Raw genomic sequence first — 72,089 nt, 5'->3', positions numbered from 1 at the left:
AAATGATACCAATCCTTGTAGGTCATTATCACTTGATTTTCCTGAAACAGATGAAAATGAAGATGTAAAAGATGCGTAGAGAAATCAAATAGGACTATAACAATACAACAACGAAAAAATTCCAGCCAATTAAAAATGAGTAGAGAAATGAATACATTATTAGCACCAAAAGTTTAATAATAAACTGGAAAAACCAAAAGAAAACAATGACAAATAAGAAATAGAAATTACACACCTATCTTTCTTTAGATAAATTATATAGCAAACTATTACATAATGGACATATATATAGAGGATTCAAAGTAATTAATATTGTAACTGATACAATACATCTTTTCACATTTCACAAAAATTAATAATACACGTTATCATTTCATTAGTATTCACGCCTATCCATGCATGTATACTATTTCACAAAAAAAAAAAAAAAAAAAGCGCCACTTCACATTCACATATACAAAAGCAGTATAACCATAAAAATAATTACTGTGAATATGATTGTCAAAGGATACTACAAAACAATAAATGCATGTGAATTATCAGTATTTATCAGATTAAACAATAAACAAACAAATAACAATTTCAACCTTTAATATGAATGTTATTGTGAAAGATTTCTACAAAACATTGAATGTGAATGTGAGCAGTTTCTACAAAACAAATAACGATTTTAGCAGTTAATGTGAATGTAAATGTGAGAAATTAATACAGAATATTAATGTAAAACGTTTATATCTAAGAGCTTAATGTGTAGGGATTAAACATTTGGAATGCCCAATAAAATAAAATAATTAATTTATTAATATGTCATTAATTGAATAAAATTTGGGACACAAAGGTTAGTATTAATGAGAATGTGATATAGTTATATAGATATTTTAACTTATAATTTGAAATTAAATGGTTCATTTAACTTTTAATTACATTCACTTACCATCAACCAATCACATTCTAATATATTAATTATAAACACTTACAATAGCTCCTAAGATCCTATGTGGAATTCTAGGTAGAGTCTAAACGACGAGCAGGGTGAGCTTCAAGATTATATACATACATCAACAAACTTATTAACTATCAACCAATCATATTTTAACACATTAATTATAAACACTCACAATAATTATAGAGCTCTTAAGATCTTATATATGACATCTTCCGTGAAGTTCAAGTGACGATCAATTGAGAGCGTGGACTTTCGGATTATATAAATATAGATTAATGGAATTATTTTTTATAAAAGTAATTCTACTTTATAATATAAACGATTTATTAAGATAAAATATTTTATTTTTGTTCCTTTTATGTCCCGCCCCAACCCCGTAACTTTCGCAGCACGCCGAGCATCATTTTTTTCTTGTTTCCCCCTCGCTTTCTCAAGAATCACTTTCTTTACTAATTGACTCTCCACTTTCCTTCCCATCCAAACACTCCAATTACCCTTTGCACATCACTTTCCACTTCTTCAAATCAATGGCAACAGCCAAAGACGCGGACGACCTTCATTCTTTACTCGCCGAACAGCACGTGGAGCTCATGGCCGCTCAATCCCTAGAATCCGACCTCGATTATGCCTTCCGTCTCCAACTCGAAGAAGCAATCTCTGCTTCTCTCACTCTTGTCCCCTCCACCTCAGCCTCCACGTCGTCAGCACGGTCACCGCCACCGCCACCATCTCTACCACAACAACCTCTACACGATGTCGTTTCTCCTACCTTCGCCTCCCTCCAGTCCGAAGAACTTAAGAAGATGGAGCAAGAACTCGCCGATTACGAACAAGCGAAACTGGAGATACGTAAAACTAATGAAGCTATTCACCGTGCTGCTCACGATCAGAAATTCGCCATGGAACTCTCCAGGATGCCCGAGGAGGAGTGGCAACAGTGGGGCGATAATTTCGAGAAACCGTTCGGCGAAGGATGTTCAGGAAGTGGGGACGCACGTGATAATAACATATTTAGCCTTTATTTTAAGGGATTGGTGAGTGAAGAGAGGATTAACGAGAAGAAGGTTGTGTTGTGTGGGATTGGTATAGAGATATGCGATCCTTGTGGTCATTTGATATTCCCGTTTCAAAAACCGTTGATTGGTGGCGGTATGAACAAGAATGCTGCTGAGGCTAAGGCTTTGATTGAAGGACTTAATGTTGCTCTATCTTTAGAGCTTAAGCGTGTTCGGATTTACTGTGATTGTTATCCTTTGTATCAATATGTAAGTCATTCATTTCTTTCCTATTTAATTTCATTGCATTACAAAATTAATTAAATAATTGCTTCTGCAAAGAGAGAAAGAAAAGGAAAAAAGAAAGGAAGAAAACATGATAGTTGTGGCATGATTAAAGAATTTCTAATATACTTGTAGTTAGTCCTAATAATATAAAGAACCAACTTCTCTGGGTTTTGATGATAAGATTTAGAGTAGTCAAGAGTTTGGTGGTGTGGGTGAGACTACCGTTCATACTTCGTGGGGTTACTTGATAACTATTTGATTGTTTAAAGCTATAGTTTGGTGTGTTTTAAAGTGTGAGATAAAGCAATTCATTGAAAGATGAGTACATTTTAACAGCTATGAACAGCAGAAATTTTGTACCACTTTGTCTTAGACTGATGGGTAGCCGAGTTGGGACTAGAGTAGAGTTGAAAAGCAAGTATCAATCACACAACCTCCATCTAGTTGTTAGTGTTCTGCAATGTGATCAACAATTATTGTTACTTGCTAAAGAGATGATAACACTTGGCTAGGTATGGTAGCTGGATTTTCTTATTCTCATACTGCTTCCCCTTCCAGCGTGGTGTCGAAATTTCATCTTTGATTGTTTGGGATTATAATTCTCTTATCCAATTTGTTTTGAAGATTTTTTAAATTTAGCATTTTTTAATGTAAAAAAAATTATAAAAAAGAAGCATCTGATAACAATTTTTTTGAATTACTTTGTTAATGAAGAAGCTTCTCTGACGTGGATGGGTAACCTCTTTTTATCAATAAATTAAAATTGAAATAAGTACATATTTGTGCACCGTGATTGCCTTTTTGTAGGGCTTATTTTGAGCTTTGTAATTTTGATTTTATCAGTTTGTATATTCTATCTAGTCAACTGATTAGGGTATTATGATAAGTTAGCTGATGTTAATATTCTCATGATACTGTGGAATGTATTTTGTTAAACTCCTGGATGTTTCTGTTTTTGTCTTTGATTATATAATTCTTGAGTTTGTATGTTTAATCATTCTATTGATAATGAAGATTCCACAAAAAAGATTGCGATCTGTAATTAGACATATATCTAATAGTTTTTCAAAGTTCTTTGGGATTTTGTTTATTATTACCTCATAATATAGTTATTGTTATTAGTTTTAGAATTGTAGCGCTACATTTTGCTTTGAATTACCCTAAGATAGATGTTGTTAGCATTTCATTTTGCAGTGCAGGTTACAGGAAGATGGACATCAAAGCAACGGAAGGTTGCTGCGTTAGTCAATCAGGTGTCCCTTCTTCAAACAAAATTTAGTTACTGCAGCACCTTTTTTGTGGCACGTAATGCTATGACGGGTGTCTTCAAACTTGCAAGAGCTGCGATAGATTCTCAAATCACAAGGCCTGTGGATTCGAGCAGTGGCAAAACTGTAAATGAAACATGTGTTATCTGTTTGGAAGATACTGATGTTGGTCATATGTTTTCCATTGAAGGATGCTTGCATCGCTACTGTTTTTCTTGTATGAAACAGCATGTGGAAGCAAAGTTGCGTTATGGGATGTTGCCTAAATGTCCTCATGAAGGTTGTAAATCTGAACTTAAAGTCGATAGCTGTAGAGAATTCTTGACACCTAAGTTAGTTGAAATACTGAATCAACGTATAAAAGAAGCCTCAATTCCTGCTACAGAGAAAGTTTATTGCCCAAATCCCAGGTGCTCGACATTAATGACAAAAAGTGAGGTTCAAAAATATGCTAAAAATGCCTTTCGTGGTTTTGATCTGTCTGGAGCTGCGAAATGTGTGCAATGTCATGGCCTTTTCTGCATAAATTGCAAGGTTCCTTGGCATATTAACATGACTTGCAATGTTTACAAAATGTTGAATCCTAACCCCCCAGTGGAGGATGTGAAGCTAAAGTCTCTTGCATCAAGGAATCTGTGGCGCCAATGTGTGAAGTGCAACCATATGATAGAACTTTCTGAAGGTTGTTACCACATGACGTGCAGGTACGTTATTTATACTTATTTGTTATCGATTATCATGTTGTTTAAGTAGAATTTATATGTGACCAAAATTGAAAGAGAAGGAAGCATACAAGGTGTAAAAGTTTCAAACTTCATGCATTAAGGTTAAGTTTACACAATCATAAATGTTAATTATCTTAACTAAGAGAAGAAAGTATAGTCTTTTTGCTTGTTGCATGATATAACTTGCAAACTTGCATGTTGCATATCACCAATATACATAACCCATAACCCCCAGGAATTTTCTCTCCCTTATTTTTCTTTTCAAATTCCTGTCGTAACTTAACATAAGGGAGATGAAATGGAAGAAATTGTTGTTTGTATACTTAGAGTTGGGTGGATAAGAGGAAAAAAGCTTGACTTCTATCTGATCGCTGCATAATTATTATTCTAAAGGGGAGTGTGAATGGGAATGTTGATTTTTATGAATCCTGGTCATTGAGGAACATGTTCATTAATAATTTTAGCTTAAATGAAGATGTCCAGTTTTGATTGAGAGCGTGGCAAGATCTATGTTTTTAGGATTCTTGTTACTTTCAATGAAGGCCAAATTTAATGTATGGAACAACAAAATCGTTAAGCAAGAATGCGTGATTAAGTTGGAACGGGTATGATTACCATTTACTTGGATGGAAGAGATGGTTCAAAATGGAGTTTAATGGCAAGAGGAACACATTTAGCCAAATATTATTTGGACTATATCTTGTGCAGAGTATGGCCAGTAGTAAAATAAAGTTTTTATATATCTGAGTGTCCTCAGACTTTATCAAGTAGCACGTCTACAACTTGGTTCTTGTTGTTAACTCTCCCATTTGATTGAAAGTTGTGAAATCAAGTTCTTTTATATCTTTTTGAGGTTTAATGTTACATTAAAAAAAATGTTTTGTCCAATTTGCTTTGATTTTGCAGATGCGGATATGAGTTTTGCTATAACTGTGGAGCGGAGTGGAAGAACAAAAGGGCAACTTGTTCTTGTCCTCTTTGGGATGAGGATAATATCTTGTACGATGACAGTGATGACGACTCTTATGAAGAAGAGGAAGATGAAGATGATGAGTCAGAGTACTTTGAATCTGATACAGAGTTGTATTGAAACTATATACAGCAAATATGTCTCCTCTTCCTCTCCTGCGTCCTGATATCTCCATAAAATTTTTGGTACAAAATCTAAAGTGGTAGTAAATATGAAACTTTATGAACTATTTTTAACGTCTTAATATGAATAGTCTCTTTTCTTTTGTATTTTACATAGTCACTGAATTAGAAACAAGCCCTTTCTCTCAATTTGTGGATTGCTTCCGGTTTACGCGAAGTTAAAGAATCCATTTATTTTGGTTTTTGGGCCTTAGCAGAAAACCACAATTTCCGATGCTTACTTTTTGAGACACTGAGATGCTTCAGATTCATGGGTTTAAACCTTTCCTCTTCAAATTTACGATTGATAGTTAACAGTAACAATCATAATAATAGAATATGATTACGTGGTTTAATTATGGTTAAATAGTAACAAATACTATAATCAAATAGAAAATTGTAAGAAATCCATTCCTAGTCCTTAATGTACTTTAATTAATTTTTTGGGATTTTAAAACTATTGGTTAGGAATTAATCCTTTGAGATTTTAAACTAATAAAAGTTCTAGTGATTACCTTTATTAGTGTTTAGAGAGATCAATAATGTTATGGACACCGTGATTTTTGCATCGAAATATTGTACCGGTTTACGTGTAACACGCTTCTGATTTTTTTAACAATTTTTTTCTAGTGAACGGCCGTCTATCAAATTTGGACGGCCGTTCACTCACATGGACACCCGTCCATATTATATGAATAGGGGTGCATATACCAGGGACGGGCGTCCCCATTTAATAGACACTCCTCCATAAGTAAAATGGAATAAATTTTTTTTATAAAAATTAAAGACGACCGTTCATCCGTTATAGACGGTCATCCCTTCATTTTGGACGGACGTCCGCAATTAAGGGACGTCCGCCCTTAACCAAAATATGAAAATATAAAAAAAAAAAAAAAAAATTGGGGACGGCCTTTACGTTTGGACGGACGCCCGTCCATACTTTTAAAAAAAAAAAAGACACCTTCTTGCTCTTCTTCTTCTTCAAGCCAAGCCAAAACTGATCGCCTCTCCAGCCACTATTAATTTACTTTTCCAAATAATCATGATCCCTCTTTACACGCTACAAACTAAACCATAAAACCAATGCCAGTAACTCAACTAAAGCGAACATCACACTGAGAAGTCTACACATTCACAAAAAACAATTAAAAAGAACATCCAGATAAACAATGGATTTCAAAACAAAAACTAACTATCAAAACAATTTACTTTTCCAGAAGGGACTTCTGTGGCGAGGAGCTTTTGACCTGGGCACTGGAACACAAATCTAGCATTAACCTCCCATCCTCTACTTAGACGATGAAGGCTATGAGAGAGGTTCAGGCTTCTGCTTTGTCGCTGAAGAGTTAAAATTTGCAGCCACTCAATTCAGGCGCCTTCACAGTAGACAGGTTCAGCACATCTTCAGGTTCTACTCATAACAGTGGAGGACATGGGCCGCATGCTTCATCCAAGCTGCATGGCGCCGTTATTCCAAGAGAAAGAAAATGGAACATTTCCGAAAGGAAGAAGAAGAAGCAGTATCCATGTTTAAAATTTTTTTTTTTTTTTTTAGTATGGACCGTCCAAAAGTAATGGACGGCCGTCCATAACCGATGGACGACAGTCCCAAATGTTTATAAAAACTTTTTATTGTATTTTATTTATGGACGGACGTCCTTTAAATGGGAACGCCCGTCCCTTGTATATGGACGTCCATCCATATAATATGGACGGGCGTCCATGTGAGTGAACGGTCGTCCAAATTTGATGGACGACTGTTCACTAGAAAAAAATTGTTAAGAAAATCAGAAGCATGTTACACGTAGGCCGGTATAATATTTCGTCCATGTGAGTGAACGGTCGTCCAAATTTGATGGACGCCGTTCACTAGAAAAAAATTATTAAGAAAATCATAAACATATTACATGTAGATCGGTACAATATTTTGGTGTAAAAATCCCGGTATTCGTAGCATTATTGTTAGAGAGATTTGACCTTGGGAGTTCATTAAATTTCTTTTATCATTGAGCCACCTAATTGGGCGTTAGACATAGAAATTAGAAAATTTGTTACCACAGTTTACAAGTCTCTGATTAGTCTTGTTTATCTTATAGTGAGAATTGAGACACCAGCATTTCTTTCAATTATATCCATTAATAAAAAAATAAATTATTTTAATTAGTAAAAAAATAGTTTTAAAAGATTATGACATGGACTATTAAGAAAAGTAAGATGCTCTTAGAAAGTTACTTTACATATTTCTCTGAAAAGTTTACAAAAAAAAAAAAAAAAAAAAAAAAAAAAAGAAGCAATAAAACGCTAAAATCCACCACCGTTTCAAAAGCAAGCAAGCAAGCACCGAAGTGAATAAAGAAAGCATGAGCGGAACAGGAAGAAGTGAGTTGACGCGGCATGGAAAGCATCTCGAAACCGACAGGGATAGTATGGCGAAGATGCTGGTCTCCGACGAGGCTTGTCAAGGAGTTCTCTTCACTCCGCCGTGTCTTCGACGAAGTCAACTCCGCTCTCCAAACTAAGTTCAGCCGTCTCTTCTCCAACCGGTTTCTAATCTTCTTGTTTTTGTGCGTAGTTAACCTTCATTGTTATTGAATAGAACTATGCAGGAACCTGAACCGACAGATTGGGAATATTACAGAAAGGGAATCGGCTCCCGCTTAGTTGATATGTATAAAGAAGCATACGACAGTATGTCTCGTTACTCATATTATATTTATTTATGCAGCATTCATGATTTTCTGTATATAGTCTTCTTGTTGCTTACTTACTCTACATGCATTTTGTTCTTCTTTCATTGATTATGAAAATTGGACGCTGATTGCTTTCTTTTTCTTCCTGTTTAGCTAGAAAATTAGGATTTCAAATTTGATGCTTAATGTTTAAATGGTCATGTCTTCCTTTTTTAATTTGAATTTTTATTTTTTGGTGAATTTGATTGAACTTGAATTGAGCCGAATGATTAAAAATTAGTTCACAGGTTTACATGAGAAATGGCTTTAGCAAAGATGTTTCATATATATATATATATATATATATATATATATATTACTAAAAAAAAAAACCAAAAAAAAAAAAAAAAAGAAAAAAAAAGAGAAAGAAAAAAATGATGATTGAATGACAGAGAAGTACAGAGGGGACAGCAGCGGTAGCCAGGAGGACAAACGCACTATTTTGTTTTTTAATTGTGTGGTTCTGCATTTCTAATTGTAGAAGTTAATCTGAGCCTGGTTAGTGTGAAGTTTATGATGAAGTGAATCATTTTTTAACCTAAGTATAGCTGTTGTCTTTCTTCTTGTTTGTGCAAACTGGATCAATTGTTCCAATGGTACAATTGGTCCTGTTTTTGGAAACCTGAGGTTCTTTAAGATTTTTTATGGAGGATCTCATTCTCTTAGATCTCCTATTTCATAGTTCTCGATTATTTCATTCTGCTATTTATGATTATCATGCTGTCACTGTGACCAGACAATGGACAGTTTTCGTAAAAAAAATGACAAACAAGTTATTTTATACAGTCATTTGATTTTATCAGGTTTCCTTTTGGTTATTATTGAATATTGATGTACAGATCAAATCACGGCCTGTAAACCCCTTCGATTTAGTGTATTTATGTTTTAAATGCAAATAGGATAAATAGTTTTCCCAAGATCTGTATTGTGTTATTTATAGCCCCAAGACAGTTATCTTTGCCTATCTGAAGGCAGATATCCACTACTTTCAGTAACTTGGCAAAGTAACATTTTATTATTTCGGTTTTACTAGTTTTTGCTAATATTCAGAGCCAGATAACTGCAAAATGGAAAAGTAGAGCTGCTTTCTGTTAGTAGGAGTTAAGCAAATCAGTGTTCCATTATTCCCTATGGTTGTTTTTCATGCTCATGAAAGTAACAATTATTATTTCAAGGGATTAAAGTGTTTCTATCTGGAATAATTTCCTGCAAGCTGGTAGATTGTTAGCTTGCTCTCTGTTGATGTGTATGAACTACTCTTCTGGTTCTGGCCTTTTTGGGCATTGAGATCCCAAAGTATGTAGACACTGTCACTTCTCAATACAAACCTAAGTTTGATTCCCTTGTGAGAACCAAAGTTGCTTTTAGTTTGTACTCTTCGTTTTTTCATATCATTTCTTCAATGTGCTCTCTTCTTCTAGATATTTTTTTAAGGCTGAAGCATCTTTTTATTACTGTTGATCTTTTATGAAAAAACTATGAGAATGATAATAGTTGTCTTTTCACAAGATGTAATTTGAAAATGGAACATATTTAGGGGCCGGAAATTTGATGTTATGAGAAAGCATACATGCTCTTGTGTTGGGAGAAACTACTGCAAAAGAATTTTTACAACAAAATGTGTTAAAGAAAATTAAGGATTTCTTTGAAAGTGTGCTGATCTTAATTTCAATGAAGCTGTTTTTCATTTTCTTTTAATTATCTAATTGCACTGCATGTCTTGAACTACAGTTGATTGAGTTGAAAGAAGCAGAGGGGAAATCTCTGAAGAAGTCTGAAAGATTCGAAAAGGAGATCATCGAAGTTCAAGAGATGAAGTTGATTTAACAATTGCTTATATTCTCCTCCTTCAGTTTCTTTTCTTATTGTTAAATTCTTATATGATTGCTTATCAAATAAACAGAAGAAGATCAGCACAGTGACTGCTGATGAATATTTTGAGAAGCATCCAGAGCTAAAGAAGAAGTTTGATGATGAAATACGGGATGACTATTGGGGGTATTAGTTCAATTATGTTGATTGCATTGACTGCATCTTCTTTCAAGTCGAATTCTGAATTCATCACATATCATGCTGTCCGACTTTATTAGAATAAGAAAAGCCAATTATTTTGTTCTTAACTAGGTTGCCTGGGTTATTTATCATGAAAAGCCATAAAGAGATCATTACTTTTGAAACAGGCATGGATTCTTAGCTTAGAATTGAAATTGTTTAACCACTGGGGAAGTATATTTCTTTCAGTAATGATATTCATTTAATGTGCGGTCAGCAGTGAGATTTATGAAGAAGCAAGGTTGGTTTGTTTGTTTGTTTTTTTTTTTTTTTTTTTTTCAGTCTGGTCTTGTACTTGTAGGCTTGGTATTGGACTGCCTGAATTTATTTTCCTGTCGAAATTTGATTGAGAAAACATAACTTAAGCAAAAGTGTATATGTTAGTGGGCTTCTATTTACTCTAGGAGAAAGAAAACGAAAAAGATGTGTTCGTATTTATTAGGGAGTTGTAGAAGAAATCCCCGTTTTACGTGATTCAATCCAAACTATTGCATCAATTATGTTGGGAGTAGGACCACTTGTTTTGTGTCAGGACCATTCTCTGTTCCTAAAAGCAAAATTGCGTGTGGTTTTATATAGAATTGTTATTTAGTTGTGGCCCTCCACAAATTAATTGATCCACACGCTTTTCTATAAATCATTTCTGTCATACGTATGTATCAGTATTTTGGTCATATTCCATTTACTTCTTGTACGGTTTTTTATCCGTTGGTTACCAAAAGAGCAACGACATATTTTCACCAGAGGGTTATCGAAATTCGAAGTTGATATCTAGATATATTTATTTCAAATTTTTTACTCTTAAATAACGTCATTTTCATTATTTTAATAATTCTCAATTTTTTGTTGTAATGTGACACACATTAACATGTTAAAGTGCGTTGGTGTTTTCTTTGGTTCAAGAAAGGTTTATGTTAGTAAAAAATAGTTCATATTAGTAGCGTCTAAATTGACGGTTTTTGGCTTTTTTCGATCGATTTTGAAGTTTAAAATTATTTATGAGACCATCATTTGGACTTTTCACAATTTTCTCTACAAAATTTATACTTTCACTTGTCGACTTCATTAACTGTTTTTAACTACCTTTAACAGACACTTATAATGTTTGTTTAAGTGTGTGAATCTAGAATAAATGTAACTAGGAGTATTAATTTAGTATTTCGCTAAACCTTGAGTGGTAATATCTCGTTTACTCTAAGCAAAATTACAAATATAAATAGTTTTATTTATTAAAAATTAAAAGACTTAACTTTTTTTGTCCGTTTCAATGGGTGTATGTGTGGTGATTAAAACATTTATTGTCACATTTTGTTCAATCCTCAATGTTTTTTGTGGTTGTTCCGTTTGTTTTATTGTTCAAGTTGATGATATGAGCTGGCGTGTCAATAAAGTTACAAACATCTACTCCATTATTTACAAGCAATTTTCTGTTGTATAAACTGTTTATCCCTCAATAATTGTGGCTGCCTGCTTGTGGATGTGGTCCCCTGGTATTTAGTCCTACAATTTTACACTCTTTTCTCTTTTATTTTTTAATTACAAATTTTCAATTTCATTTGATTTATTGTTAACATGCAAGTATTGTTGCTCTTTTGCCTCCAATTGTCGGCGTCATTATGCACTTGGGAGGACAGGTCATTAGTGATATATATAATAATATGATGATGAATTTATGAGTCAGTAATCATCATACCTTAATCCCTTGTTGATGAAGATTTGTTTCTTGTGGAGTTGTCAAAAATGACATGACATGATCATGATGTCCAAACAAATATAACTGTCTTCTTTTTTCTACGGTCTTTAAATTAGTTTATTGTATTTGAACTAATTTTTTGGGTTTTAAAATTGAGAACGGATAAATCTTCTTAGAGCTAGTAGAAATCCATGTCAGATCCTTTTGCTTTAAAAAAAAAAAAAAAAAAAAAATGGTCACTTAAAGCCACTATTACAATCTACAGAGTCACCGTCTTTTCTATCTCCAGCCATAAAATCTTGAGCATTGAATTGGCACAGAATCAATGGGTCAGTTACTAGTATTGTGGCATAGCAGTAAAGCACATTTACAAATCCCAAAACAACCGCCATCCCCATACCCACCCACCACTTTTCTTTCTCTCTCCACGTGGCACATCTCTAACCCTTCATCTCCTTCACCCCACTCACCCACCAACCCCTCTCCTCGCATCATCCAGTAAGAACAAAAGTTTATTCACATTTTCAAAAGTTTAAATTCTTTTCCAAGAAAAAGTCAAATAGAATTAAATTTACAAATATAAACAATTATCCAGTGGTAATTATATTTAATTTTAAATTCTTTTTTAGCATTTTAGGAAGTTAATAGCATTTTCCATTAATCCCACTAAAATTGAACGCCACCCGACTTTAGCAATAAAACCAGAAAGCTAAAAATGTAGACACAGTGAGCGTCAGTATTTCTAGCCAAACCTTTTAGCGACCCTTTCCTCTACTTGTCTGTCAACATTTTCTTGTTGTTTTTATTTACATCCTATAATTCTCAACCGTGCGTTGCGTTATAGTCAAGTCAGGTCACCACTCGGCCACACAAACTATTTTTATAAATAATTAATAAATTTTGATCAGATTGCTTTTTTCTAGACAATTGCAACCTCACTCCCTGACCCGGATACTATCGATGAAATTCTGTTAACACAGTAATCAAGACTCTACTATTACTATATGATGGGAACAAATGGAGTTCAATATCAATATCAATATGCAAGTTTTGCGGGCAACTCTGGAATGGCTTACGGTTACAGAAGAAACGAGAGCTTTTTGGATCATGCGACGGAGTTTGGGAAGGCTATGGTGGAGATCAGTGTGGAGTTTGGGAAAGGATGTAGGGATATTGTGTGGCAGAGTCTAGGGAGAGAAGATACATATCTTGGGAGAGAATTCAGGAGAATTAAAGGGCCTTGTGCGAAATTCTGTTCTAAACTTAGATTCTTTAATGAGTATTTGCCTGAAGATAAAGATCCTCTGCATGCGTGGTTGGTGATTTGTTTCGTCTCTGTTCTTGCTCTTGCAGGTAAAAAAAAAAATGGTAAAATTTGTCTTTTGTTGGTCAGAAAATGAAGGGAATGATTTTTTTTTTAATTTTTCTGTTCAGTGGTGGATTATTTTCTAAGAAAATGTAGGGAAGGCGAGAATTAGAGTTTTGACAGGAGCAATTTTGATTGTTTGTGATTTAAAAACCAAAAACCAAAAAAGGAAAAAGGTATTTCATATTTCATTTAGGAGAAAAGGGGCTTTGAATGGTAAAGTAGATCTATTGCAAGTTAATCAAATCTATATTAAATCAACTTTTGTTTTCACCACAATATTCCTTATTCAGAGTTTCCAGTTTACTTATTTAGCTTACCATGTTTTTACATACCCTTATGATTGCCAAAATGAGAACAAATTAATAATTGTAAATGATTTTATGGGTTGTGCTGCATCTCCTTTTGCTACTATATAATCTTGTGACTTGGTTAACTGTTTGCAGTATTGTGTGTAACTACTGAAGTACCCCTTCAGCGACCCCATTGATAAGAAAGTATTCCTACATCCTGCTAGCGCTGACCGATTTTGCTTCCGGATGGTAGATACATGGCTATATGAAGCAAGGTGTTCCAGTTGACAGAGCTAGGTTTTCTATAATTGCTCCCCATACGTTCTTTCCTCTCGCCTTGCAGGTTGGGTAATCTTCGTGTTAAAAGATTGCAGTGTGCTATGGGTTTACATACATTTGTAAAGTTTTTATTTGTTTTGTTGTCCCTGTCTTGATCAGGAATACCTGGACTTAAACGTCACTCTGGAAGAGTTTGGTATTTGCTTGTTGACTTATGATCTTCCTGGTTTTGGTAGAGTGATCCTCATCCCAGTAGAAACCTTGAGTCATCACATTGGATTGTTATTTCTGGCTAGTTCTGTGGGTGTTAATGACAAGTTCTGGGTGTTGGGATACTCGAGTGGAAGCTGCATGCTTGGGCCCCTCAGATACATTCCTGACAGACTTGCAGGTTAAAATATGAACTTGTTATCTGCATTACCTCTTATTGTTGTAACATTTGGATGCGTAAGTTTCATTTTGTTGCTCTCATGTTATTTAGTTATTGGAATTAAGAAAGCTTTTCATACATATCTGTTTCTTGATAGGAAATAACTTTTTTATACCTATAAAAATGATTCATTTTAGTCTTACTGCTAAAATTTTATAATTGGATTTTGAATTTTGTTTCTTTTTGGTGCTGAATGTATTTCGCTTGAAGATAGACTGGAACAAACTGTGCTTCGATACATAACATTTTTGAAGTTAAGAAAAGGAGACTGGAACAGGTTGCCTTGTCTAAGTTCAGCTGCAATTAACTAAATTAGTTTCCAGAAAATAAGAAAAAAGCGACCTAATTTCAGAATGAATTTGTGAAGTACTCTGGATTGCACCCTAATGGATTCTAGTAATGTTATTAGTTTGAAAGGGGAGAGTACTTGATTCGTAGCTTACCTACTTTTCTCTGGGTACTATATTCTTGTCTTGATATTTGAGACTGAGGTGCAGACATGCATTGCTTGCTGCTCTACAGTCAATCTAATAACTGCAGAATCATACAGATGTTAAGTGTCTGTAACCTGCAGAAATCAATTTTTACATACAAAAGTCTTGTGTACTACATAGCTTTACCATTTCCCATGGTTTAGCTATGATTATATGCTCACCGAGACAAATAAAAAACTAATAGTTTACTATAGTCTACAAAAAGCAGTGTCTCGATCCATTCTTAGCCTAACTTGCAGTGGCAGCCATGTTTGCTCCTATGGTTAACCCCTATATTCAATGATGACCAAGGAAGAGCAGCGGTGAACCTGGGAGAAATGGACACAAACGGAAACTGAGGTACTTTCTGGCCGGAGGTTTCCTAATTGCTTGTTTATTTCTACCACCAAACCTCCTATCTGGAAAGCATGATCAGATTGACAATGTCATCACTGTCATTCGAGAAAGGGTGAGTATCTTCTAACATATCCTGTGAATGAAGATATAGTGTTTTCTAGGTTTGGTTAAGTTCTGGAAGAATTTGATCAACCAGAAATACTAAGTTGGCTACTTTTCTTGGTCTTATACTACGAATTCTTAAAAGCGCCTGTAAGGCAGCCTCCTAACTTATATTCTTTATAATTCTCATCTTTCCAGGATAGAGCTATGATAGAGGACCCAATCTATGAAGAATTCTGGCAAAGGGATGTGGAGGAATCAGTTCGACAGGGAAATGCAAAGCCCTTTGTCGAGGAAGCTGTACTGCAGGTGTCTAATTGGGGTTTCAGACTTGCAGATCTCAAACTACAGAAGAAACAGCGAGGGAGAGGTATCCTCAATTGGCTTAAGTCTATGCTTATTGGAGATTTAGAGGAGTATACAGGTTTCCTTGGCCCAATACATATATGGCAGGTCAGTGTATTTTATTTCTTTAGTTCCTCTTTCAGCTTCTACATTTCTACGTACTTTCCATTCTTCAGTTTTAGAGAGTTTAGCTTCCAGGGCCTTAATTTTCCTACAACTTATAGTTGTCTACTTGCTGATCCTCTAGGCTCCATCTCTTCTTTGAAACATATGATGGTTGCTTTTACATCTACCTTCTTTGTCACATCTTGTGGTGATAGTGTCAATCATTTTCTGGAAAAATGAAAAATATGGTGATTGACTAGGGTCATATCAGGGCTCATACTAATAATAATTGTTGAAGCAACCACTGATGAAAATGCTTCTGCTGGAGTACTAGAATTGGACATCCATAGGAGTACTGCTGATTGTTGTTTCTTGCGAACTTAAGACTTATGAACTGACTTTTTGGCCTCGAAATTAAACTAACAGACTGTATACAATATTTTTCGTATTTGGAGTGATTATCGGTTACTCTCAACGAAAGGTTCAACTAATAGATTTTTAATTTTTCCAATGATATGCAGGGGATGGATGATAGGGTGGTTCCTCCATTGATGACTGATTTTGTGCACCGGATTCTACCAGGTGCTGCAGTGCATAAGCTTCCATATGAGGGCCATTTCACTTATTTCTATTTCTGTGATGAATGCCACAGACAGATATTCACTACACTTTTTGGAACCCCTAAAGGTCCACTTAACAATACCATAGAAACCATAGAAGCAGATCAAACTCTTATTGAAGTCGATAGAGAGGAAGAGGAAGAGGAAGAGGAAGAGGTGAACCTTGTTGATTCTACCATAGACTGAAGTTATTACTTTACTTCCGTGTGATAGAAATTATGATGTATATACCACAGGTCTGCTTTACTCCTGGAGCAGAAATATGGGATGATATCTTTGTGTTTTCAGGGTTCATTTTGACATATTTTGGTGGGTGGGTATGCTAACACTTTTGCAGGAGATGTTGTCCAAAGTAGAAATATACAACAAAAGTTTGTTATTTTAGTTCTCAATAGTCCACCATCAAGTTAATGGCTTGGCGTAACTTCATGTTCACATTTTATTACTGTCCAAAAACTATGGAAAAGTTCTAGATGGATGGTGTGTGGAAAGTGCTAGATGGATAATGTTTCAGCATTTAACAAAAAGAACAAAAGATTGAAAAAGTAAAGCTAGAGCGAAGCTCAGCAGCCCGTCCACTAAAAGGGAGTTTTGTTTGTCATATGTTGCCTTCAAAAAAATATCAAAGCTTAAAAAGTAAAATTTTAAGTGAAAGAATCAAAGTGCTAGATTCGGTTGAGCTAGACTTATTTTTAGCAACAAATTGTTCCCATGTGACCTGGACTGACTTGTGTCGCCATAAATTTCAGTAAAATCACTGATACTCTTGAAAAATATTGATTTCATAGTTCATACTACATAAAAATTGTAACCAAAATTGTATGAAATTGTTGCATGAAGGCTCCATTTTCTACATATTCTATGGGATATATTCTGGGTATCTTTCGGTTAATATGCATCCAAATTAATGGTTTTGAAAGATTATGTCATTCTTTATTACTTGATCATAAAGAATTCCAGAAAACAAACAGAAAATCTGTGATATCAAAGAATCATGAGAATCATAAGATGGGCCAGAACAGGATGGACACTACCATTTACCATTTTATTTATGTGGCAATGCCACCAACCAAAGAATGCTTTGACATTAAACAGTTCTGTTTCTTTGCAATTGAGGACCACTTCTTCCATTTACTCCTTCAAGCAAACCGAATTTATGACCAAGATTAGTCCTCCCATGCCAATTTAATCTTCTTTCCATATCGTCACTATGTTTCCTGCCACCAACTTCAATGTCTTTATCAACCGCCCTCGAATCTTGGCGACAAGAACCCTCCTCAGTTGGGAACTTAACAAGCCATGTGAGATCATAAACATTTGCATTGTATAAAACCAAGATGGTTGTCGAAACAAGAAGCTGAATGATCCAGGGACCAGTGGCTATAATTGCACCAGATATTGCAAATATTTTGACGTACAAAACTGTACTCTGAGTATTTGCAGTGGCAAGGCGGAACAACACCATTCCAACCGCAGTTATCCACACAGAGTGCACTATGATTGAGCCGAGGCGGAAGCCGCCGCTGCTGCCGGAATTTTGAGGCTGCATTTTCTTGGAAGGGTTGCAGTAAGAAGAGTGTGGTCGTACAGAAGCTGTAAATGATCAATGTGTTAGCTTGGGATAATGGGGAAAATTTGAGTTCAAAAATCAGTTATTTGTTAAGAGTTTTTTCTTTGGTAAAAGAGTTATTATTGTTTTTTTTCTTTCTAATTTTTGAATTTAATTTTGTATCTTTATTTTTAATTTTTCCTAATTAAGTGTAATTATTCTTGGTTTTGTTAACGATATTTCATTATTTAATCCATACGGTTGTAAAACATTTAATCCAGTCCAATCAATTTTATTATAAAGGAAAGAACAGCCGTCCGTTATATAAACTAATCATATCAACCAAAACATTTAATATTGTTACAGGGTTAGGTTTCAGGCCCAAACTGTTTGAGCCCATCCAGTACAAGACGTGGCGTTCCTCTACCCTCGCTACCAACTAATCCCGTGTACCGCGACTCACCGAAGCCCTCAAAACCTTCCCGTTAACTCGTTCATCCCATTTCCCTCGTAAGCAGCCATGAGAGTGTGTGAGTCATGAACAAACTCTCTCTGTGTTTGAGTAACCGAATGTGAGGTTGTTGAACTCTACGCACCGCCTCGTGTTGTTTGATGCTTTATAAATATAGCCAACGCGCCAGCACCTCATTTGAATGTCGGCATCGCAGAGAATCCTCTGCAATCTCTCACTCTCTCTTCCTCGTTCTTATTTTTCTTCTTCGAAATCCATAGATTTCTTCTTCCTTCGTTCCTCTCGTTCTTATTTAACCCTAGCGCGCTCTCTCCGTTTTACTTCCTCCGTTTCATCTTCTTCTTCTTCAGTAATCGCGCCTTTAGATCAGGTCCGTTCATCATTTTATTGTTTTTCTACGTTTTATTATGTTTCCGATGCTTTTGACATAAGATTTTGAAGCGTTGATATTTTCCTATTCTATGGTCTTTGCTAACTTGGCATTAATCATTATTAAAATTTGATTTTAAAATTTAAATTCATTTAACTCTTATGTTTAGTAAAATACGCTGAGGCTGACGTTGAGAATTTTATTGGTGTTATTCTGTACTTTGATGTTGGAAGAAACTGCAGTATTCATCGGTCCAGTCAGTATCTCTTCCTACCATTTACACCGTCTTCAAAATGTCTCAGTTGGTTAATCATTTCTGAAAATTTGTTAGTTCTTGGCAATGGTAGTACTAAAATTTTCTTCCTATGATGGCATTGGAGTAATATTATCACAAATTAAGAAACAAATTAATGTGCGATGGAAGAGTAAAAGGGATCAAAACTAAGCTAATTAAAAGAAATGACGCGACAATTCAGTTGGTAGAGTTTTCTGTTTGTTTGTTGAGAATGTATGACAGTGGGAAAGTTGGAATCATTTAACAAAAAGGAGTAGTTTTGGCTAAGATAAAACTTTCCCTAAGTATGATACGTTTCCAGCTAGGTAGAATGACCCTTAATTTGATTTTGTAGAATTGTTTTGTTTTGTCTTTATAATTTTATCATAGTGGGAAGATGTTCTGATTTGCACTCAATCTAATAGATTAGGGATGTTGATTTGTATCATTATTTGGTTATTTTTGGTAGCCATCAACTCTTTTCGCCCTTTCTAAACTGTTTCTGATTATAATTAAGAAACTGTAATACCTGGTCTCTCCATAGCCTAATATTGTAGTTTAATTTTTGAATTGATTTAAGACATAGGTCTTTAATATGCAGAGAAGAGGAACATGGAAACAAAAGCCAACAACTAACATAACATCTTCAGCCATGGAGGATGCATCCTCTTCCACTGCAGAAGCCATCAGTAACAGATTAAGTGGATTGAGTATTGCTGAAAACAATGGACAATCTCATGCTTCTGTTCCAGCTGTCGAATTTGGGATTGTGCAAGTGGCAAACCAGGGTCCCATGCAAGGTCAAAAAGCAATGTGGAAAACAAGGTTGTATGGGACGGTGAGTGGAGCCACAGAAACTGGAAATGCATCTGAAGCAGCAACATCCCAAAAAAGCACCATGAGTTTGAGTAAGATATTTAAGGAAAATCTGTTGGAAAATTTTACAGTGGAAGATTCAACTTATTCACTTGCTGAAATTAGAGCCACATTCTATCCTAAATTCGAAAATGAGAAGTCTGATCAAGAGGTACACTTTTTGGCCAGTGACTTTCCACATACTTAATTGTAAATTTCACATTCATCTTTTGAATCATCATGTAACAGTCAATCATTTTGTATATTTTGTGGTAAGAAACAAGCAAAATTTTTTAATATGAAAAATGATCAAGCATTTGTATTAGGTTATCCTGGTTATAAAAGGCCCCTGCCCCCCAGATTCCATACATTTATTTCCCTCATTTGGCCAATGGGTAGCTAAGTATTTGCTACTGACAGGTGGATGTGTGGCTATTAACTATTTGCTTCCATTTTGGATTCAAAATCTATTTTTACCTTGTAAATGTATGTTTACTCTGGCAGTTTAAGTTATTGTTTACTCCAAAATATCCAGGTCAGGGCAAGGATGATAGAAGTGGTATCTAAAGGCCTGGCAACCTTGGAGGCAAGTAATTTTCTCTATTCTGTCTGTCTTGGATGATTGTTCATATATATATATTGCTCATTTTTTATTTAATTGGAGATTCAAACTTTTTTATTTTTATCTTATACATTTGTCCTGTCTAGTTGATTAGGAACCTTTCTGAATCTGAATCTTGATCAGTTGGGTTTCATGGCTATGGTTCATTTAACAGGTTTCGCTTAAGCACTCTGGTTCTCTTTTTATGTATGCGGGTCATAAGGGTGGAGCATATGCCAAGAACAGCTTCGGCAATATGTATGCTTGCTATGCGAAATCTTTTCTTATTTTCTTTTCCCCTTATATTCAATTCTTTTGCCTATGCTTCTTTTTATTGTTTTTTGTTTTGTTAGACCCCCACCTTGTCATAGCATTCAATTTATTAAAATGGTTGCGGCATTAATTGGTCATTCTCTTGGCTTTACATCTTTCATGTTCTCCAGTGATTGCTTGTGATGATTATAAAATTCCAATGGGCATAAGATTTGTGACTACTGCATTACAAAAAGAAGTAATGTTAAACTTTATTCTCCCTTGGAATTTGTGCTTGAAGATTGGTGATAATAGTTTTATCTATTCAACTTCCAAGTTCCTTATTTAAAAAAAAAAAAAAAAAAAAAAAAAAAAAAAAGGATGCACAAGATAATACAGCTAGCTGTCTTGCCTTATTTTTGTTTTTAATTTTTTGCTAGAAATAAAGTTGTTCCAAGAACACTGGACTTAAGTCCCAAAATGTATCACTATGTCTCTCTTTCTCTTATTTCACTTTATTTTTTTGATAACTTTTCCCTGAACATAGTTTTATAAATATAGATACACTGCTGTCGGTGTTTTTGTCCTTGGACGGATGTTTCGTGAGGCGTGGGGTGCTGAAGCTCTCAAAAAGCAAGCTGAGTTCAATGGTTTTCTTGAGGTAACAATTAATATTAAATTCGGATGAATTGGATATTTTACAGAAATTCTCAACATTAATTATAGCAAGCTGCGTTGAACTGCTACTTCACAGGGATTCCTAAAAAGTGCAGAGCACCTTTAGCCCTTAACATGCTTTATATTCTTCTTGATGTAGCTCTTCACTCTGCATCTAATGCTTTGCTCTTTCCCATGGCTCTATATATACTCAGGTGTGGACGTTCACATTTGAGAAAAATGTGGACCAACAGCTAGCTAGCGAATATTTTCTAGCAAATGTTAGCTAGCTGTTGGTTTGTATTTAAGGCCAACATTTTTGCCAGATTATGATTCAATTTTTGAGCCTCTGGATCAACATACTTTAAATGGTTAAGATTCAATGAAACTTGTACAACTAGTGCACGTTAGAAATGACACTAGCTAGATTTAATTTTAACCATTCAAATGCATTGATCGAAAGTTTCACAAATTGTGGCAAAGTATAAAAAATATAGAGCTCTAAACTTTTTCCTAGACATATAAATGTACAGATAATTTATTGTTGCCCCTTTATATGGGTAGTGTTTGATTTTATTTATTTGGGATATGTCCCTGATGATCAGAATTTGTGTGTCTGGCTCCATGTGGGTGTTAAATCTGTATATATTATGTGTAATTCATTTGCTTGCTCTGTGGCATCATTGCTTCCATGTTTGCAGCACATGTATAGTTTGCTACAATTTTGATTATTATAATAAGTTCTATTTGAATTCAAAATAAATCTGTGTTAATATTGATCATTCTTTCAGGAGAATCGTATTTGTATATCAATGGAATTGGTAACTGCTGTTTTAGGAGATCATGGACAGCGTCCTCGAGAAGATTATGGTAGTGTTTCTTTCTCTTTTTTCAACTTAGGAATTTAATGAGAAGTGGTATAGACCTGAATACCTGGAAATTCATTTATTTAAAGGAAAATTGATTTTAATATGTGAAATTTAACCTGAAGGAAATCTTTAGTTTGTTCCAAAAGATGAGTTTTCTTTTAAATTGGTCGTCCTTATTCATTTCTCTTGGAGTTTATTAAAGAAAATATGTCTAGCAGCTAATTGGGAAGTGACATGAGTATTACATTTACATGCCCCCCATCATGGGGGTTTTTGATACTTTTATAGGGGGAGGTTTTAACATCTCAGGGGGTTTGTAATACTTTACAAAAACATCAGGTGTGAATAAAATCAAATGATCACATGAGTGGATCTATGATAGTAACCCACCTGTTGATACTTGAATCCAATATGTTCATAATTTTTCACGATGTTGCTTTACATGGGATTGATATTGACCTAGATAAAATGTATATCCGTTGCCATAACTGTAATTTTTTTAAAAATAAATGCTTCATTTATGAGAAATTTTTTTTTTCTGGGTTATCAGAGTTATGGTATTTTTTGATGAATGCTTGGTAATTTCTTTTTGTCATCTTTCTTGTATCCAGACGATATTCTGCAATTTTCTTCAATCCATTGGTAATCCAACATAACAATTTCTTACTATACTTCATTGGTTTAAACAGCTGTGGTGACAGCAGTCTCAGAATTGGGCAATGGAAAGCCAAAGTTTTACTCGACTCCCGAAATAATTGCATTTTGTCGGAAATGGCGTTTGCCAACAAATCATGTGTGGTTGTTCTCAACTCGGTAAGGATCTGAGATATCCATTATGTGGTTGCTATGAGGAACATTTTAATTAGGAATTTGTATACTCTTAAGTAACTAATTGTTTTTAATAAACTTTCATACCATTAACATTAAATGATTGGATTGTACTGTTTTTTGATAGGAGATAGGGTTGTTTTACTTTGCTCTTGCATCTTTGTAAACTACAATATATATTTTTTTTAATATATGCGTGCTTGACAACGAAAATAATTGCCTAACTTACTTTAGCTCAAGTTTCTTTTTTAATCATCTCTGTTGCAACAATTTTAAAGTTGAAACATCAGCTGCAGTTGCTGTGATGCTTAATAAAAAGTTATAAATCTGGTTATCAGTGATTATTTTCTTGTTAAGAATTGTCTTCTAGATCTTGATTAATGGATGTCTACTCAGATCTTTGATTCATGGATGCCATTACAGAAGTGTGCATCAGCTTCAGTAAATTTTGTGTCATTAGATGTGCTGGGATTATGATGATAATTTGAGATAATTCAAAAATATGTAAATAATAAACTGATACTCCAGAACTGAAGTTTCTACTTTTACAAGTTTCTTTTTATTATTGATTCCTTTGTGGATGTTCTTTCTCTCTATACACACAAAGCTGAGTACATTGTATCAGAATTCAAGTATTGTATATCTTTTATTTTTTAAAAGGAAATTCTTTTTTTGGAATTAGGAGGAGAAAGAAACCTAAAGGAACTCTATAAAGCTTTTCATTTCAGAACAAGCTTTTCTTACAATTTACTAAAATAAGTTGGATTGTGATTGTACATGTAATCTCATTATTGATTTATAAGATATATTCAAGAAGATGCATGGGTATTGTTTTAACTTGAAATATTAACATTTGTGTTTTGAAGACACTGAGAACTCATCATCTGTTATTATGTGTTACTATAATTGCTTACAATTGTTTTTTAAAATGTAATTCTTAACGACACTTCTTCATAGGAAGTAATTGTTACTCTGCTACTGGTATGGCTGATCTTCTCGAGTGGATTATTTCAGCAGAAAATTTTCTGTTTAAGTTGATTTTATCATTAAGTTATTGCTTCTAATTAATTTATTTCTGTTAATGAAGGAAATCGGCGACTTCATTTTTTGCAGCTTATGATGCACTCTGTGAAGAAGGAACAGCAACTTCTGTATGCAGGGCTCTTGACGAAATTGCTGATATATCTGTACCAGGTTAAGTTTAAAGTGCACCATGCTTTAATTAATTTAGAGTAGCTGACATATTGTTTTGTTGTCCCCACCCTGGAAAAAAGAAAAAAGGATAATAAGACCTCTCTTTGTGGTAGTGAACAACATCCAGACGAGGGATGTTTTTTTAAATGGAAAGAAACTGTTTCAAACCAAAAATTGAAATGAAAAGACAAAGGTTATATACTCCACATAGTTCAGAGACTAGAGAAGGCCATCTCCATCTCCATCCCCATCCCCATCCGCATCCTCATCCTCATCCTCATCTCCTATCCATCACCATCTCCTCCTCTGGTGATATCATCCTTAGAGTAGCTGCATCACATGTCACTGACTCCATACTTTAGTTGCTATTTAACATTCTACAATGAGTCTAGTCATCCCAACTGCTCCCTTTTTTACTGGTGTATTCAACATAGCATCAGAATGTCTATTGCGGCTTAGATATTTTTGTGTTCACCTCCCTTCTAGCTTCACATTGTGAAAACTTTTTTGATTCATTTTTGGTAGTCTCCAAACAGACTGTTTCTGTAAAACAAGTTTCAAGAAAATAAAGGAGAAGCCAAACAGTGGCGAAGTAGGCCCCTTCTTTTCATGTGTTTTGCATCATGCAGCCACTCACATGATTGTTTTAATTTTGTCATCATTTTTTGTTGTCTCAGTTCAGTGTTGGTATTATCAGTTGAGAAGTTTTTTTTTACGGTGTCAGAGTGTATGCACAAGTTGACACTGCATTTCTCTTATTGATGACTTTGTTGTTGTGGACTATAAATTAACTTTGTAAGTATATGCAGGTTCTAAAGATCATGTTAAGGTTCAGGGTGAAATTTTAGAGGGTCTAGTGGCTCGTCTCGTAAGCCATGAGAGCTCAAAGCATATTGAGGAGGTTTTGAGAGATTTTCCTCCTCCGCCAATTGAGGGAGGTATGCTCCTTATTTCTTTTGTATTGTCTGTGAATGCTCGGTTCAAATTGTGTGATTCTTATTTGTCCACAGTCTACACTCCAAGAAGGCCTGCCACTTGTTTTTGATTTTCTTTATAGGATTCCAAAAGGAATCTCTGTTTTGGTCCAAAGATTTGACTAGAAACTATTCGATAAGAATAACTGAGAGCAAATATATATTTAATCAGTTAAGGATTTTATTAATTGAAATGCCTTAAGAATTATGTTTGTCTTTAATACAATTCAGTTATTGCCTCATTTGTAGTACTATTCCAATTTATGGAAGATAAGAATGGCTATGGATGGAGGAGCCAGATCCCAATTCTAAACTTAAGGGGGCAAATCCATCCTAGCCCCAATCCTTACTTGTGGGTGGTTTGGGTAATATCACAACTTTGCTCACTGTAATTATGCTGCCCTCTTGTGCACTGAATCTATGCTTTGCAGAATAAATCAGGTCTGTGATAGGATTCAGCAACTCAACAATCCCAACAACGAAATGAAACAGTTAAAAAAGAAAAATGTTAACAGAATATTCAAGAACGGAAGGTTGTATTCGAATGATTCAGACTGTGTATTACACTTTTGGAATTGCAAAAAATAACCTGGATAATAAGTTCACTACGTACTCAATATCAAAGACTCAAAAACACTCAAAACAGATTCAAAGAAAAATAAACACTGCTATGCTTCGAGGGCCAGTTGCCTCCCAAATTTCCTTGTCCTCTCCTCCCCTTTCCGTGATGATCTGCTCTCTTTTTGTAATGCCCAGTATAAAAGAATGTTGTACTGCTCCTCTCCCATATTGCCATCTGTCTAGTATTCCAATAACAGAATGTTGTACTACTGCTCTTCCATATTGCCATTTGTCTTGTGCTGATTGTCCTCTGTCATGTTGCCATCTGTCCTGTACTGTTTTGCCAGCCTAGCTTGTGATCCTCTATTGTGCTTCCCTTGCCTATTGTAGACCTGCATTGCATGTGATCTATCATTACCCTGCCCAAGAAGAGCCACCTTGTCCTCAAGGTGGAAAGAGGGGAATTGAGTATTGAGGGTGTGGAAGTACTCCCAAGTGCTCTCGAATTCTGGCAGTCCCTTCCAGTGGATGAGAACTTCCCATTGCCCATTCACTAGTTTTCGTTTTTTAAGAACTGTTTGGGGTTCCACATTCAAAACTAAGTTTTCGTTGAGGTTGTTTGGAAGGGGCTTGCTGTTGGGAATTGGAAAAATGGCTTTCTTCAATTGAGACACATGGAAAACATCTTGTATGCAAGCTGAGAGAGGAAGATCTAATTGGTAAGCTGTTGCCCCGATTTTGTTTTTTATTACAAACGGACCGTAAAATCGTGGGCTAAGCTTTTCATTGTGGCGCCTTGCTAGAGAGCGTAGCCTGTATGGCTGAAGTTTCAAATATGCTGAGTCCCCCACCTTAAATCGACTTCTCTTCTCCTTTTATATGCATGCATTTTCATGCAATTTTGGGCTTGAACCAGGTTGTTCTCTAAGTCTTGGAGAATGTAGTTGCGGTCCTGGAGTTGGTGGTGGACTTCATCAACTCGGGAGGAATGATCTGTGTATTTTAGTACCGCCAGAGGCTCATGACCATACAATGCTTTAAAGGGACACATACCTACTGATACACTGAATGTGGTGTTGAACTAGGATTCTGCCCAAGGTATCCATTTCGGCCATTGTTGCGGCTGTTCATTGATAAAGCATCTAAGATAAGTTTCTAAGCAACGATTTACCACCTCTGTTTGCTCGTCCGTTTGTGGATGATAGGCAGAACTCATGTGGTGCAAGGTCCCCGATTGGTGAAATAACTCGCCCCAGAAATGATTCATAAAGATTCGGTCTCAATCAGAAACGATCTATCGTGGAAACCCATATAGGTGGGCTATCTCCTTAATAAATACCTCAGGGACTTCCTTAGCGGTGTAGGGATGCTGCAATGTGACGAAATGGCTATATTTTGAGAGACAATCGACCACCACTAGGATGGTGTCTACCCCTCTGGCCTTCGGAAGCCCTGAAATGAAGTCCATAAATATATCCTCCCAAACTTGATTTAGAATGGGTAGTGGTTGCAACAATCCCGCAGGACTTAAGGCCTCGTATTTATTCTGTTCGCAAACAGTGCAAGCTTCCACAAAATTCTTGATATCTTTTCTCATCCCCTCCCAATAAACCACATTGCCAACGCGTTTGTAGGTTGTAAAAAACCCGGAATGCCCCCCTATAGGTGAAGAATGAAATTCATGTAGAAGGTTTTGTATGTGAGGGCCTATTTTAGGGACTACTAACCTGCCCTGATAGAATAAATGATGGGCTGCTAGTTGGAAGGGAGGTCGGCCAGTTGGATTGATCAAAAGTTGTTGAATAATGTGACGAAGTTTCTCATCCTTCTGAATAGCTTCTTCTAAGTCCTTCATACTTGCAAAACAACCCACGGCTATGGCATTATGTTCCGCCTCTTCTTCCCTGCGAGACAGTGCGTCAGCAACCTTATTTTCTACTCCCGATCGATACTGTATGACAAAATTCAATCCCAGCAGCTTGATAACCCATTTCTGTTGACTTTCACTCAACAATTTTTGGTCGGTTAGAAAGTGTAGGCTTCGTTGGTGTGTTCGATAACAAATTGTTGTCCCAAGAGGTAATGACGCCACTTTTGAGTGGCTAAAACCACCACCATGAGTTCCCGTTCATAAATTGACTTTAACTGAGACTTCATTGACAACCCCTTACTTATGTACGCGAGTGGCCGTCCTTCTTGCATCAAAATTGCCTCTAATCCATTACCCGAAGCATTTGTTTCTATCACAAACTTTTTGGAAAAATCAAGCATAGCTAGAACCGGAACGCTAGTTATAATCCTCTTCAACTCTTCGAACACTGTTTGGGTTGCTTCGTTCCATTCGAAAGCATCTTTCTTAAGTAAAGTTGTTATGGGTGTTGCGATCTTACCATAGTCTTGGACAACACGTCGATAGTAGCCTGTTAAACCGAGAAACCCGCGGAGTGCTCTCACATTCTTTGGTACCGGCCACTTGATGATGCTCTCTATCTTGGATGGATCGACGGCTATGCCTTCGGTTGAGATGACATGCCCCAAATACTTTATCTGTTGCTGCCCGAACAAACATTTTTTTCTGTTCACTATCAACTGATGTTCTAGCAGAATCTGAAGGACAGTTGCCAAATGTCCCGAGTGCTCGTTCATCCCCTTGTTATAGATGAGTATGTTGTCGAAGAAAACAAGTATAAACCTACGCAAGTGCGGCCTGAAAATTTCATTCATTAACGACTGGAAAGTGGAAGGGGCGTTTGTTAATCCGAAGGGCATAACCAAAAAATCATAATGTCCTTCGTGAGTCCGAAATGCCGTCTTGTGGGTGTCTTCAGGAAGGACTCGTATCTGGTGATAACCTAACTTCAATTCAAGTTTAGAAAATACCGACACTCCTCCTAGTTGGCTAGTTCATCAAACAATTCATCAATTGCCGGAATTGGAAACTTATCTGGTACTGTAATTTTATTCACGGCCCTGTAGTCAACACAAAATCTCCATCCACCATCTTTCTTCTTCACTAGTAGCACCGGACTTGAAAACGGACTCACACTGGGTTTGATGATCCCGGAAGCCATCATCTCTTTGACAATGCGCTTTATCTCATTCTTTTGATAGTATGGGTATTTATACGGTCGAAGATTTGGGGGTTGGGTTCTTGGCACTAATGGAATTGAATGGTCTTAAGTTCTAATGGGTGGTAATCCGGCCAAGGGTTCGAACACCTGTCCAAACTTATCCAGCACCTCTACCAACTTTTCATCAATTCTTTCTTCGTTTCCCGTTTGTCTCTGAGTCTCCCCAAACTCGATTAACACTCCCTGTCCTTCCCTCTGTACAGTCTTAATCATGACCTTTAGAGACACTAGTGTTTTGCTTAAGGAAGGATCCCCTCGTAGTTGTACCATTCGCTCTCCTGATCTGAACTTCATAGTCTGTTTCTTCCAATTAATTACTGTCTCCCCTAAAGCCTCCAACCACGCCATCCCGAGTACTACATCAGCGCTCCCTATTTCTAACGGAAAAAATTCTTGAACCACAACCATTCCTTGTAAATCCAGTGGAATCGCTTTACATTCCCCTTGACATGTCACCCGATAACCATCTCTCACTCTTGACTCTGAAGGACGGGGTCGTAACCACTAGTAATTCCAACCTACCCATTGCCTCTAAACCAATGAAATTTTGGGAAGCCCCACTATCAATCAATACAATTAATTCCTTATCGTGGACACTCCCTTTAAGCTTCATCGTTTTTGGCCCTTGTATTCCCACCACCGAGCTGATGGATAGCTCCACATGGCTTTGATTTTGTTCAACTGCAACTTCCTCCTTTTCCTCTTCTTCCTACAGCTCTGGATCCTCATCTTCTCCTTCAAGCAAAACAATCTGAAACTGTTTCTCACTACACCTATGCCCAGTTGAAAATTTTGCATCACATCTATAACATAATCCCTTTTCTCTCTTTCTCTAGATCTTGGAATTTTTTAACCTCCGGAAGGGAAAATCTTGCTGAAAGTTGGAAGATTTGAAGGTGTCTGCTGGAGTTGACGCGTAACTGGAGTTGTTCTCGGTGGAAGCACGCTTGAAATTTGTGTTTTGGGGCTGAATTTTCGTGTTGAATGTTGAATGTGTTTGGATGGTGCTGGGTTGGGTTATGTGGGTTTGGGTTATGTGTGTTTGGGCTTTATTTTGCTCTTCCATTCTAATTGGGTTTAAGTTGGAACGTGGGCCATTATTCCCCCAAACTTCTCTTGTCGGCCCAACCCTCTTCTGGCCTCTTCCAATATTGAATTTCTTTCTTCCACTCTTTGGGCCAGAATTGCAATTTGAGTTAAAGAATTTGGCTGACCCAAAATGTCTGGTTGTTGGAGCTTCACTTTAGCACGGATCTCGGGTCGTAACCCGTTCAAAAATGCTGCAAAAAGCACATCCTCCCTTTCTGCCACTGTCATTGCCGCAATTTCTTCAAACTGTAGGCGGTAGTCCAGCACAGTTCCCGTCTGCCTCGTCGACATAAGAAGTTCCAGCGGGCTGATTTCTTGTGCGCCGCTGAATCTTTGCAGAAAAGCTACCTTGAACGCAGCCCACGTCAGTCCCGATGTCCTGGATTCGTTCCATTGATACCAATGGAGAGTCTCCCCTTCCATGCACAGCGTCGTGGAGAGGACCTTGCTCTCGTCGGCAACTTGGTTAAGGGCGAAATACCTTTCCACGCGAAAAATCCAGTCATACGGATCTTCGCCGGAAAAAAGTGGAAGCTCTAATTTTTTGCTTCCCCACTCTCATCGGTTTCCCCCTTCGTGGTGGTGATAGCCTCCTTGGTAAGGAGGAGGTGACGGTGTTTCATTTTCTCTACGGTGGTCTTCATCACAGTGGTTCCCCGTGCTTGAGTTGTTGTCTTCTTCATGCCCCGCCATCCTCCGGTGAGCCTCTTCCTCAGTTTTCCGTCGTCTTTCTTCTTCTGCTCTATGGTGAGCTTCTTCCTGTTCGTCCTTATGCCTTATCCAGTTTTGCACATCCATCATTATCTCCCTCATGGACGCCACTGTTTCTGTCAACTTGGAAATGTCTCTCTTCACCCCAGTAACTTCCTTCTCAACAATGTCCATTCTATTTTCCATTCGAGTACTGACCATACCCCAGCAAGCACCCTCGCTCTGATACCAATTGATAGGATTCAACAACTCAACAATCCCAACAACGAAATGAAATAGTTAAAAGAGAAAAATGTTAACAGAATATTCAAGAACAGAAGGTTGTATTCAAATGATTCAGACTATGTATTACACTTTTGGAATTGCAAAAAATAACCGGGATAATAAGTTCACTATGTACTCAATATCAAAGACTCAAAAACACTCAAAACAGATTCAAAGAAAAATAAACACTGCTGTGCTTTGAGGGCCAGTTGCCTCCCAAATTTCCTTGTCCTCTCCTCCCCTTTCCGTGACGATCTGCTCACTTTTTGTAATGCCTAGTATAACAGAATGTTGTACTGCTCCTCTCCCGTATTGCCATCTGTCTAGTATTCCAATAACAGAATGTTGTACTGCTCCTCTCCCATATTGCCATTTGTCTTGTGCTGATTGTTCTCTGTCATGTTGCCATCTGTCCTGTACTGTTTTGCCAGCCCAGCTTGTGATCCTCTACTATGCTTCCCTTGCCTATTGTAGACCTGCATTGCATGTGATCTATCAGTCTGTCTACCTGTTAATATCATGGTACTTGAGTCATATTCCTGCTCTATTTTGTTTTTGGGTGTTCTGGTTATTTATGTAGACATCGTTTTGGGAATCAGAGAGGATTAATAAATCGTTTCTGACAAACCACTGATATATATTATAAGCATAGGCTCGTACAACATTTGGGTCCAGGCTTGTCTTCACTTAGTGGAATGAAGCTCCTTATATTCAGCTCTGTGTCTCTCTCTGATCTTAGTATACTTTGTGGAAATATTGTTTGTTGCTTGCTTTTCACAATTGAACTAGATTCTTTTAACAACACCTAATTTTGCTTTGTATTTCAGCTGATCTTGATTTGGGACCAAGCCTGAGGGAAATTTGTGCTGCAAATAGGTCAGATGAAAAACAGGTAATATGAAGCTCCTTTCAACACACACACACAAAAAAAAGAGATTTGTAATTGTATGTGCACATTTTATTGCATAATAAGTTTTCTAAGATGCTTCAATAATCTATTAAAATTTTCTTTGAAAATACTGTTGCAGCAAATAAAAGCGCTTCTTCAGAGTGTTGGCTCATCATTCTGTCCTGACTATTTAGACTGGTTTGGAATTGAAACTGGTGATACTCATTCAAAAAATGCTGACAGATCTGTTCTTACAAAATTTTTGCAAGCTCATCCTGCTGATTTTTCAACTGCCAAGTTGCAGGTCAGGCTTTGTCAACTATTTCCTATAATGTAACTCTTCTTTGTACGTATTTGAATCATTAGAGAAATTTTCAAGTTAATCAAAGTTATTAGCAGAAGTTACTTTGGTTGCCTTTTGTTTCTTGTTCTTTTGGCCTTCTTTTGTTAAAGAGTATTACTAATACAAAATCATCTTACAAAGATTTGTATATAAAGTAATGTCTCAAAAAATGAGTGAAAGAATCAATATAAAAAGCTAAACTCATTATATTCACTCTTCCATTCATTTTCTGCCACATCACTTTGTATGTATATCTTTGTAAGAGGTCATTGCATGTGTAATATTATTGTTTGTTAAATCGTTATTTCATTTTTTTTAAGGATAAATTTTTTTTTTATGTATATTTTTTGAATTTTTTTAAACAGGAAATGATTCTTTTGATGCGAGAGAGGCGTTTCCCAGCTGCCTTTAAATGTTATCATAACTTCCACAAGATTGACTCTGTTTCAAAGGACAAGCTTTTCTATAAAATGGTCATTCATGTTCACAGTGACTCAACTTTTCGCCGATACCAAAAAGAGATGAGGTCATCATCTTGATTTTGTTTTATTTATAGAGCTGTGTAGGTAATTCCTTTTGTCTTGTGATTAATGTCCAATTTCATTCCCTAATTAAGAAAAGTTGATTCTGTCAGGCACAAGCCAGGATTGTGGCCGTTATATCGAGGTAAAATTGTTTAAAACTTATCTGGAGCTATCTGATCAGTTTTATTTAGAACTTCCAACCTAGTAATTGATATGAATTCTGTTTTTTGTTTGATGCATTATGACTTGAATCTAGGGGTTGCCTCTTATGGAATCTCTGGTTTTGTTAGTTTCCTTTTTTATTTTGCAATAACTTTACCGGTTGAATTAATGTTGATTAGTGAAAGCAACCTAGAAATACAGATTAGCAATGGAGATATGCAAATGTGTTCAAAGAATAAGAGATTTTGAAGCTTGCCTGAATTTTAAAAGCAAGTGGCATGTAGAAGTGTCATAAAAACGGGAGCATCAGTGGCTCAAATAATAATAGTGAATAGAAATGAAATTATCTTGGATGATAATCATTTTAGATAGTACCTATGGACCCTTTGAGAGAGTTTCTTGAGGCAATCTGCTTGAGTCATGCCATAGTTATAAGTGATGTAGGATAAGGTGAGAGGACAAAAAAAGAGAGGGAAAGACGTAAAGAAAGAGAGGAAAGGGAAGAAAATGGACATAATCAGAAAGAAAGCAGAAAAATTTGAGAAAGAATCTCAATTTTCATTGTATCTATACTCAACTAAAATCAGACTTGAAACGGTAACATGTGGCCCTAATTATAGTGAACAAATCCTAGTTTAAAGAGGAAATCTAGTTCTGCTCAAAATAAGTAATTGAATCCTTTTCCAATATAAAACCTAATTTTGGAAACCTAAATTCAACCCTAGAGAATAAGAAATTGAACTCGAACAATCAATTTTGCTAAATCCATCAAATAAAAGATATCCTAAAATAAATAATAAATCATGGATTTTTGATTCTGCATCAATAAGCCTATGAGTGGTTGAACGTGATGTGAATGCTTGCTAAGCTGGAAAAATGGAGTTACTAGAACTTTATCATGGATTTAAAGATGTTATAGGTTTATGCCTGATCTGATCTAGTGAAAGAAGAGAAAATTGTGAAGTATAGATGCTTAAAAAAATGAACACAATTTCCTTGCAACTCAGTGGCTATCCTTTCCTTAACTCAATTCTTTTGGAGATCCGTACAAAGGGGTAATCAGATCTTGAAGAAAGATATGATCCACAAATCAAGAATGTTACACATAGTAGGATAACTATATTCCTTGAGAACATGCAATGGTATTACTTTTAGAATTGGGGGATGTTGTACATACTTTAGTGCTGCCATTTCATAATGCACTATTACTGCTTTATTTATTTATTTTGACAAGAAACAGAAGAAATTTTTTATTAATCAAATAAAATAATTCATAGTTGAAATGAAACAGTCTAGAGAGGGCAAATGAAAAGGAAAAACAAGTCACTACAGTTTTTTTATCCTTCTGAATGGAAAACCAAACCTCCCGAGATTATTTGGTAAGATATACCCACGAAAGAGCAAGAACATGAGTTCTATCCCAAAGCAAATTTATGTCCTCCTCCCTTGAATCTTAAAAAAATTTTTTTCTTCCATTCATACCAAATAACCCATTCAGTAGCCAGAATGGAATATTTCCATATAACCAAAGCTTTCTGTCCATCTGTAGACTATCTGCTGATACTTATTATTTTTACCCAGGTTTTTTTGTTGATATTAATTTATTCAAGGCAAACAAAGAAAAAGCTGCTGAAATTGCAAAAAACAACAGTATGGGAGGAATTTCTAGTGGCAATGGCGGCCTACCGGGAAAAGGTGATTTGGCTGATGATGATGCAAACTTAATGATTAAACTGAAGTTCCTCACTTACAAGGTAAGTGTAATTTAACAAATCTGATGCAAACCAATTTCATGCAAAGTCATGTCCAGAATAAGTATGCAGTGGATGATTGTAGAGCTTTACTACTATTGTTGTTTCCTTTCCTACTAATCTGTCCTTTTTGGATGAAAGTTACTCAACATGGTATTATTCTAAAAATCTCTAACTATTAATCAAACATAACCGAGAGCCAAAGGTAAAATTGGCCATGATATCATGGATGTGGATGTTCTTCCTATTTGATGGAGTCGTATTCTTCTATGACAGATTAAGCATGATATAATTTGTTATACTGATGTTTAACTTCAAACACATTCATCTCTCTATTCATTTTTGCCTATTATGTTGTCCTTGTATTTTTCTTCCACACCCCTGCAGAATTTACAGATTATGTCTTTCAGTTATAACTTTTCGGTGCTGACATATTTCCTTTGTCTTAACTTGGGATCTTGTCTGTAAGACATTATATATTGATTGCACCATATAAGTTATTTTGTCATGTAGTATAGGTTTCTGTTTCTACTGTTTCTATATTTTAATTTTCTTTGCAAGCCATAGAATTTAAATTCCGATCATGCTTTGCTATTGTTGTCCACAGATTAGAACATTTCTCATTCGTAACGGCTTGTCAACTCTTTTCAAGGATGGTCCGGCTGCTTACAAAGCCTACTACTTGAGGTAAGGTTCTATTGTCAAGAGTCAGGTTTGCAGTCTTTCTACACATCTGTACTTTTACCTAATTTTTTATTATTTAATAGTTAATTTTTATATAGATAAAAAAATATTTATATAGATATTATTTACAGTATTTGACATATATCATAGATAATTATTAATTGACAATATAATGAAATTTAAATATATTATATAAAGGGTTTAGGGAAATAGAAATTTATATGAAAATCATGAATGGAATGAGTATTCCAAACTTTTGGGCTAGGAATCCCTTTCCATATTTTCATAACTATTCCTTTGTCCAATCTTTGAAGCAAAGAAAGGAATGAGGAGGGAATGAGGGTTCCCATTTTAAAGCAAACATGCCAATAATTTTAGTTATAAAACATGTCAAGAAAAATAAATGATGTTGAGCAAAAAAACGTGACACTTAAAATAGCGTAGTCATGATTATAACCTTCATGAAATTGCTCTTACAATTTTACAAGAGCCTAATGGTACTGTTAACGATTTTAGTGGTCATGCTGTCATGCTTTTGGAATTTCAGGCAAATGAAAATATGGGGCACTTCTCCAGGAAAGCAAAGACAACTCAGCAAGATGCTAGATGAATGGTATTGTTGAAATAATGTTTTTCAATTTCTTACTTTCTTAGATCCTTTTTAGGTTTTAGTTTGCAGTCGGTGAAGCGGATTTTTTTTTTTTTTTTGTTTTTTTTAAATTGTTGCATGTAGGGCTGTGTACATACGGAGAAAGCATGGAAACAGACAACTATCATCATCAGTATATCTTTCTGAAGCTGAGCCTTTCCTCGAGCAGTATGGTAGACGAAGTCCTGAGAATCAGGCTCTGATAGGGTCTGCTGGAAACTTAGTGAGTGCTGAAGAATTCCTGGCCATTGTTGAACGAGGTAGGGATGAAGAAGGTGATCTTGAGACTGAGCGGCAGGTACCACCAAGCGCCAGACCCTCAGTCAAGGATGCAGTTCAGAAAGATGAGGGTTTAATAGTTTTCTTTCCAGGTAGAGATTGTTGTGAATAGTTAGTTTTAAGCTGCCTCAATAAATGTGTTCCTCCAGTTAGAATCAATGGTGCACAAGATACACTGAGAAGGAAATAGACACATATTAGGTGTCCAGCTTTGAATAACCTCACCTGTGTTAGTTCCACCATGTGCCAAAGCCTAAAGAAAAAATTGATTCCAAACTGTTCTAGGAGCCTTACAGGCTTTTTTGATGCATAGGTTCAGGTAAGTTTGGAAAAAGAAAGATTAAAGTGTTTTCAAGCACATCTACCATAATTTTTCTACACACCTTCCATTAAATTTATCTTTTTGTTGGAATGTTGTATTCTACCATTATTTTCTACACATTATGGAACTTCAAGTTAGATCTTGATATTTTTTTTGAACTGACATTTTCAGGAATACCCGGTTGTGCTAAGTCTGCTCTTTGCAAGGAATTACTGAATGCCCCAGGAGGACTTGGAGATGATAGGCCAGTCCATAGTTTGATGGGTGACCTAGTAAAAGGTATGGCAAATTGTCCAGAAAACTTTGTAACAATTTTTCTTTCGGTGGGGGTTTAATTGATCAGAATCTTCAAATTAGATTTCTACTTGTACAAGTATCATTTGTCACATCACTGCAGATTTACTACAATTATCGTGTTTTTAGACTGACTGGAACTTATTTGTTAGGGTTTATTATTCGCTATTATATTTGCTAACTTATTCATTCATACAAATAATAGGAAAATACTGGGCTAAAGTTGCTGATGAACGGAGGAAAAAACCATATTCTATTTTGCTTGCTGACAAGAATGCCCCAAATGAAGAAGTCTGGAGACAGGTAATATTTTTTTTTTTTGGAGTAGCAAAAGTTTTGACAATATGGACAAAGAATGCCCCACAGTGTAGGTAAGTGACAAGTAGACATTTTTGTGAAGGGAAAAAAAGAAAAAGAAAAAGAAAAGGAAATGGACTTAATTTAAAAAAAAAAAAAAAAAAAGAACTAGCAATAGTTTAGCTTGATGAGTAAATCAAAAGGGATTGTATTAAAGGTGGTTCCCTTAATAGTTTTTGCATGTATCTTACATTGGTGTCATATCATTTGAAAGAATAAAATAGGGAAAGACTGGGATGGCGGTTCAAGAAGATTTGGCCATCAGTTCAATCACTTTGAAACTGATCATCTCAAATTAAACAATTGTTCTTCAATACCTACCCAAAATTAGGAGTATGTAATCAATTTGTTGGGGAAAAAAAAAAAAAAAAAAAAAAACCATCAAATAGGAAATAAGTTAATATAAAATATTATGAAAATAGCTTCTTGACATTATTTGCCTATTGACTAGCTAGTGTAAAATTCTTCTCTTAATGAGCATGGATATTTCTGATGGGATCCTTTTGATTTTGGAATGAATCAAAATATGGCTTCTGATGGTTCTTTTCTGTTAGTGCAGATCGAAAGCATGTGCCGCAGCACTAGAGCTTCTGCAGTTCCTGTTGTACCTGATTCTAAAGGTTATCTAGCTTGCTTTATTTCTTCTGTGTTGAGGATATTTCTGTCTCTCTAAAACCTAAAGATTTTCATATGGAAAGTCAATTGTTAGAGATTCAGTATAAATATTCGTCATGCTATAGAGGATCAGCAAATCACATTCTCTTTATGTTAGTTGACTAGATTTTCGTTGGAAGTCTAGGTCAATTTCTTTTAAGTAATCTCCCTTTTCCTACTTTTACAGTCATTTTCTGTTTCATGAGAAGTTCTAATATTGGAACTTTGTAATTACTTTAAATGCAACATGACCATTTCGTAGAGTTGTGAGGTTTAGCCTTAGAGTTCTCTCTGGTACTAATTTGCAACCAAGACCTCCAAATATGGGAAGGAAGGGCTTGAGTGGGATGCTCAACTGTGTTGCTTTCTTGTTTAACGAGTATCTTTATCTGATTAAACATACTTCCAGAGACCTGATGGTTATTCAATATATCAAAATGGATTAGATATATGCTAGCATGCCAGCTAATTGTGTTAGCATGTTATTTATATGCTCTATCGCACCATAGAGAAACACTATGCAGGTATTGGCTGCTACATGTTATAAAACGGGCCACTGCGTGTCCACTGTAGCTTGTTTCTTATCAAGAGAATGAGGCAAATAAATCTTTCTTTGATTTTTACCTTTCCTTTTCTCAAAACATCAAAGTGCTTTAATGATGCATAACAGTGTTTAAGCTGCTCTCTAGATGGTTTATGAAAATAGTTTAGCTTGAAGTGGCAGTCTTGGTTTTTGATTTTTCATGTCAATACATATATTTGTTTCCCATTGTATGATTTTCATTGTGCATTGACTGTACAGGAACGGATACAAATCCCTTTTCTCTCGATGCATTAGCTGTTTTCATGTTTCGTGTGCTTCAAAGAGTTAATCATCCGGTATGTATTCATCTTTGTCTTTCTAATTTGTAAGGTTTCCTAACGCTATATATATACAAGTAATACAATTTTTGAGTCTTTCGATTATTGCATTTGAGTGATTGAGTTTAATTTAACTTGTGTTATATCTAAGAATTACTAATTGTTCAAAGTAAATTGAATCTTAACTGTTTGTGGAGCATTTATCTTATAATTTGTGTCATTGAACTTATATATAGATATATATGAGTTGGATTTTTATTCTTGACATAAAAAATTTGACACAAAATTTCTGTCCTTCAATTCCATCTAATCCAATGGTTGAGAACTAAAGCCAAAAATTGAGATTTGATCGTTAATTAAACTACACTGTACACTTTTTGATCAAGGGAGATTGATGGTTGGTAATTTATGTCAAACTCTTTAAGACAAAATTTTAAGTTAAAAACATTTTGGCCATATGTTTGGTTACCACTTGATTTAAATGCTTAAGCTAATGGGTAAGTTTCCAGTAATAATATTCATCCTTTAACAATATATGTTGCAATCCTCTTACTTTTTTTTTATTGCTACATGAATTTAGGGGAATCTTGACAAGAATTCTCCAAATGCTGGCTATGTGCTGCTAATGTTTTATCACCTTTATGATGGCAAGGTATAATGTTATATCCTTCAACTGGTATGCCATAGATCAACCTATATTGAAAGCATTTTCTTTAATCTATCCTATAATTTTTCAGAGCCGTGAAGAGTTTGAGAGGGAATTAGTTGAACGTTTTGGTTCTCTTATCAAAATGCCATTACTTAAAGATGACAGGTAAGGATGTTTCCCATTAAAGATACTTGCAGAAGCATAAAAGTTTTGCCCTGTTTATTGTTGTTTTGAGGTGATACTGGCCTTTGATTTAACGACTATTTTTTTCTCCTTATACATCATATTCTTGATTGTATATTTGTAATAGCATATAATGTTACAGTATCACTTTTATTAACACCTTTTTTCTTACTTCCTCTTGAATTTTGGTCGTTAAGTTACTTGACTTCCTTTTTGTTTTTCTTGTCTTCCCCTTGATCCATTTGCATGTTTTTTGCTTCCTTATTTTTCTGTATATAATAGAATTATGACCTCTTGTTAGGGATTATTAATGGATGTCATGTTATCGTTTATTGTTATGGATTGATGTAATTGATGTTATGTGATTGTTAATATTCTGGTTTGTCATGCAGTTCAGTGTAGTAATTTATGTGCTTTAATATGCAGGAGTCCTCTGCCTGATGGTGTGAAGTCTGTTTTGGAGGAGGGTATAAATCTGTACAAGCTTCACACTAACAGACATGGAAGGTTGGTGACAAATCTTTACATTTCTGTATATGATGAGTAATACTATTGATTCTTTTCCACATCATAACATTGCATACTGCCACTTCTTGTATAACATGTAATCATCTCTTAACTAATCTGTACAAGCTTCAAATTAACAGAATACAGGCTCTATCATTTGCCAGTGATAAAGATCATTTATGGCTTGAGTATAGCAATTGGCTTACTTTCAAATTTTGATATTTGAGAGATTAGATTTGAAATTTCTTGGTGTTTGTAAATTCCAATTTCATAACAATTTATTAATGCTTTTAATAACTTCTTGTGACTCCTTGAGCTTTGACCAGATTATGTAGAAGCATGAACACTGTCTCTGTTAGTTGCTTTCTAGAATTTTTTCGAGTAAAATGAAAAGTATTTCTCATATTGTTGTTGGTATTACCATCAATTGATCATGATCGTTATTATTGATATTCCCCTTTCTTTCCTGGTATCTATTAGCCTTGTATTTCTGTTTTTATTCTGCTGTTAAAGTACCACTGTTACCATTACTGCTTCTCTGGCCTCTGGGTGTGTTTTACATATCTGCTTTTCATTCCATATTTAGATTGGAGTCCACCAAAGGATCTTATGCAAAGGAATGGGCTAAATGGGAGAAACAGTTGCGAGACACTTTAGACAGCAATGCTGACTATATTGGCTCTGTTCAGGTCAACATCTCTTATTTTTATTCTTTAACATACATTATGATGCCTCAAGTCATATAAGTTGGGTCAAATAGTGATCTTTTTTCTTCACACATTGTTTGTTCTCAGGTTCCGTTTGAGTCTGCAGTTAAGCAAGTGTTGGAACAACTAAGGCTTGTTGCAAAGGGTGAGCACGAAACACCGAGTGCTGAGAAGAGGAAGTCTGGAGCCATTGTTTTTGCTGCTGTTTCTTTACCTGTTACAGAGATCCAAAGCCTCCTTAAAAATGTAAGTGGACGATTCTTCCCAGCTATAAAACATTGGGTTTTTATCTAACTCAAGTCTAAACATATGAGATTTTCCCTAAAGTCTGCCATTGGGCCGATATGCTTTAGCTGAATTGTTCATCTGCTGTAATGTCTTTGAAGTTCATGATTTCAAGGGTAGTTCAATACAATTCTACTTTGCAAGGTTGAGTTATAATCATCGTCAATGTAATCAATACTATGAGGCGTCTAGAAATAATGACATTGGATAAAGAAATCAATCTGCATCTCTTCTTTTTTCTTAGGGATAATAAATATGGGCAAGCCTATTTATCTATATTAACTGCAGGGCTATTTTTCTAGAGGAACTAATCTTTTCCCATGGACTTTCTTTTTAATTTAAAAAAGGGTTGAAATGGGAGTAATTTTGTTTATCATCTACTAGTAGTGTACATCATGAACATCTCATTATTCACTTTTGCCCCATCCATTGACCATCTCTCCTTTTACCTCTCATTTGAGCAGTTGTCTGGGAAGGATCCAAACATTGAGCTCTTTTTCAAGGACAAAGACATGGAGCATTGCCTGAAGAAGGCACATGTTACTCTGGCTCACAAGAGGAGCCACGGTGTTCCAGCTGTTGCCAGTTATGGTCCCTTCCTCCATCAAAAGGTACCTGTTGAATTGACGGCATTGCTCTTCACCGATAAAATGGCTGCATTGGAAGCTCAACTTGGTTCTGTTGATGGAGAAAAGATTGTTTCCAGAAACGAGTGGCCCCATGTTACCATATGGACTGGAGAGGGAGTTCCACCGAAGGAGGCTAACACGTTGCCACAATTGCATTCAGAAGGGAAAGCAACCCTCATTGAAATCAACCCCCCGGCTACCATATCAGGCACAATGGAATTTTATTAACTTCTTCCATCTTTTTCTTCTTTCCTTTTATCATGTGGCCACTCATGAAATGGATTGGTCTAAATTTTATTTTATGAATTTCCATGTCATGAGATTCTTTGGCTACTTGGTAGTGAAAATGCTGAAGGTGAGGGTAGATTAGATACTTAAAATAATAATAATAATAAATTAAAAAAAAAAAAAAACCAAAGAATGAGTCTCTTTGGTGACATACGGTAGTACGGTACGATGAAATTTGGTGAGGTTGTACAGTGGTGATTATAATAGAATTTATGTACTATAGAGTTTTTCTGTGGGAATTTACTATGCTTTCCATGGAAACTACGGTGTATATACATTGGCCTCCGGTAAAAGCAATTGTATTTAATTTGATTTGGTTCGAAATAAGTAACTCTGTTTGTATTACCTGAACAAGTTAAAAAGTTTTTTCTGCAACTTGAAGAGGTATTTTCTTAGATGTGCTATGTAGTTCATATACTTTCAGTTTGGATATAAAGAGCAATGTTTTAATAACCAACTCGAGGTAAAACCTGATAAAGTTTTCGGGTCTCGGGTTGACTGGTTTAACCTGACAAAGTTCGTGGAGCTTTGCGAGTACATACTTTGCTTCTTTTAGGGTGATGCATTTGAGGTATGGTCCTAAGAATGATATTCTGAGTAGGCGGCCCTCATGAACGGTGAACCGTGCTGCTTTAGCTCTGAGCCATCGCACTTCGTTTTTATCCTTGGGGAGTTCATCGTTCTCTAAGTAGCACAGGATGGGTGTCATTCATGAGTCGTCCGAGGCGATTGGAGCAACTTTGGTTGGGTTCAGAGTAATCGCTGATGTTCGTAAATGTACTAGTGGGATCGTCATTGGCTATTCAGTCTTAAGCGCCTAGCCAATGCTGGCGAGGGCGTCTGCATGGGAGTTTTCGGTCCTCAGGATCTGGCTGATCGTACATTCCTCGAAAGATGACTGGAGTCATTAGGCTATGGTTAGGTACAAGTTCATCTTGGTGTCTCGTGCCTGATAGGAGCCCTAGAGTTGGTTCACCACTAGTTGCAAATCCGATTTCAATTGTATCTTTTTAATTCCCATTCTTTTGGCCAATGAGAGTCCGACGATCAGCGCCTCGTACTCGGCTTCGTTGTTGGTTTTTTTGAAGTCACACCGAATGGTTTAGTGCAGAATGTCTCCCTCTGGAGAGGTTAGTACCAGGCCCAAACCGCTGTTGTTGGCATTACTTGAACCGTCCACTGTCAGTGTCCATTTTGAAGGCGGTGTGGTCAGTCAAGCATACGAGTTCTTTTTCCGCTTGAAGGGAGGTGTTTGGTGCGAAGTCGGCAATGAAGTTAGCTAGCGTTTGAGACTTAATGGCGGTGCGGGTTTGGAAGGTGATGTCAAACTCGCTTAATTCCACTGCCCATTGAATGAGCCGACCCGATAGATCTGGCTTCTGCAATATCCTTTTCAATGGGTAGGATGTTAGGACCGTGATGGGGTGGCACTAAAAATACAGTCGCAGCTTCCGGGCGGCCGTGATTAGAGCGAGGGCCAACTTCTCGAGTTGGTTGTATCAACTTTCGGCGTTAAGAAGAGATTTGCTAGTGTAGTAGACTGGGAGTTGTCTTTCTTCTTCCTCCCAGATCAGGACGGCCGAGGTAGATGACTTTGATACTGCCAGGTAGAAAAGAGACATTCACCCGTCTTTGGTTTGGAGAGTAGTAAGGGCGACGTCAGGTACCACTTTAGCTGGACCAACTCTTCTTCGTATTCCTTCGTCCATTCGAACTTCTTCGACTTCTTAAGTGTCGTGAAAAAGAGGTGGCATTTTTCCGCGGACTTAGAGATGAATCGGCTCAAGGCAGCTATCATTCTTACGAGGCATTGAACGTCTTTTATGCCGGTTGGGGAGGGGGTTTGTAACACTGCCTTGATTTGATCTGGATTGGCTTCGATGCCACGCTGCGTCACCATATATCCGAGGAACTTACCTGAGGATACGCCGAATGAGCATTTGGTCGGGTTTAGCTTTATGTTGTATTTTCGCAATACCTTAAAGGCTTGCCTAAGGTGCTCGAGGTGTTGTTCGGCGATCAGTGACTTTACCAACATGTCATCAATGTAGACCTCCATGAAGTCTCCAAGCAAATTGGAGAACATTTTGTTCACTAGTCGCTGGTAGGTGGCCTCGACGTTCTTCAGGCCAAACGACATCACTTTGTAGCAATATATGTCTCGCTCTGTGACGAAGGCGATCTTTTCCTAGTCCTCTGAGTGCATTAGTATCTGGTTGTATCCGGAGAAAACGTCCATGAAGTTGAGTTGTTCGTGTCTAGCGGTGACATCCATTAGCATATCAATGTGGAGGAATGGGAAAGAGTCTTTTGGGCAGGCTTTGTTCAGGTCGGTGAAGTCGATGCAAACTCTCCATTTTCCATTCTTCTTTTTCACTACCGCCACGTTTGCCAGCCAGTCTGGGTATTGAACCTCTCGAACCGAGCCATTCCCGAGCAATTTCTCCACCTCTTCGTTGATCACCTTGCTTCTCTCTAGGGCGAATCTTCTTCTCTTCTGCCTTACGGGAGGGACGCCCGGGTCAGCATTTAGTCTATGCATGATGGCCTCGGGATCGATCCCGATCATATCGAAGTGAGACCAAGCAAAGCAATCTTGATTCTTCTCCAAGAAGTCGATCAACTTTCTGCGGATGTCAGGTGAGAGCCGAGAGCCTATTTGTATCTTTCGGTATGGGAACTCTAGGTGTATATGGACCTCATCTAACTCCTCCATTCTCTGTTGATCCAGTTTTGTCTGTCCGACTGGAGGTGTCTGTAGTTGCTACAAGGCGCCACGGTTCAATTTGAAGGCGTTTTGATAACAATCTATGGAAGCTTTCTGGTCTCCTTTTATCTCTTTGATACCCCATTTGATTGGGAATCTGATTGTCTAGTAAAAGGTTGATGGTACGGCACGCATGCTATGAATCCATGGCCGACAGAGGATCACGTCGTAGGGAGAAGAGGCATCCAGTATCATGAAAGTTGTTTGTTAGTTAATCCCTTTGGCATAGATTGGTAGGGCAATTTCTCCCAAGGTGTATTTTTGTTTTGAATTGAATCCCACGAGAAGCGTTGGACGGCAGTTCATGATTGATTCCTCCAGCCCCATCACCTTGAATGCTTCGAGGAACATGATATTAGCGGAGGAGCTAGGATCTATCAGTATTCTTTTGACAATGATGTTGGCGATCTGGAAAGTAACCACGAGCGTGTCGTGATGGGGGTTCAGTAATGTTGCCACTCGTTATCCACAAATTCAATTGTTAGGTTGGTAGCTCTTTGTTGTGGCGGTCTAGAGTGTTAGAGCTGTGGTGGTTGCAGCTCGGCATGGCGCTTCGCTGCGGAGTAGCTGACCCCACTAACCTCTAATCCGCTTGAAATGACCTCGCACATTGCATCTGCTGGGGGGCCTTTTGATGGCAGAGAAACTTGGTGCTCTCTGTTGGTCACGGTGTTTTTTCCCTTGTCCGTTAGGAACTCGCGGAGGTATCCTCTCTTCAACAGCTCAGTGACTTCGAGGCGAAGTGCAATACAGTCGACGGTGTTATGGCCGTGATCTCCATGAAATTCGCACCACTCATTGGTGTCCCATTTTGCTCCAGGGTGTTTCAACTTGGCTGGCCATCTGACCACGTTTCCCATTTCCTTCATCACCGCTACCACTTCAGGTGGCTCAATATTGAGATTGTAATAGCTTATACTTGAGTTGTGTGTGGGACTCGCCGCGCCTGTCCAAGCCGGATGATGGTCCAACTGGCGCCTGTTGTCTCAAACGAAAAATCCTCTCATTGGGTAAGGCTCTGCTGGTCTCCTGTCTCTTCGTTTATCGAGGCGTTGAGTGCGGCAATCCTCGTGGGCGCTCTATCGGGCTCGATGAACCTCATCTTCCTCCCACCTTATCTCAACCGAAGCACGAGCCAACACATCCTCCATGGTGCCGCAGTTGAACTTTGTGAGTTCTTTGTACAACTCCCCATCTGGTAGCAGGCCTTTCTTGAACTCGTCGATCGTAGTTTCTTGGTTGCAATTAGACCTGGCAAAACGGGTGGGTGGGCTGGGTCAAACGGGTACGGGTCCTTATACGGGTCCAAAATATTGGACCCGTGCCCTACCCTATACGGGTATGGGTGGACCCGTTTTTTCTCTCTCCAGATTTTAGTTTTTCTTTCACCCCAATAGTTTTTAATTATGACAGTTACACCCCCAAAATTCCTAAAGTTTTAATTTTTTACATTTACACCCCTAAATCAACTACTCTAAATTTAATGCAATTTAGAATATAAACAAATAGGAACCAAAAGAAACAAATAACACATAAACAAACAATAACATATAATACAAAACTACAAATACCAACCAAAATAAACAAATATAAAACCACTAATCACACAATTACACATAAACAAACAAAATAAGTTAATAAACTATAAATATCAACTAAAATAAACAAATACATAATCCAATATTCAACAAAAAAACATTCTTAGGACAGCAAATGTTCATCCCACAGTGGGCATGATAGAGTCTCTTGATTCTACAGTCTCGAGATTAGTTAATGGCATATCAAGATCATCATCCGAATCATCATCCGAATCATCATTCACCTCATCATCTACAAAACAATGATCAACTACAAATATTAATAAATGTAAATAATAAAATATATGAAATATTATGTTAACATGTTACCATAATATTTCATATATTATGGTATTATTTAATTAATGGAGTTTAGGTGTCGGTGGTTTGCATACAAGCCGAGATAGAATTTTCCCCAACATTCACAAATATACACACTACGTACAAACAATATTGCATGTTCAATTTCTCTTGTATGCATGCTAATTCACCACATAAAAAATGAAGAAATATTATACAATATTCCACAACATATATGCCCAAGCCAGTTCAACTAACCTTCAATTACAAGATGTTAAAATATTCCCTCAATTTGTCCCAAGATGTTAAAAAAAAAAACATTCAATTACAATAAGTTGCAGTCCATAAGGTTCAGTGATTTCACTTCAGAGAACATCCTCCAACACAATGATATCAATATCCAAGAAATCCAAAAACTAAGCATAAAGCAGCTCCAACTTACTATTGCATGTAGAAACAAGCATGAAGCAGTACCAAACCTAACAGAATGCGTATCAAATATCAGTTCCCGAAGATGGGGTTGACATAATCAAGGGCATCACAAAGAAGGAGTTGCAGTGCAACATTAGTTGATCTGCTAACTACAACCATACACTTGAGACAAGATTCACACGAAGTCTTATCATAAAACAAGGTTAAGTACAAGTTTGGTTATATTCAGCATTGACCGACTCCAAAATCCATAAACCAACTAACTCTCTCTTTCTCCAATTGTGAAGACAAACAAACTCAAATTAGAATAAAAGAGGAAAAAAAAAAGGGAAAATACTTTAAGCCATGCAGCAACTAGGGAGAATAAAGGCAATACAAAATAATCCATAAAACAAATAAACCGTGGGAAAAATAGAGGTGAATACTAAATAACACTCTGTATGAATGCTGCACAGGGAAATTTGGACCAAGCCTCACTCACAACGTCTAGCCTAAAAGAGTTGTACATGTTTTGCAACAAATTAACTCAGTTCAATAGATATATAATTCAGCTCTAGTAAAGTCCCATCCCTAAATGGCAGGATCAGCTAAGAGAGATGCAAAACTGAAATTTTAGTACCTCTGTATCAAGATTAGGGATATGCGAAGAAGGTAATTCCGATTCTACCTTGCCAAAATAGATTATCCTTCCTGTTAGAGTAGATGCCCTAGAGCCAATCAATTATTGTAGAATTGACTCTTTGTAATACTGTTCATTAATCAATAATAAAATGCATTTTATTCTATATTGCATAAATCATTATTATTGCAATATGTATTGATATATGTCCTTAGAATGGTAGAACTGTGACGAGGGTATCAAGTGTTTCAAATCTTGATAGTGAGAACCCTATAAGCACATATGGTGGCCATTCTAGAAACGTCCGTAGCCCCATTATTATTCTGAAGTAAAGGCACAGATAATACGGTAAGGCTATCATAGTGTTGAACGACCCTGTCGAAAGGTAGTGATTGATCTCACTTGTCAAGGTTGTTTGGTGACAACCTGGTGCAACACATGGGTGCTTGTTGTAGGCAGATATACCGCTACAAGTTCACTGGACTGACCCACCAGAGGATTCCATATGGATGGTAATCCCAGTGTCTACAAGACAAATCCTCTAACGAACGGTGGTGCATGTGATCCTTAGACTTGAGATCACCAGAGCGTCTTGTGCACCGATTGGTGCAGTTTGACATTAGCCTAACGCAGTTCTTTTCAGAGCTGTCAATACGGTGGTGATTAGTTGCATCGAGGATTGTATCAAGACTATGGTGGATTGACAGAGGATTCATCACTCCCGGGTATGGGAGAAGTTATCTCATGGCGCAATTCAGTATATGGCAATGACACTAAAACTATGGCCATAGTGAGATTGAGTTGTTGCTTTATCCGGATTATAACACAGGTCATTGGTCTAGAAACTGAATACATAATATCGAGAGTAACTGAAGGTTGACACTATTTCTATGCCTTCGTCTCGTCAAGATAACGAATGATGAAAGGATCGAATTATACGGTAATCATATCGTTGACAGGTAGCTACTTTGCTGAATCCGAATCTATCGGGTGGCCATGATGGCTTGCTAGGGGCCAATCTTGGTCTGTGTATTAGTGAGACGATTAATTGGTGTTAATCGCAATACTATACACTNTTTTTTTGCAACCAGAGTGTCCGAATTACCTTGTGTGCACCTCAACTTGGGGGATTCATTGAATAATCTATAAGCCTAAATAATCAAATAACAATATGATAAGTGACTTAAGGTTCAAACTCGAAAATTTAATAAAGGAAGCAAACTTATCGGCCACCAAGCCAATCCCATGGGATTAACCCCTTTCATTGAAAGTTGTGGGAAACTGTTCAGTTACCATTTTAGGAGAGTTGGATTATAGAAAATGGAGATAAGAAAGGAGAACAAAAGAGAACTATGGGTTCTGTTTTAGTATAAAAACCTTAAAATTTTAATAAACAATTCATTTATTCAATTTCTCTTTTTATATTTACGTTCTTTCTCTTAAAATAAGAACTTTAATTTTAAATCAAGATATTTTAATATAATATTTCAAATGAAAACCAACTATTGACATATTTGAGGCAAACCTTTTGAGATGAACAAAATAAGTGATAATTTGAGTAGATTATATTGCGTAGATAGGTGATAAATTTTGTATTTTTCATTTTTTTTTCAAATAAATATATCGAATTTGTTTTCATTTTTTTCGATTTCAAATACTATTTTCAAACAAAATACCAAATATATTTTTCATTTTCATATCTTTCAATTATTTTCAATATTTAAAAAAAAAAAAAACACAAAATTCATAAAAAAAAACACACGCTTGATTCTCATTTGCCCTTGAGGAGACAAGAATAATCTATTATGTTATTGAAAATCTTACTATCTATATATTTACCTCAAAAATTAACTACATGGTTGTTATCAAATGCATATATTGATACGGAGTAATACTATCCTAATAATTGAATCATACAACCAAGTAGAAAAAAAAAAAAATAGTCATTTTACATGAATTTTATACATTTCTTGTCTGATTGTATGACTCAGTTGTAATTAAAACATTATTGATACTGATATACATATATAAATAAATATTGTAGTATATTTGTATAAAAATATAAATGATGTGGAATGACCAATCCCATACTTCTTTAGATGCCTTATATATTTGCACCTCATCAAATAAAATAATTTTTTTTAGTAGAAATTCTTCATTTTTTTAATAATAAAATTATTCTCAATTCATTTCATTAGGTATTTAATAAACTTTTTCTCAACTCATTTCATTACATATTTATTTTACAGTTGGAGATATTCGTGGGCGGTCTTAGGTGCTATTTACTCTTTTTTCTTTTCTTTTTTTAATTAAAAACGATAATTGATTTAAATGTTTTTTGTTTGTTTGTTTTTAACTTATATTTCTTCATAACATATTAAAAAAAAAAAAAAAGAACGTCAATTGATGATAATGTTTACTAAAACAAAATCTAAGGTTATTTGCTTTTTTTTTTTTTTTTTTTTATTCATTCGTAAGTTTGAATGTAATTAATTTTAATTGATTCAAATGTTTTATGTTTTTTTTATTTTTAGTTTATATTTCTATATAAGAGATTTCAAAAAAAAAAAAAAAATGATTTCTTTTGTCAACAATATCTCTATTAAATTATAAAATAGATATCTTCTTTCAGTTTTTTAATTTTATTCTTAAAAAGAATATACAGTAAAACCTCTATATAGTCAGACTAAATAATTTTATTACTATGAGGAGGTTATAATTTAATAGAGGTGTAGTTACAAAAATTTCTTATTTTATAATTCATGTTTTAGTAGTACAGTATTAGGATTTCAATTCATGTTTTAATAGTATTAGGATTTCAATTTAATGCTTCAATTGCCTACTTTTTAAACAAATAGAAGATCGTGTCTTAGAACTAGCAAAGACAAGTGTCCTTGATGGAATTGTAAATACAGTTGTTGTATGGTTAAACTGATGTAAAGCCACAAACAATTGCTAATTGTTTTAAGCATTACAAAATTAGAAACTCCGATGTCGATGAATAGCAATATATAAATAAAGTGGATGAGAAGATCAAAGAGTAATTGTAGAATTGAGTGATCAGATTTGACAACTTTACTACACTAATCGAATGAATATTAATATTTTCCTCAATCATTCAAATGAGCAACAAGTCATATATGCTTTAATTGAAGAAGAAATCATTGCTATAATTACACAAGAAGAGAAATGAAATAATTATGAGGATATGATAGTACGGAAATATAAAAAGTTTCATGCCAAGAAGCTCCAAACATGCTTGAGAAGCTATAAATATTTTGGCTTCAATAAGAACATGTACATGCTAGTAAGTAATGTTCCCGCAAGTTAAAAGATGTGGGAACAGCTCTAAAACATAAATCATTCTCTCAACTAACTTTAAATAAATATTTTATTTTATCTTAAACTTTTAATGTAACAAATAATATATTTTTTTTTTTTGCAATATACACATAATTATTATTATGTGGAGGCAACTTTTCTTAAAACGGGAATTAAAAAAATTATAACTTATTACAATGTGAAATTTATTCTTATTTATAATTATCCCAAGTTGGAAATTAAATTTTTTATGACTATGTAAAGTTTATTCTTATATAGAATATCACTATAGAGAGGTTTTACTGTAATAACATAGTTATCTTTTATTTATATATATTATTTGGTTTTCTTCTTATTTTCATAACTTAATTATTGAAAATTGTTTAAAACATGTAAAATATAAAAATTATACATTAAGAAAATTTTCAAAAAAGAAAAAAAAAATACTGCAATTTGATAAGAGAATTCAAAATTAAGACAATTCAATAATTATTAGTTGATCTGAAAACAAAAGCCACTAAATTAATGGAATAAAGTTGATATGCACCAAAACCAGTAAATTAAAAGAAATGGATATGAAAAAATAAAATCTAATAAATAATGGCTTAAATTATGACCCTAGTATGATCTCCAATAGGGTGCGGTTGGCTAGGGTTGTAGGAAGATAACACATGTAATTTATCTTTGATTCCGAACATTCTCATGCTTGGTTTTGAAGTAATAAAAGATTTTGATAATATTATAAGACTAATAGTATTTACTATAGGTGGTATAGAAGGTAATCAGATTATTTTTTCAGAGGGTATTCTTAAAAGATTACTAGGGTAATCTATTATTCATACAAATTTTACCTCTAATTAAAAAATATTTCGAACACAAATGTCTTCATATGTCTACCAAATAACAATCACCCCAACTATGTAAAATGAATTCTATAACTTCATAAATTATTTTTTTTTGGATAGAAATGCCCCTAATTATTTATATAAATACCACCAAAATTAGTTAGCCACTGTTCGGTTGCCAGCCAACACCATCAGCTATCATTGACAATCACTAGAACAACGCACCACCGGCCAGATTTGGCCAGTCGTGTACCAATATGGCCTTTTTCGGCTAAATCGAAAGCCGAAAATGGCTAGATGGCCATGGACCGGCCATATTTGATTGATTGTGAGCTGTTTCGGTGATTGTCGGCAGTGGCTAACAGTCGTCTACAATGGCTGAGGGTATTTTGTTAAACTTTAAACTTTTTTTATTGAGATGTTTTAGCTAAATTTTCAAATATAGGGGGTTAAATGTAATCTATCTAAATAATAATAACAATATAATGATATTAAAAAGGAAGGACAATTCAGTAAAAGCTTCTACCGAAAATATTTTATTGTTCTCAATCAAACATTTTAGGATGCGTTTGGTTTAATATTTCTATCCATATTCCCAATCCTATTTTCAAAATATTTGTTTGTTTAATTATTTAGGAAATATTATTATATTTTTTTAATTTTTTAGACCCCTTAAGTTTATTAATTTCATTAAATACCCCCAGAAAAAAGTTTAAAAATTAACAAAAACACCTCCATCCACCCATAGTTGCCAAATTCCGACAACCACCGTCGGTGGTAGCCGGAATCTGTCACAAGAACCTAAAAACGATCGAAAATGGCCGGTAATTCGTCGATCTGGCTAGAAAATGCCAGATCTGGCTATCAGCGATGACCATATCTTTGGTTGTCACTGACGGCCAGATTTGGCCTTTTGCGACCGTTGACAGCCAGATCTGGCCGTCGATCTGGATTTGGTCGGAAAATGCCATATCGACGCACATCCGGCCAAATCCACATAATCTGCGTCGTAACGCCAGATTTCGACGAGATTTCGACGGTGGTGGTCGAAATCTGGCACTGTGGGTGGGTGAGGGTGTTTTTGTTATTTTACAAAATTTTTATATATTGGGGTGTTTAGTAAATTAGCAAACCTAGGGGGTTTTTTTTTTAATTTTTAAATTTTACCTCGTAATAATCATCATCCTATTCAACTATCCAATACTATCTCCAAAATCCTATCCAAAATAATAAATCAAACGCACCCTTAATTATTTATACCCACCAATTTAACTGAACATGTTGATAGAATATTCTCCCATAACCTTCAAAGTAATCTATCTTATTGGTAATCATATATTTTTAGTAATAAAACATTCCCTTATCAAATGCACCCTAAGTTAATTTCTCAAAGCCCAACATTTATTTACCAAATACCATAGTTTCTTCTTCCACGTTTAAACCAATATAAAAAGAGTTAATAATTAATCTTATTCATAATTTTATATATTTAATAAAACAAGTATTGCATACAAAATAAATACATATGGATTGGTATAAAAAGTGAATTTAATACAAACATATAAAAACAATAAATAACATATACAAGAGTAATACCACCTCACTTTGTATATAAATTTTATATTTCTCTGTCTTATAATTAATTGCTTTTTGTGATGGTTCAAAATTCTTTTTTTACCATTTAATTTTTACCTGATTAATTAATAATAAAAATAAATTAAACTTTGATCATAAAACAATATTAATGTTCACATATCACGAGATGCTTAATTCCTGATCAAGATTAATTTTAATGTTCACACTGAAATGAAAAATTCGAAAGTCAAGATTAATTTTAATGTTCACACTGAAATAAAAAATTCAAAAGTCAAGATTAATTTTAATATTCACACTTAAATAAAAAATTCGAATGTCAATGGAGGTAATTAATATTGTGTACTCTTTCTTCTTAGGGTGGTTGGATCAATGCACTATTTGTTTGATCACTTACTGAGTTACTGCAAATTTTTTTCTAGTTATATGTATATTAGTCCTTCTAAAGTAACTTCTTGTATTGCCTCACCCTATTTTTACTTATAAATTGGTCTATCTCGGATGAACATGCCTTTTCTTGCTCTTTTCTTCATATTCTTACAAACCAAGCAGTCCATAAACACAAGTAAACATCCAAAGGCTCAATATGTTATAAAAATGAGCATGAACAGCAAAAGAAAGTAAAGAAAGCAAGAGAATCAATATACCATAGAACATAACATGAAATGAATTCAATTGAAAGTGCAAGAAGAGTAAATCCCTAATTATATCACATATAATTGACACCTTTGAGAATCTGAAATAAGGTTCTTTGCTCTGATTTTGGAAGGATTAAGCGAGTAATTGATAAATAATCTATTATTAGAATAATCAACCTTATCTCATTATAATGATACATCATCTTAAAATTAAAGATTTTTTCATGCTTGAGAGATTTTTTTTTTTTTTTAGAAAAAGAGAGTGATTTTAAGTCTGGGAGAAGAAAGAAGTCACAATAATGAATTAAAAGAGTGTTTATAATAATTAAATTTGTCTTTTGATAAGATTACCAGATTTTAAATGTTATTATTATTTTCTTTTGTTTTTCTTTCAGTTATAATATAATTGTATATGATATATGATATATCATATGATTCCTCAAAACTCTCTTTATTTCAACACGGTATCAGAGCCACTACTCTGATCTTCCTGTCCGTGAAAGCCATTTCATTGATGTTTCCTTCCGCACCAACCTTGGCGTTCCCTATACTGACAGTGACATTTTCGTGGTTTTACATCCGATTTTTGCTCCCTTTTTTTTAATCAAATCTGATCATAAACAGAGTCTTGAGAATTTTATCGGTGTTTCTGTGTCAAGATTTTCTCAATACGCTTTCGCACGCACCCCCACTCGCCTCCTGAATATTCTGCTCGTCTGACCACGCACCACACATCTCCAGCAAAAATTTCAAGCCTGTTATAGCCAACTTCAAGCCTAACTTCTAGCCCAATCCAAGTAAGCCTTCCCAGCCCATTTTTCTTTCTTCTATAAATCAGCCCATTCAAAGTCCAGCCCAAGTCCACTAGTTGACTCGTTGACCATTTACCATTGACCATTGACTCGTTTGACCATTGACCCAAAAAAAAAAAAGAAAAAAAAAAGGCATGTTTCACACCTCTCCCAACCTTGATACCATTGTTCGTCCTATTGATAGCATTTTAGGTGGCTCAAATTATAATATGTGGGCTCAAAATATGGAAGTATTTCTTAGAGGATGAAAATTGTGGCGTTATGTTTCTGGTGATATTCTTGCCCCCAAACAACAAGATGGTGAGAGTCATGATAAGTTTGCATGTCGGCTTGATGATTGGCATAGTATTCATTATAAAATATTGTCTTGGTTTATCAATACTTCTGTTCCATCCATCCATAGCCTGCTTCCCAAGCTTGGTAATGCTCAAGTTGCTTGGGATTTTCTTGCCAAACCTTACAACTGCACTCATGATGCTTCGTTGCAGTTCGAACTTGAGACTACGCTTTATCAGATGCGTCAGGAATCAGGTCAGTCCATTGCTGATTTCTATTCTCAAGTTGATAATCTTTGGAAACAGTTGTCTGCTGTAGATGCTCATCTCAAATGTTCTGATGAATTACATTGTTTACAACCTACCATGATCGTCGTAAGTTTATGCATTTTATGATGGTACTTCGTGAGGATTTTGAATGTACTCGGGCCTCTCTTTTGCATCACACCTCTTCCCACTCTTGAGATTGTAGTTGTTGAACTTATTTCTGAAGAAAATCGTCATTCAACCATGAAGATGCAAACTCCATATTCAGTTGTTGTTGCCATCCCTCAGACTTCCTTTGGATCTTCTCCAGCCTTGGGTTGTTTCCCTTCTCAATCCTCAAAGATTGTCTTCTACAAATACTGCAAACGTCCAGGTCACTCTGTTACTGTCAAAAATTGAAGAACAAAAATTAGTCTCGGGCCCCCTTGTTGTGGCTCCAACTGCTCCTTCTGCTCTTGAGTTTGCTACTGAGCCTTCTTCAATGTCCACTACTCTCACTGCTACTAACATTGAGGCATTAATTCATCAGGTTTTATCCCGGTCTTCCAGTGCTTTGTCTGTCACCTCAAGTACAACTCCTTCATTTTTTGATTCTGTATGTTGTATTCACATGACCTCTGATTCCACCATTTTTTCACAAAAATCTACTTTGTCACCCAATCCTATCATATATACTACTGATGGTTTTTATTTATCTGTTAGTCAAATTGGGTCTATTTCCTCCTCTACCTTATCTGTTGACAACACCTATCTTGTTCCCAAGTTATCCTTAAATCTCCTTTCAGTTGGTCAACTTTGTGAATTAGGTCTTTAGCTTACCTTTTCTAATGCTGGTGTTGATGTGCAGGATCCACAGACGGGTTAACTCATTGGGACAGGCCGTAAGATTGGACGTTTGTTCTAGCTCACTTCTTTGTAGCTTCCATCCCATCTGTCTCGCTCCATTGTTGCTCCTGCCATCTCTTCCCAATTAGGCATTCTCGATTGGGTCATGCCTTTATACCTTGTGTTCGTCTTTTGGCCTTCCAAGGTCACTTAGGTTCTATAGGTTTTGAGTCTTTTGATTGTGTTTCCTGTCAACTTGGCATACAAATTCGTTTATCTTTTAATATAAGTGACTCTTTTTTTACTGCACCTTTTGATTTGATTCACTCTTATATTTGGGGTCCTACCCCCACTCCTACTGAGGGGGGATCTCGTTATTTTGTTATCTTTGTTGATAACTATTCTCGTTATACATGGCTATACTTGTTACAGCATCGATCTGAGCTTGTTCGTGTTTACCAAACTTTTCACAAAATGGTACAAACTTAATTTTCTCGTACCATGAAAGTTTTTCGTTCAGATAATGCCATGGAATACAATGATAAAACTCTCCTTGAGTTCCTGAATCAACAAGGCATAGTGTCACATCGTTCTTGTCCTTATACCTCTTAATAAAATGGCCATGCCAAACGAAAACATCGTCATATCCTTGATACTGTAAGAGCTCTTTTACTTTCTACTTCTTTACCTGAAAAGTTTTGGGGTGAAGCTGCTCTTACTACTTTGTATGCAATCAATCGGGTACCCTCACCTATAGTCCACAACAAATCTCCTTATGAGCTTCTCTATGGTATGGTTCCTAACTATTCCTTACTTCGTGTCTTTGGTTGTGCCTGTTTTGTTACTCTTCCTCCTCATGAACGAACCAAACTGGAACCTTGTTCTCGGGTATGCTGTTTTCTTGGTTATGGCTTAACTCAAAAAGGTTATCGTTGTTATGATCCTATCTCCAAACGTCTCCGAGTCTCTCATCATGTGGAGTTTTGGGAACACAAACCATTTACTAGCATATCCACGTTCTCCTTTTCCTTCTCTAACCACTCACTCATATTCACTGATCCCTCTATTAATCTATTTTCTGACTCTTCTACAGAGATTCTGAGCTCCTCAGATAGTTCTTCCACTGTTGCACCCAATCTAGTTGATGCGTTTGATAGTCCACCTGCCACACCACCCATTCCTCAGTCTTCTCCACTCCTCGAACCTCGTCGTTCTAGTCGAGTAAGTGTTCCTCCTACTCATCTTCGTGATTATCACTATTTCTCTATCCTTGCCACCCTCCACGAACCTCACAATTATCGTGAGGCTCGTACTAACCCTCTTTGGTAGCAAGTTATGTTTGATGAATTGAATGCTCTTGTCAAAACACATACTTGGGATCTGGTGGACTTGCCTCATAGTAAAGCTATAATGGAATGCAAGTGGATTTATAAAATCAAGACTTGAGCAGATGGATCAGTTGAACTCTACAAGGCTCGACTTGTTGCTAAGGGGTTCACCCAGGAGTATGGGATTGACTATAAGGAGACTTTTGCTCTTGTTGCTAGACTTACATCTGTCAGATCTTTACTTGCAGTTGCTACTGTCTGGCGTTGGGAACTTTTTCAAATGGATGTTAAAAACGCCTTCCTTAACGGTGATCTTACTGAAAAAGCTTACATGCAGCCTCCACCTGGCTATGAGCATCCTCCACATAAAGTTTGTCATCTTCGTTGCATACTTTATGGGCTCAAACAGGCTCCTCGAGCTTGGTTTGAGAAATTTCAGTCAGTGGTTTTTCAACAAGGCTTTCTTTCTAGCCCATATGATTCTGTACTCTTTCTTCGCACTACTGGGGCAAGTACTATCCTTCTTCTTCTCTATGTAGACGATATGATTATTATTGGTGATGATATTGCTGGTATTCGAGATCTTCAAACCTTTCTTAGTTAGAATTTTGAGATGAAGGATTTGGGACATCTTAACTACTTCCTTGGCCTTGAAGTTACTTCAAATTAGGATGGATATTATCTTACTCAAGCAAAATATGCCTCTGATTTACTTTCCAAAGCATGGTTGACAGACAACAAGATAGCCACTAGTCCACTTGAGTATAATACTAAGCTTCTAGCCATTGACGGTTCTCCACTTGCAGATGCAACTCTTTATCGATAATTAGTTGGTAGTCTCATTTATCTTACTATCATGACAGGCTTTTCGCAAGTGTACGAAATCGTGCAAGTAATAAAGCTCTAGTAAACTAGTGTCAAATCCCAAGTGAACTATCTACCAAGTACCCAACTAATCTATTCTATTGCTATTTGATAAAACATAATTTTTAAGAATGACTTTAATGAAAAAGTAATAAACTAGAAACTAAACAAATGCAGAATTTGTAAACACTTTGAAGTAAAGGTCAATATAATTAAACCTAGGGCATAGATTTCACACCAATTTAATCCCATGCATTGACAATTATTGCTAACCTAATTGAGCATATTCTAAAAGCCAAATTCCCTAAAATTCCACTAACTTTCTTTTGAACAATTAGCAAATTAACCCTTAAGTAACAACCCAATATATCTTTAAGTCGGATTTAGAAGCTAAGAGATCATTAAGTTCTATGGAATTTACCAGAACTTCACAGATCGCGGTAACCTATCTCTAGCGTTCGCTCAATCTATGGTTTTATTACCTTAGTCAAATTAGGTTTCTTCTCTTGATCTCAACCCAACCTATGATATCAATCAACTCTCAGGCCTTTAAGAATTGAAAGCATTATGTACAATAGTAAAACTTAGAGTTAAAAGCTCAATAGGAATTAACAACAATTTAAATCAATACATATTTATAAATTGGGCTATATCTTAGCCCTAGAAAGGAGAGTTAGTTCATAGTGATAATAACAAAATCCATCATTCTATTCAGTAACATCAGTTCAGAAAGAAAAATATTAAACACTTCTCTAATCATTGAACGAGAGCTTCAAGAATCCCGATCTCCAACTCGTAGCCGTCCTTCTCTTTTTCTCTCTAAAAGGTCCCCCCTTAACTTCTTAAAGACCCTCCTTTATATCCCTAAAGTTCTGGTCGTGCTTAGGAAAAAGATTAGAAAACTTAGCCCATTCAGATTCGGATTAGGGTAATGAATTAACACACACCCGTAACCTATCGCCGCGGCAGTAAGAATGGTCGCTACGACGATCATTCTTTCTATCCAAGGCATCTGTAATATTCATAATTTGATAAAGTCATCAACATAAACATTTTAGCTCTCTGAATAAGCTTTCCAACGCCACTAGAATTGTAAAATTCTAATTTCTACAGCTCAAGTTATGATAGAAACATCGAGGCATACTCATGATGAAAGATTTCCAGATTTTCCATAACATCTTCGACATGCCACAACTTCCTCATTTCGACCCTGATTCTTGTGCCGTTTGTTCCTACGCGTTGTGAATCCTATCGACATCATTCTTTTCCCTTCAAAAACCTATTTGAGCCTGAAAACACTCAAAATGTACCCTTGATCCCATAAATGGTATTTATGAAAGAATTAATCCAAATTTTACACTGTAAACACATTTTCCATAAATAAACCAATTAAATCACTAACAAACTATAAGCATTCAAGCTCTTATCACAACTCCCAACTAGTTTTTTCCTAGTTCCTAGCAAAATAAGTGATAAAATAAGTCTCTAAGCTTGAAAGGAAAACAACTAATTAAAAACCTAAATCCAAACTATCCTAAATCACTTTCGTAGATTGACACGATTGCATTTAGCGTATGCAACAAGCCTTTAAACCCCTAGGTGGCCGTAGTTGGACGAGTTGTAGTCTCGTGAGGGTTTCCAGCGATGCTACCCATAAACATCCACACTAAACTTATCCTAAACTCCAAAAGTAACGAAAAACATAAACATAAAAAAAAAAAAAAAAAAAACACACTAATGAAAAGTCTTGGATCAATTCATAAAGACGTCTCAAAAATTGCATATACACAAAACAAATAGGTTAATTAAAAATCACCTAAACTCACATACAATGCAAACATCAATTTCATTTTCGTTATCAACCCTAGAACATCCATACAACCACAAACCATTAGTCTATAAACTCGGATGGTGTTATGCACAACATTTATGAACAAAATTTTGATCTCAGTATTCGGGTTATGACTTATATGTGAATCATAGAATCAAACTCCATAGGCTCACTTTTCACGTCACTCTCCACTAATGTAGAATTACACATCACCTTGGATCAATAGGTCTTTGTAAAGGTTGTAACGTTAGGCTGGGGTATGAGTTCATGAAAGACGGAAAGAGAAATTAACAAAAATAAAATTAAGAGACTTAATTTTTATTCATTCTTATTACTAACATACACCACACTTCTCTTTTCCACTCAGTAGCTTCCGAATCTTTATCGAGCTCTCTCTATTTGATAGTAATATAAACCCAATTGCATAATTCCAAATCTTTACAATGCTTTTCAATGCCAATTTTTTTTTTTTTTACTTAATAAGAGAGTAGAAAACACACACATCCCCACTGATCGTACAAGCACTCCACAACCCCCAACCAATTTCTTTGCATAAAGCTGGGTTGTAGCAAAACTACACTTCCTCACCAATACTCATATTAAGCTTGAATAACAATTAAGTCTCTTAAGGATAAAATGGGTAGGATTGCATTTTAGGCTCATAGTCAGGATAGGGTAAACATTAAGTTCAAAGAACCAAAAACAAGGCTAAATTGTGTTAAAAATGCTCAAAGGGCTAACTAGCGATGACAATAACAAGGGTTGGCTTGAAAGGCTTGATCGGTCCAAAAACAGCCTAACTCATTTCCTAACTGATGTGAATTCTAGGATTCCGTCTTGAGTGATTATCAAATGAGTTCTAGAGTTTGTTGAGATCACAATAATGTTCATGGAAACTTCATACTATACCTGGGCAAGGGATTGGTCCCTTGCGAGCCCAGGCCTGGGCCCGTTTGGGATTGGTCCCTTGGGACTGGTCCCAAATCTCTATGAAAAAAATCAGGACCTGGACCAGGCCTTAGGCCTGGCCGGGACTGGTCCCATGGCCCCAGGACCGGTCCCATGGGCCCAGGACCGGTCCTATGGGGTTTGGAAAATTTTATTTTCTTCCCTCAATTTTTTTTATATTTTGGGGGCAAAATGAAATTTTATAGGGGGTTTTTAATATTTTTTAGGGGTTGATTAGTAAGTTTCTAAAAATTTAATTAATTTTAAAAAATAATAAATTAATAGTTAATTTTAATTTTTAACATAAATATAATATTCACATTTCACACATTCACGCTTCACAAATAAACAATTAAATATTTTTTTTATTAAATTATTCATCTTCAATTTCATCGTCAACACTAGTTACATTATTCAAATCTGTATTCCTAAAGAGTTCGAGTAGTTCGGGATCTTCAGGGTGCTGTTGTAGTCTTCTTTCTCCATGAGTCCAATCCCGTAAACACGTTATCACTTCAATCATCTCATCGGTTAAAGAACATCTTCTGTCTTCAACAATCCGACCATCCGTTCAACTATTACTCGGATGCAATTGTAGAACCGGCACGATAAATTGTCACATGCCATTTGGGATATAATGGGGAATTGACTTTCTTTGTTCCACCATTGAAGAATATCCATGTCAAGTTGCTCCTTCACGTCATAAGGTCAAGTCCACCTGTAGGTAGCGAGTCATCTCATTTGGTCTATGTATGTACGAGCTGGAGCTAGAGCTAGAGCTTCCGCCACGTCCCACATACGCCCACTTGCTCGATCCTTGAGGGGGGCTACATCAAGGTCCTGATCCCTCTCCTAGACGTTCCACTTCCACTTCCACTTCCACTTCTACTTCCATTGTATCTGTTCTCATAAAGAAAAAAGCCTATCCAATTTGTGTTTAAAGTCAGTCAAATAAGACGTATAATTATGTCCTAAATAATGGCCTAACTCAGTAATTACACCGTTAACTACGGATATTAAACCTAGGATCTAGAAAAAGGCCTAATCCATATAGAATGGAATATCTAACCATATTTCTTATATTTTCTTCCTACTGAAACAATTTCACTAAAAATGTTATCTGTCTATATTGATCAAAAGTTTTAGCAATTTGAACTAAAATCTCTAACACTAAATTATTAGTGTAATAAATACCACTTAAAGTATTAGTAGCACATAAAAATTTTAAGAAATGATAAAAAAGTTCACAAACCGCCCAATCATCATAGTTGACAACTTCCTCTAGATAGTTCTTTCGGTTGACGAAATCTGTAATTTGTCTCGCGGTTGCAAAGCTTTTTCCAACATCAAGTAGGTAGAGTTCCAACGGATAGGTATGTCTGTACATAACTTCAAAGGTCGAACTGTGGGTCCTCTTGCTTACAATATTTGACGTACTCCTGCCATCTTTTATTGCTACCACCGACGATAAATCCGATAGCTCTACGCACCTCTCAATCTTTGAATGTATAAACATCTAAACCTGCTTTAACTATCAAATGATGATGTGACAAGCACATCTCTGGTGATAAATTTGCCTTCACCAAGCAATCCAATTTCTTTTCAAATAAAGATATTACCACGGTGTTAGCAGCTGCATTATCAAGTTTTAGCGCTACAACCTATCAGTTAATAATATTCTTGCAAAACTTTAAGAATCGTAAAATAAATAGTTTCAGCACTATGTTTTTCATATAATGGTTTAAAACCTATCAATTTTTGTTGTAAACCCCATTATGATCTAAGATTTACTGTAACAGTTAAAAAATCGGTTTTTGATCTACAAGCCCATAGTCTGATATAAGTGCAATAGATATATTCCTAAAATTTTGAATTCGTTTTTAAGTTTATTATTTATTTTGTTATAAAGTTTTAGTATATCTCTTCTACTTGTAGTTCTACTACAGGGGTATATGCTGGACAATGCAGTTTTAACCATATTAACAAAAAAAGATTTTCAGATAAACAAATGGGAGAGTCCATAGCAACTATATACTGGCTATTTCCTCTCGTGCAACATGTATTGTATTGCCATGTTGAGAGAGTTGAGGATTGTGGATTAAATTAAGTTGAGTTTGAATTTGTCTACCTGATCCGCTTGAAGATGCATTTATTTGGGATGCTTCTTCTCTACATGTCGTCGCATCGTCGAAGTCCCCTTCCAGCCCCAATAATGGTTCCACATAATTACATTCCCACACGATTCTTTCCTCTCCCCATTTGTCTTTGGCCGTTTTGATTTGGTGAAGTATCACCAAACATCGGACACGACCCTCTTTGACAGTCGAGGGGGTTGGGCTATGTCCGTGCCCGTTGACTCGCAGCTCACATGTGTTTGGCTACACCTCGTCCCGGCCGAATGTGGTTGTGGAATTACAGCTGCATCCTCTGGAGGAAATGGTGAAAATGGATTGCAGGCTTCAATTTCTTCGGTGGATGGAACGTAAAACTCATTGGGGAAGACATTTAAATTTATGTAAATAATAAATAATTAAATAAAAGAAATTAATAATATAATGAAATTATGATGATATTGAAAAGTAGAAAAAAATTTGAATAATATAAATAAATAATATAAATATTATAATATAAATTGAATGAGAAATTGATTGGAGATTTGGAGTAGAGAGATTGAGAGAATGAAAGAATGAGAGATTGATTGGTGTGAAAAAAATTAAGGTTTTAGGGTTATTTATAGTGTATTTTATGGGGGGGAAAATGAAAAAAAAAATTTATATATTAAAAGTAACCGTTGGTGTCAGTTACCGTTGGCAGCCAACGGTTATAAATAAAAAATTTATACCGTGCTTGCCAACATTAATTTTTTTTTTTTTTAATAATTTTGTAAATTTCATTTTAGTCCTTGAATTTATACTATTTTAGGGTTTTCATGTAATTTTACAAAGGATTAAATTGATAAAAGACAAAAAAAGGTTTGGCCCAGGCCTGGGACCGAGCCCGGCCTGGGCCCGAGGAGGGCCCGCCCTCCTCCTTAGGACCTGGCCTTCTAGGACCGGTCCTCCCAAGGACCAGTCCTAGGACCGGTTTTTGGAGCTGGGCTTTTAGGCCCGGTCCCAAATGCCCAGCTCAACTTCATACATACACATCTCTAAGTAGGTGACTGAACCACTTTACTCACATTCACTAGGTCTCAACTCAATGTCTAATATTCACACACATCCGTAACAAAGGTAAAAATTAATATCCTCCATTAGTTCTATGTTATGCAATCACATTCTATCACAGACATATGACTTCATCCAAGAGACAAAAATAAAAAAACTCCCAACCTAAAATAAAAAATAATAAAATTGCTCTCTAAATCCTACAAAAATTCTGCTCATTTAGTTTCTTAAATCCTACCCCAAACAAAAAACATAACAACATTGTCCCCAATGTTAAGCGTAGAATAGAGAAGAAACGTTACCGCATTCCTCACTTAATAAGCTGTCCAGTCATATACAGTCGTTCTAACAAAACGAAAAACACTAGACATAACTTGTCGGCCATCATAGTTTGCAGAATACAAGAATGGATAAATGAGTATTCAACAAAACACAACAACTAACAGGTCACAAAGACTCAAAGACACACATAACAAAATTCACGTACATCAAACAGAAAAACAACCAACAAAATACACTAACCATTAACTGAAACACACTGAAATTTACCTCTACTCCTTCATACTCTCCTTAGAATCCTCATTAGGAGCATCGCCTTTTTCCTCATCTGCTGAGTACACAAAATCAATCCATTCACACCCTGGTGCTGCTATCCCAGCATGAGCAACTGCAATCTCTACATCTCTTCCAACTGCTCCTTCTGCTCTTGAGTCTGCTACTGAGCCTTCTTCAGTGTCCACTACTCTCACTGCTACTGCATTGAGGCATTAATTCATCAGGTTTTTTCCGGCCTTCTAGTGCTTGTTTGTCACCTCAAGTACATCTCCTTGTTTTTTTATCCGTATGTTGTAATCACATGACCTCTTATTCCACCATTTTTTCACAAAAATCTACTTGTCACCCATCCTATCATATAACTACGATGGTTTTTATTTATCTGTTAGTCAAATTGCGTCTATTTCCTCCTCTACCTTATCTGTTGACAACACCTATCTTGTTCCCAAGTTATCCTTAATCTCCTTTCAGTTGGTCAACTTTGTGAATTAGGTCTTTAGCTTACCTTTCTAATGCTGGTGTTGATGTCAGGATCCACAGACGGTTAACTCATTGGGACAGGCCGTAAGATTGGACGTCTGTTCTAGCTCACTTCTTTGTAGCTTACATCCCATCTGCCTCGCTCCATTGTTGCTCCTGCCATCTCTTCCCAATTAGGCATTCTCGATTGGGTCATGCCTTTATACCTTGTGTTCGCTTTTGGCCTCCCAAGGTCACTTAGGTTCATAGGTTTTGATCTTTTGATTGTGTTTCCTGTCAACTGGCAAACAAATTCATTTATCTTTTAATATAAGTGACCTCTTTTCGACTGCACTTTGATTTGATTCGCTCTGATATTGGGGTCCTGCCCCCCCTCCTACTGAGGGAGATCTCGTTATTTTGTTATCTTTGTGATAACTATTCTCGTTATACATGGCTATACTTGTTACACATCGATCTGAGCTTGTTCGTGTTTACCAAACTTTTCACAAAATGGTACAACTCAATTTTCTCGTACCATGAAAGTTTTTCATTTAGATAATGCCATGGAATACAATGATAAAACTCTCCTTGAGTTCCTGAATCAACAAGGCCATTGTCACATCGTTTTTGTCCTTATACCTCTCACAAAATGGTCGTGCCAAACGAAACATCGTCATATCCTTGATACTGTAAGAGCTCTTTTACTTTCTGCTTCTTTACTTGAAAAGCTTTGGGGTGAAGCTACTCTTACTGTTGTGTATGCAATCAATAGGTACCCTCACCTATAGTCCACAACAAATCTCCTTATAAGCTTCTCTATGTATGGTTCCTAACTATTCCTTACTTCTTGTCTTTGGTTTGCCTGTTTTGTTACTCTTCCTCCTCATAACGAATGAAACTGGAACCCTGTTCGTGTTATGCTATTTTCTTGGTTATGGCTTAACTCAAAGGTTATCATTGTTATGATCCTATCTCCAAACGTCTCCGAGTCTCGTCATGTGGAGTTTTGGGAACAAAAACCATTTACTACATATCCACGTTCTCCCCTTCCTCATCTAACGACTCACTATATTCACTGATCCCTCTATTACTCTATTTTCTGACTGTTCTAACGAGATTTCGAGCTCCTTAGACAGTTCTTCCACTGTTGCACCCAATCCAGTTGATGCGTTTGATGAACCACCTGCCAACCCAGCCATTCCTCAGTCTTCTCCACTCCCCAACCCATCGTTCTTGTTGAGTAAGTGTTCCTCCTACTCATCTTTGTGATTATCATTGTTTCTCTGTCCTTGCCACCTCCCACAACCTCAAAATTATCGAAGGCTCATACTGACCCTCTTTGGTAAACTATGTTTGGTGAATTGAATGCTCTTGTCAAAACACATACCTGGGATCTGTGGACTGCCTCATGGTAAAGCTACAGTGGAATGCAAGGATTTATAATCAAGACTCGAGAAGATGGATCAGTTGAACTCTACAAGGCTCGACTTGTTGCTAAGGGGTTCACCCAGGAGTTGGGATGGACTATGAGGAGACTTTTGCTCCTATTGCTAGACTTACATCTGTCAGATCTTTACTTGCGTTGCTACTGTCCGCGTTGGGAACTTTTTCAAATGGATGTTAAAAACGCCTTCCTTAACGGTGATCTTACTGAAGAAGCTTACATGCAGCCCCACCTGGCTATGACATCCTCCACATAAAGTTTGTCGTTTTTTTTGCATACTTTATGGGCTCAAACGGCTCCTCGACGTTGGTTTGGGAAATCAGTTAGTGGTTTCTCAACAAGGCTTTCTTTCTAGCCCATTTGATACTGTACTCTTTCTTCGCACTACTGGGCAAGTACTATCCTTCTTCTTCTCTATGTAGACATATAATTATTACTGGTGATGATATGCTGGTATTCGAATCTTTAAACTTTCTTATTAAAATTTTGAGATGAAGGATTGGGACATCTTAACACTTCCTTGGCCTTGAAGTTACTTCAAATCAGGATGGATTTATCTCACTTAAGCAAAATTGCCTCTGATTTACTTTCCAAAGCTGGGTTGACAAACAGCAAGATAGCCACTTGTCCACTTGGTATAATACTAAGCTTCTAGCCACTGACGGTTCTCCACTTGCGATGCAACTCTTTATCAATAATTAGTTGGTAGTCTCATTTATCTTACTGTCACCAGCCTGACATTCATGTATTGTTCATCTAGCCAGTCATTTATGAGTGCACCTCAATCTACCCATTTTGCTGCGGTTCTTCGAATTCTACGCTACATCAAGGGTACTCTGTTTCATGGTCTGCATTTCTCATTCCACTCACTTTGGAGCTACAGCCTATTTTGATGCATATTAGGCTGGTGACCCTACTGATCGTCGCCCTATCACTGTTATTGTTTCTTACTTGGTACTTCTTTGATTTCATGGTGTAGTAAGAAACAGTCTGTTGTTGCCCGTTCTAGCACTGAGGCTGGGTTCGCGCTCTGCTGATACGACATCTGAACTTTTGTGGTTACGCTGGCTTCTAAAAGATATGGGTGTTCCTCAATCATAAGTTCTCCTCTTCATTGTGATAATCGTAGTGTCATCTAGTGTACATAATGATGTGTTTCATGAACGTACTAAACATATTAAGATTGATTGTCACTTCATCCGCCATCATCTTCAGCAGGGTGCCCTTCAGTTACATTCAGTTTCTTCTGAAGATAATCTTGTTGATATTTTACGAAATCCCATCCACCTGGTCAACTTGGTGATCTTGTTTCCAAACTCCAGTTGACTTCGCCACCAAGAGTTTTGAGGGGGGATGTTAGTATAATATTAGTATCTTATAATATCCCTAGAATTTGTTGCATATATATTAGTATCTTATAATATCTCTAGAATATATGATTATTCTTTTAATTAAGCTATATTTCTTGTAATTATGCTAGGTTAGAATCTTTCCATATAGTGTATTTCCTTATTAACTTTGGCCTTCTCCACTATATATAGATGCCTCCTTGGTATAGTTTTTACCACAGAAATATACAATCATATGATTCTTCAACTCTCTTTATTTCAACACCATATTATAAGAGAATTGAAGATTGATTGAGAATTGAGTTAATTATTCATCCTAGAAAAGTTAAAGGATTAACTGATTATGGAAGATTGAGTTAAAAGAAGAAATATTGATAATTGCAATAAAGATATTTTTTTTTTTTTTTTTAAAGAGGTGTAAAGCTTAAAAACTAAAAAATAAAAATTTAAAACTTAAGTGTTGTTTATATACATAGATTGAAGAGTAACGTTACACATACAAATTATATATACAATTATTTCCTACAAATTGATGCCGAAACCCTACACGTTTAACAGGTAATCTTCTTTATTATTTAATTTTAAAACACATTTGTATACTCGAATTTAATAGTAAAATTTATATGCAATTTATTAATTTCATTTTGTAATAACTTAAAGATTTCTTTTGTGTTGTGCCTGACACACATGAATCGTCGCCAAATTATTTTGGTACAGCTAAATAAGATCAAGAAGAGCTGAAAACGACTGCCAAGTTTGGTTTCCATCAAGGTTGGGTGCATCATCGTCCGGAGGTAGATACGCAAGTTCAACCCTGGCATTGATCAGCCATGGAGGATTCCATTTCTCGATTTCCTGTTAGCTCTGAATATACTCTGTTAATTTCAGCCGCCAATTCTTGATAGTTACCACAGTTATTCAGCTTCACCATTCCGGCAACATGTACAGGTTCACTCAACAATAGGCACTAGAACTTCTCTCTCCATTTTAACTCCTGAAACTTCAACATGGGGCACCTGGTTTTTCCTGGAGTTTGATTTATTATCATCTGTGACTTTCACAACTGGAACTTCTTGATCATTAACTTTCAAATTACGGGTTTTGTTTTGATTTTGAGCTCCCAGTCCCATATTGAAGAGGCTGCAAATATGTAGATGAGTTAGAGAAAGAGTTTTAGTCTGAAGGTTTGTGAAAGGATAAAGAAAATCTGGTAGTGTTAATGCAATTAATAGTGGGTTAGATTTTTGTCATTTGGCTAAAATTAGGGGCAGAGGGAGTTTCTTTCTTATAAAAGGAAAAGAACCGATTAGGATTTGGGAAATCCTTATTGTTATGTGTAATTAATAAAATATATATACATTTAAGGAAAGAAACAGTTTAGTCACACATGGGCATTATTAGTAAATAAAGAATCTAGTCCGCAGAACAACTTTGTTTCTTTTGACAAAGGAAAATAAAGAATTTGGGAATAATAATCTCTATGAATGAGTTATGATGAATGTTTCTTCCTTCTTGTAAAGATGAGATTTAAGTTAAAATCAAGACTTATGCTCCTTAATTACCTTTGGCTGACTTGATGGTAAGAGCAAAATGAGGTATTATGAATTCCTAAGTTCGAGTCTCCTAAGTACTAATAGGGATTGTCACTTCGGCTCTTACTCGATCAGTAATTTTAGGGTCTCGAATGATAATTGAAGTGTACACAAACTAGCTCAGATACCCTCAGTGATGAAGAAAAAATAAAGAAAAAAGGACTTATTCTCCTTACAATTTTCTACCATCAAATCTAGGAAAAGATTAAACAAAATTTTGTATTTAACGAACCCCTACATATGATATTACTAGTGAAGAAAATATACTATCAAGAGAAACAATGTAAAATACACAAATAGCAATTATGTGTACCTGCTAGCCCAAAGAATAATGGAAAAGGATTTAAAGAGCTACAACATATATAAATCTAGTCAAAAAATAGAAAAAAAAAAAAAAAAAAACATATATACTTGATAATCCTTTACTATCAATTTCTCTGCTTGGTGAATACTGATGGCCACAGCCAAATGAAAAGAAACACAGTTTCCTTAACGTCTAAAAACAAGAGACCTTCGTCCTTCGTCTTGACAACAATTACACAAATCTCTCATGTAACGTCTTTTTATAGGTATACATATATCTGAGTCCTAATGAGATACAGCCCCCATTCCTTAGACATCCTATAAATCTCACTATAAGCCAATACTCCTGTTTCTTATAGATTTGTATTCCTATTTCTATTTTTAAACTTATTATATTCCTATAATAGTATTATTATCCTCTTTGAACAAGCTTTTCTTAAAGAGATAAGTTCACAAGGAATATCCTGAAACAGCAGCTGCTGGTGAAAGAGTTAATCCTCCAAGATTTCTTAAAGAGATAAACTCAGAACCTGTCAAAAACTTTTCATTAACCTCTTCCAAGTTCATAAAGTGATACGGGCTCATAAAGTTTCTGGATTACAAAAGAGACCCGCACCAACTTCAATTCTCGTTTGGTACAGCTGCAATAAGATCTAGAACAGCTGAAAACATCTCCCAAGGTTGGTTTCCAGGATCAAGGCTGGGCGCATCAAAGTCATCGGATGGAGATAGATATGACAGATTGAACCCCGGCATTGGATCAGCCATTGAGGGGTTTGCACTTATTGGAACTCCTGTTAGCTCTGAATGGACTCGGTTAATTTCAGCTGCAAAGTCTTGATAGTTGCCACACTCATGCAGATTAATCGTTCTAGCAATACTTACAGGTTCACTCAACAAAATCGACACTAGTTTGGGTGTTCGTCTCTTCTGCATCCGCATGTTTAACATCCACCATTTTGTGGGAATTTGGTTCTTCTGCAACTTCCGCATTTGGAGCTAGTTGTACTAACTTTCCTTGAGCATTAGAAACATTGAACTCCTCATTTATCAATTTGGGGACATATTCTTTATTTGTGCCTTTCGGACTTGGAGCTCGCTGACTATCAGCAACCTTTACCCTTTTCCCTTGAACATTAGAAAGATAGCACTTGGCATTTCTCAATGTGGGGACATATTCTTTATTTTTACCTTTCGAACTTCGAGCTTGCCGACTTTTGGCAACCTTTACCATTTTCCTTTGAGCATTACGAAATTTTCTGGCGGCATTCACCATCTTCTTAGCATTTATTTTATCTGAAACTGTGGGATCAGTAACTTGCTCTTCTTTTTCTGGTTGTTCTAACTCACCAGCAGCATTATTACCAATTTGCTGCTCAGATTGACCTTCCTGTTTGGAATTTTCGTATTCATTTCTTCAGCTTTCAGAATTTTCTCAGTTGGACTTCTGTTATGCCTAAGGAAAATAGGGCTGACGTGGTGCCCAGTCAAGCGCGAAAGGTCAGACCTCGGGAAGAGTCCGCTGACATTTTGGCGCAGTCGCGTCGCGTAATGATGCAAGCAGCACTCTCCTATTGGTGGGTGCGCGCCAGACTGAAGAAAGGCTAGAGGATGTCCACGTGTCCAATCCCTGCAGCAAATCGCGTGAATTACTCTAGAAAGTGGGCAATATGACATAAAGAAGGATTTGCACAAATAATCCCACCAACTCACAGATTCAGTAATGATAACCTTAATCCATCCTATTATAAATTGGGAGCTCTCCTCTCATTTAAGGGATTGGCTACCCTCTCTCTAGTATATACAGCATTTGATACCTTGTAGTATCATTGTAAAGTTAGTCGGCTGAAGTGACATGACCTTTATCATTAATACAAACATCAGTGGACGTAGGACTTGCTTCCTTAGCATCTGAACCACTTTAAAACTTCTTTCTTACTGCATTTGCTCTCGATTCTCTTGCTTTCACGTGTGTTTTCTGGGTCAACTCAACATCTCACATGTGTTTTTCGTTGTTAGAGTCATGAAAGTGACTCTATTTTGGTGATAAAAATACCCTATGTGTGATTAAATTGAAGTATGTTGAGACAATTAAAGAATTTATGAATTTATT

At 36.0% G+C, this 72,089-nt stretch overlaps 2 protein-coding genes and 1 pseudogene across 5 annotated transcripts; all 3 read left to right on the top strand.

The window, feature by feature from the left end:
• Positions 1–1,332: 1,332 nt before the first annotated feature.
• Positions 1,333–5,592, top strand: LOC116139207. The gene is made up of 3 exons (XM_031424887.1): positions 1,333–2,211; positions 3,429–4,201; positions 5,129–5,592. The coding sequence occupies exons 1-3, from the start codon at positions 1,474–1,476 to the stop codon at positions 5,310–5,312; spliced, it is 1,695 nt and encodes a 564-aa protein (XP_031280747.1). The 5' UTR covers positions 1,333–1,473; the 3' UTR covers positions 5,313–5,592.
• Positions 5,593–12,652: 7,060 nt separating this feature from the next.
• Positions 12,653–16,536, top strand: LOC116139180 (annotated as a pseudogene).
• Positions 16,537–18,239: 1,703 nt separating this feature from the next.
• On the top strand, positions 18,240–41,970 carry LOC116139208 (tRNA ligase 1). Of its 4 annotated transcripts, none has more exons than XM_031424889.1 (27): positions 18,240–18,588; positions 19,464–19,889; positions 20,253–20,303; positions 20,494–20,576; positions 21,132–21,231; positions 22,019–22,097; positions 22,786–22,909; positions 24,012–24,118; positions 24,928–25,056; positions 31,676–31,740; positions 31,877–32,041; positions 32,446–32,606; positions 32,715–32,746; positions 34,348–34,520; positions 35,125–35,204; positions 35,749–35,814; positions 35,935–36,221; positions 36,623–36,730; positions 36,951–37,048; positions 37,662–37,722; positions 38,559–38,635; positions 39,198–39,269; positions 39,355–39,431; positions 39,876–39,956; positions 40,543–40,645; positions 40,751–40,909; positions 41,413–41,970. In XM_031424889.1, the coding sequence occupies exons 1-27, from the start codon at positions 18,400–18,402 to the stop codon at positions 41,803–41,805; spliced, it is 3,546 nt and encodes a 1,181-aa protein (XP_031280749.1). In that variant the 5' UTR covers positions 18,240–18,399; the 3' UTR covers positions 41,806–41,970. The 4 variants fall into 4 exon arrangements, with proteins under 4 accessions (XP_031280749.1, XP_031280748.1, XP_031280750.1 ...); XM_031424888.1 differs by having other exon boundaries at positions 19,449–19,889; XM_031424890.1 differs by having other exon boundaries at positions 18,503–18,588; positions 19,443–19,889.
• The last annotated feature ends 30,119 nt before the right edge of the window (positions 41,971–72,089 follow it).

This window comes from Pistacia vera, unplaced genomic scaffold, assembly GCF_008641045.1.
Source record: "Pistacia vera cultivar Batoury unplaced genomic scaffold, PisVer_v2 Contig348, whole genome shotgun sequence".
Lineage (NCBI taxonomy): Eukaryota > Viridiplantae > Streptophyta > Magnoliopsida > Sapindales > Anacardiaceae > Pistacia > Pistacia vera.
Note: the sequence above shows the minus strand (reverse complement) of the source record. Positions and strands in the feature narration are given on the sequence as shown.

Bases quoted from the DNA above. Each gene is read 5' to 3' on its own strand.
- LOC116139208 (XM_031424888.1), top strand. From the start codon at position 18,400: ATGTCGGCATCGCAGAGAATCCTCTGCAATCTCTCACTCTCTCTTCCT. The intron at 38,636-39,197 runs GTATGTATTCAT...ACATGAATTTAG, and splicing joins TTCAAAGAGTTAATCATCCG to GGGAATCTTGACAAGAATTC. The intron at 40,646-40,750 runs GTCAACATCTCT...GTTTGTTCTCAG, and splicing joins ACTATATTGGCTCTGTTCAG to GTTCCGTTTGAGTCTGCAGT.
- LOC116139207 (XM_031424887.1), top strand. From the start codon at position 1,474: ATGGCAACAGCCAAAGACGCGGACGACCTTCATTCTTTACTCGCCGAA. The intron at 2,212-3,428 runs GTAAGTCATTCA...TTTGCAGTGCAG, and splicing joins GTTATCCTTTGTATCAATAT to GTTACAGGAAGATGGACATC. The intron at 4,202-5,128 runs GTACGTTATTTA...TTGATTTTGCAG, and splicing joins TGTTACCACATGACGTGCAG to ATGCGGATATGAGTTTTGCT.